The 71,091-nt window shown below is 50.0% G+C and overlaps 1 protein-coding gene and 1 non-coding gene across 2 annotated transcripts; one reads left to right on the top strand and one right to left on the bottom strand.

Annotated features, from left to right (window-relative positions):
* Positions 1–10,193: 10,193 nt before the first annotated feature.
* On the bottom strand, positions 10,194–10,266 carry TRNAR-CCU. The gene has a single exon. It is a non-coding gene; the product is annotated as a tRNA-Arg (tRNA).
* Positions 10,267–30,726: 20,460 nt separating this feature from the next.
* FLT4 (fms related receptor tyrosine kinase 4) lies at positions 30,727–70,626 on the top strand. The gene is made up of 30 exons (XM_041762211.1): positions 30,727–30,863; positions 44,212–44,308; positions 44,882–45,126; positions 45,330–45,442; positions 45,560–45,722; positions 45,914–46,053; positions 46,373–46,541; positions 46,810–46,927; positions 49,588–49,742; positions 49,829–49,991; positions 51,567–51,693; positions 52,753–52,861; positions 53,844–54,206; positions 54,492–54,638; positions 54,739–54,870; positions 55,036–55,142; positions 55,439–55,574; positions 56,026–56,130; positions 56,410–56,523; positions 56,975–57,063; positions 57,173–57,323; positions 57,836–57,930; positions 58,294–58,416; positions 59,519–59,630; positions 60,914–61,013; positions 61,358–61,463; positions 62,014–62,159; positions 63,228–63,348; positions 64,411–64,496; positions 68,733–70,626. Exons 1-30 carry the CDS (start codon positions 30,797–30,799, stop codon positions 68,929–68,931), a joined length of 4,098 nt encoding a protein of 1,365 aa, XP_041618145.1. The 5' UTR covers positions 30,727–30,796; the 3' UTR covers positions 68,932–70,626.
* The last annotated feature ends 465 nt before the right edge of the window (positions 70,627–71,091 follow it).

The following is a 71,091-nucleotide window of genomic DNA, read 5'->3' as shown; positions in this document are numbered from 1 at the left end:
ACAGTTTTTGAAAATAATGTGAACCCTTCTAAATTAAAAAAATTATTGGGGCAGTGATTTTTTTTTTATGTTTCTGGACTTTCTTTTTTAAATGTTTTTATTTAAATTCCAGTTAGTTAACACACAGTGTTATATTAGTTTAGTGTACAATATAGAGATTCCGTTTCCATACATCACCTAGTGTTCATCACAATTGCTCTCCTTAATCCCCATCACCTGTATCTCCCATTCCCCACCCCCCTCTGACAACCATGTTTGTTCTCTATAATTAAGAGTCTGTTTCTTGGTTTGCCTCTCTCTTTTTTCCCCCATTTTGCTTGTTTGTTTTGTTTCTTAAATACACGTATGCGTGAAATCATGATATTTGTCTTTCTCTGACTGACCTATTTCACTTAGCATTACACTGTCTAGCTCCATCCAAGTCGTTGCAAATAGCAGAGATTTTAAAGATACCCAGTCTTAGGTGCATGGCTGCACGACACAATACAGCCACACGATGGAGCCATTTAGGCGGTAACCAAATTGTCACTGCTGTTGCTTAGGACCTTGCAACCCAAGCTGCTATGCCCCATAATTAACCTGCAAGTGGTCTGTGTGGCTTTTCTTTCTTCTTTCTTTCTTTCTTTCTTTCTTTCTTTCTTTCTTTCTTTCTTTCTTTCTTTCTTTTTCTTTCTTTCTTTCTTTCTCTTTCTTTTCTCTTTCTTTCTCTCTCTCTCTTTCTTGCTTTTGGTCCATGACTATGCTGTTTTAAAGTTTTTATCACACTGCCAGCTGTGCTCCAAAGAAGTGCCACAGTAATGTACCACATTCATTGGGTGGCAGCATTAGTGCCAGAGCTGAGAAACACAAACATGAATCAGTGCTTGAAATCACATGTGCTACAATGTTATGAGCCAAGGAAACTTCTACCACAGTATGCCATGCTATAATCCCAGAGAGTGTATGAAGAAAAGACTGTTAAAGTAGAATCACATAAGAGCCATTGATAGACAAGCACCAAGATACACACACACACACACACACACACACACACACACACACATATGCATGTTTAAGGGAAAAATTACCCTTGATAAAAGGATATTTTCAATTATGCAGTGTCTTCAGAAGCACATTATTTCGGTTTTTTTTAATTAATTTTTATTGGTGTTCAATTTACCAAAATACAGAAAAACACCCAGTGCTCATCCCGTCAAGTGTCCACCTAGTGCCCCTCCTCCTTTCCCCTCCAACACCCGCCCTCCTCCCCTTCCACCACCCCTAGTTCGTTTCCCCGAGTTAGGAGTCTTTATGTTCTGTCTCCCTTCCTGATATTTCCCAACATTTCTTTTCCCTTCCTTTATATTCCCTTTCACTATTATTTATATTCCCCAAATGAATGAGAACATACACTGTTTGTCCTTCTCCGATTGACTTATTTCACTCAGCATAATACCCTCCAGTTCCATCCACTTTGAAGCAAATGGTGGGTATTTGTCGTTTCTAATTGCTGAGTAATATTCCATTGTATACATAAACCACATCTTCTTTATCCATCATCTTTCGATGGACACCGAGGCTCCTGCCACAGTTTGGCTATTGTGGCCATTGCTACTAGAAACATCGGGGTGCAGGTGTCCCGACGTTTCATTGCATCTGTATCTTTGGGGTAAATCCCCAGCAGTGCAATTGCTGGGTCGTAGGGCAGGTCTATTTTTAACTCTTTGAGGAACCTCCACACAGTTTTCCAGAGTGGCTGCACCAGTTCACATTCCCACCAACAGTGCAAGAGGGTTCCCTTTTCTCCGCATCCTCTCCAACATTTGTTGTTTCCTGCCTGGTTAATTTTCCCCATTCTCACTGGTGTGAGGTGGTATCTCATTGTGGTTTTGATTTGTATTTCCCTGATGGCAAGTGATGCAGAGCATTTTCTCATGTGCATGTTGGCCATGTCCATGTCTTCCTCTGTGAGATTTCTCTTCATGTCTTTTGCCCATTTCATGATGGGATTGTTTGTTTCTTTGGTGTTGAGTTTAATAAGTTCTTTATAGATCTTGGAAACTAGCCCTTCATCTGATACGTCATTTGCAAATATCTTCTCCCATTCTGTAGGTTGTCTTTGAGTTTTGTTGACTGTATCCTTTGCTGTGCAAAAGCTTCTTATCTTGATGAAGTCCCAATAGTTCATTTTTGCTTTTGTTTCTTTTGCCTTTGTGGATGTATCTTGCAAGAAGTTACTGTGGCTGAGTTCAAAAAGGGTGTTGCCTGTGTTCTCTTCTATGATTTTGATGGACTCTTGTCTCACATTTAGATCTCTCATCCATTTTGAGTTTATCTTTGTGTATGGTGAAAGAGAGTGGTCCAGTTTCATTCTTCTGCATGTGGATGTCCAATTTTCCCAGCACCATTTATTGAAGAGACTGTCTTTCTTCCAATGGATAGTCTTTCCTCCTTTATCGAATATTAGTTGACCATACATTTCGGGGTCCACTTCTGGGTTCTCTATTCTGTTCCATTGATCTATGTGTCTGTTTTTGTGCCAGGACCACACTGTCTTGATGACCACAGCTTTGCAGTACAACCTGAAATATGGCATTGTGATGCCCCCAGCTATGGTTTTCTTTTTTAAAATTCCCCTGGCTATTCAGGGTCTTTTCTGATTCCACACAAATCTTAAAATAATTTGTTCTAACTCTCTGAAGAAAGTCCATGGTATTTTGATAGGGATTGCATTAAACGCAGAAGCACATTATTTCAAACAAAATGGAACCACTTGAAAAGATTGTGTTCCTAAATTGGCCCCCCAGAGATGGATAGAAGGAATCAAATCCTATTCCCCACAATAGCCCATTAGTTAGTTGAGCACCAGTGCTGCCCCCATGTGGACCAATCTCAGGGGAAAATCAAGTCAAGGCCATGCCCTGTGCAGTGGGAGGGCATGAGGATGAACAGGCAGGGTGGCCTGTAGGATGGGGTCAGGACTGCTGGTGGGGAAGGGCTCCACCTGGGCATCTTCCTTCCTGCATTCAGGTGGACCCTGAGGCCCAGATCAGCAGCACCCTGGCCACAGGCAGGCGGTGGCACAACAGGCAGATCCTCAGATCTCTTCATCCTTCCCACCTGTCTCTCTGCCTTCCTTTCTTTTTCTCACTCAAAGAGATCACACCATGTTTGCTCTGTCATTTGCTCCTTTTTTTCACTTAATCATATCTCATGGACAACTCCCACATGAGTGCATATAAAGCACTCAAGAGGGTCCACCTTTCCCCTTTCCACCTGTACTGGGGTACTTGTGCTCCTCTGGAATGCCCAGGTAGCTCAGTGGTTGAGCGTCTGCCTGTGGCTCAGGGCACCATCCCGAGGTCCTGGGATCGAGTTCTGCATCAAGCTCCCCACCAGGAGCCTGCTTCTCCCTCTGCCTATGTCTCTGCCTCTTTTTCTGTGTCTCTCATGAATAAATAAATAAAACCTTTAAAAAAATAGAGCAATCACCTCCTTTTAAAGGCTGTCTGGTATTCCACAATCTGGAGCTCTATTAATTTACTTAAGTCCCTTCTTGGGCTTTTCTGTCTCACAAATGTGGAGGTTTTCACATAGATACATTGTACCTCAGAGACACAGAAATCCATGGTTCTTCATCCACAATCGAATGAAATTACTATCAGGCCACATTCTCCATTCCCACAGATGGTGCAAACAAACTGCCCACACATTTGATTAGTCATTTCTAGACTGAATTTCAGATCCTCCCAAGATAACTCAGGTTCTTTTGGGTCAATGCTCAGTCTGTCAAGGCTCCTACAACTCTCCATCACCTCCCCTCTTCCCTGAAGGTAATCTAAGTTTGGGAGTTGTAGACTCCTCGGAGTTCACTCTCCACCCTCAGCAGCTCTGGGCAGAGTTAGGGTCTCTGCTGTCTGTGATCACTGGCATGCGGTCAGCTGGCCCGGTGCCATGGCCTTGTTGTAACTCTGGCTCCTCCAGAGCACACCTGCTGGAGTGCATTGTAGAAACCAGTTCCAGGACCTCCCTTCAGCCTCCCTGGCATGTAGTGCATGAGGCCCACTCTGGGAGGCTTGGAGGCAGCTCCTTCAGCCCTTGCTTATCTATCTTCCACAGGCTAGGGACCTCCAGCACGAGCTGGATGTGAACTTCTCTGTGGTACTCATGTTATTCCCCGGCAACCCCCAAGGAAACAAAGCACTGCCTCCATGCCCTGAATTATCCCTTAATCTTCATCTCAAGACCACCTTCCTGGGACTATGCCTAATTACTGAGGACACCAAGTAGGATTAGGTCTCATCAGACTCAGGCCCCTACACTTCTTCCTGTCTACCTATGACACACGTCTTTCCCAGGGGAAGAAAAAATTCATAGCAACATCACTCTTTTGTGGTGTCATTTTTTTAACTCTATGATCTGAGTCTTCCATTCTTCACCATTTCAGGAGTTCAACCCAAAATTTCTTCCTAACACTTGCAAATCAAAAGCTGTCTATTTTCAGGCTGGTTTCTCTACTCTTAGCTTGATTATTTTTTAAAGTTTTTATTTTAATTCTAGTTAGTTAGCATACAGTGTTCTCTTAGTTTCAGGTATACAATATAGTAGGTTCAGTACTTCCAAACATCACCCTGTACTCATCATCAGTGCCTTCTTAATCCCCATCACTCGTTTCCCCCATCCATCCCACAGCTCTCCCCTCTGGTGACCATCAGTTTGTTCTCTATAATAAGGAGTCTGTTCCTTAATTTCTGTCTCTTTTGGTTTCCCCTTGCTCATCTGTTTTATTTCTTAAATTCCACATATCAGTAAAATCATATGGTATTTGTCTTTCTCTGACTGACTTATTTCACTTAGCATTCTATCCTCTAGCTCCACCCATGTTGTTGCAAATGGCACGTTTCAATCCTTTTTAATGACCTGGTAATATTCTGTTGTGCGTATATCTTCTTTATCTATTCATCTATCAGTGGACACTGGGGGTTTCCATAACTTGGCTATTATAGATACTGCTGCTATATCAGGGTGCATGTACCCCTTTGAATTATTTTTGTATTCCTTGGGTAAATACCCAGTAGTATGAATGTTGGATCATAGGGTAGCTCTATTTTTAACTTTTTGAAGAAACTCTATTTTGTTTTCCAGAGTGGTTGCACCGATTTGCATCCCATCAACAATGTAAGAGGTTCCTTGTTCTCACATCCTCACTAACACCTCTTATTTCTGTACTGTGAGGTAATATCTCATTGTAGTTTTGATTTGTATTCCCTGATGGTGAGTGATGATGAACATCTTTTTTCATATGTCTGTTGGCTATCTCGGTGTCTTCTTTGGGGAAATGTCTGTTCATGTCTTCTGCCCATTTTTAAATTTGGATTATTTGCTTTTTGGGTGTTGAGTTTTATAAATTCTCTATATATTGTGGATACTACCCCTTTATCAGACTATTGTTTGTTGGGATTTTTTTGATTACTGATTTAGTTTCATTGATGGTTTGCAGTCTGTTCAAATTTTCTATTTCTTCATGTTTCAATTTTGGTAGTTGGTATGTTTGTAGGAATTTATTCATTTCTTCTATGTTGTCCAGTTTATTGGCATATAGTTTTTCATGAGTTTCTCTTAGAATTGTTTGCATTTCTGTGGTGTTGGTTGTTATTTTTCTCTCATTGGTTATTTCATTTATTTGGGTCCTTTCTCTTTTTTCATAGTAAGTCTGGCTAGAGGTCAATCAACTATATTGATTTTTTTTTCAAAGAATCAGTTTCTGATTTCATTGATCTGTTCTGTTGGGTTTTTTAAGTTTCTATATCATTTATTTCTGCCCTAATCTTTATTATTTCCTAACTTCTGCTGGCTTTAGGCTTCATTTATTCTCTTTTCTAGCTCATTTAGGTGTAATGTTAGGTTGTTAATTTGAGATCTTTCTTGCTTCTTGAGATAGGCCTATATTGCTATATTCTTCCCTCTTATGACTACGTTGGCTACATCCTAAAGGTTTTGGACCATTCTGTTTTCATTTTCATTTATTTCCATGTATTTTTAAATTTTTTTTTAAATTTTCTGGTTAACCCATTCATTCTTTAGTAGCATGTTATTTAACCTCCATGTATTTGTGGTCTTAACAAATATTCTCTTGTGGTTGACTTCAAGTTTTATAGCAATGTGGTTGGAAAATATGCATGGTATGATCTCAATCTTTTTGTACTTATTAAGGTCTGATTTATGACCCAGTATGTGATCTATTCTGGAGAATGTCCCATGTGCACTGGAAAAGAATGCTATTCTGCTGCTTTAGGATGAAATGTTCTGAATTTATCTGTTAAGTCCAACTGGTCTAATGTGTCATTCAAAGTCATTGTTTCCTTGTTGATGTTCAGTTTAGCTTACCTGTCCATTGATGTAAGTGGGGTATTAAAGTCCCCTACCATTATTGTATTATTATTGATTAGTTCCTTTATGTTCATTATTAACTGTTTTATGTATTTGGGTGTTCCTGTGTTGGGTGCATAAAAATTTACAAATATTATTTCTTCTTCTTGGATTGTCCCCTTTATGAGTATATAGTGTCTTTCTTTGTCTCTTGTTACAGTCTTTGTTTTAAAATCTATTTTGTATGATACATTGTTACTCTGGCCTTCTTTTGACATGCATTTGCACCATAGAAGTTTCTGTAACCCCTCACTTTTAATCTGTAGGTGTCTTTAAGTCTCTCTGGTAGGCAGTATGTACATGGGTCTTCTTTTTTCGTCCATTTTGTCACCCTATGTCTTTTGATTGGAGCATTTAGTCCATTTACATTTAAAGTACTTATGATAGATATGTATTTATTGCCATTACTTGTTTTGTGGTTGTTTCTGACAATTCTCTCTGATCCTTTCTTGGCTCTCTTTCATGGTTTGCTGATTTTTATTTGATGAAATATTTGAATCTTTATTTTTCTCTTTATTCTTTGCAAATTTTTTATATGATTACCGTTTATATATGGGTTTTTGATATATGGTTACCGTTATATTTGTATATAACCTCTTCTGCAGATAGCAGTCTATATTAAGTTGATGGTCATTTAAATTTGAACACATTCTTTGCTCCTCTCCTCCTCATATTTTAGGTATATGTTATCACATTTTATATTATTTTTTGTGAGTTCCTTGACTTATTTTTTACAGAAATATTCATTTTTACTGCTTTAATGTTTCCAATTTTATACTGCCACTTTTGGTTTCTCCTTTCCACTCAAAGAGTCTCCTTTAACATTTCTTCCAGAACTGGTTTAATGGTCACAAATTCCATTAGTTTATGTTTGTATGGGAAACTCTCATCTCTCCTCTATCCTGAATGATAGTCTTACTGGATAGAGTAGTCTTGGCTGCAGATTTTTCCTGCTCAGCATATTAAATATATATTGTTCCACTCTATTTTGGCTTGCAAATTTTCTGTTGAAAAATCTCAGGCCTTATGGGTTTTCCCTTGTAAGTTACTCTCTTTTGTCTTGCTGCTTTTAGAGATTTTTTTCCTTATCAGTGTATTTCGGAAATTTAATTACAATATGTCTTGCTGTGTGTCTGCTTCTGTTGATTTTGATAGGAGTTCTCTGTGCCTCCTGGATCTGGATATCTGTTTCCTTCCCCAAATTAGGGAAGTTTGCAGCTATTATTTCTTCAAATAAATTTTCTGCCCTCTTTTTTCTCTTCTTCTTCTGAGACTCCTACAATACAAATGTTATTATGTTTGATGGAGTCACTGAGTTCCCTAAGTCTATTACCATTTTGTGTAATTCTTTTTTTCTCTCTCTCTTTTTCCGCTTGGATTGCTTTTCATTGTTCTGTCTTCTAGGTCACTAATTTGTTCCTCTGCTTGGTCCGTCCTGCTGTTCATTCCATCAAGCATGTTTCTCATTTCATTTATGGAAAGCTTTACCTCTACTATGCTATTCCTTACCTCTGTAAGGTCTTAAGGACCTCCCTGATGTTCTTCCATTCTTTTCTCAAGTCCAGGGAGTGTCCTTATGATCATTGCTTTATTTTTTTTTAATTTTTTTTTATTATTATTTATTTATGATAGTCATACAGAGAGAGAGAGAGAGAGGCAGAGACACAGGCAGAGGGAGAAGCAGGCTCCATGCACCGGGAGCCTGACGTGGGATTCGATCCCGGGTCTCCAGGATCGCGCCCTGGGCCAAAGGCAGGCGCCAAACCGCTGCGCCACCCAGGGATCCCATGATCATTGCTTTAAATTCTGTACCACTCATGTTGCTTACATCTGTTTTGCTTAGATCTCTGGCTCTCTTTTGTCTTGTTCTTCCATTTGGAATAAATTTCTTGGCCACCTCATTTTATCTGCTTCCCTGTGTTTCTGTGTATTAGGAAAGTCATATATGTCCTGCTCTTGAAAGTAGTGACTTTTGGGGCATCTGAGTGTCTCATTTGGTTGGGTGTCTGCCTTCAGCTCAGGTCATGATCTCAGTGTCCGGGGGGGCACAAGACTGGGCATGGTGGGGTGAGTGGGTGCAACTTACAACAGTGGCTGAGGCCATGGTGGCTGAGTGCTGTGCTGTGGCTGGGCAAAGTGCACACACAGGTTTAATAAGACTTTCCCTGAACCTTGGGCCAAGTGTCTGTGCAGCCCTATATCCTTCAGGCAGCTCTGTGTTTGTGTCAGGGAGTAGGGGAGGAAAATGGTACCTATCAGCTCTCTTATTTTGGAGGACATCCCCCAACATGCCCACAAATCTGAATGGAAAAAAATCTGTCTCCCATTTGGCCTGGCATTGTGTAAACTGCCATTTTTATTTTTATTTTATTTTTATTTTTTTATTGGTGTTCAATTTGCCAATATATAGCATAATACCCAGTGCTCATCCCATCAAGTGCCCCCTCAGTGCCCGCCACCCACTCACCCCCACCGCCCCACCTCCCTTTCCACCACCCCTTGTTCGTTTCCCAAATTTAGGAGTCTCTCATGTTCTGTCTCCCTCTCTGATATTTCCCACTCATTTTTTCTCCTTTCCCCTTTATTATTCCCTTTCACTATTTTTTATATTCCCCAAGTGAATGAGAGCATATAATGATTATCCTTCTCCGACTGACTTATTATTTCACTCAGCATAATACCCTCGAGTTCCATCCACGTCAAAGCAGATGGTGGGTATTTGTCATTTCTAATGGCCAAGTAATATTCCACCATATACATATACCACATCTTCTTTATCCATTCATCTTTTGATGGACACCGAGGCTCCTTCCACAGTTTGGTTATTGTGGACATTGCTGCTATAAACATCGGGGTGCAGGTGTCCCGGCATTTCACTGCATCTGTATCTTTGGGGTAAATCCCCAGCAGTGCAATTTTTGGGTCATAGGGCAGGTCTATTTTTAACTCTTTGAGGAACCTCCACACAGTTTTCCAGAGTGGCTGCACCAGTTCACATTCCCACCAACAGTGCAAGAGGGTTCCCTTTTCTCCGCATCCTCTCCAATATTTGTGGTTTCCTGCCTTGTTAATTTTCCCCATTCTCACTGGTGTGAGGTGGTATCTCATTGTGGTTTTGATTTGTATTTCCCTGATTAAACTGCCATTTTTATATTGACTTTCTGTGCAGGCTGCTGTCTTCTCAAGGTGGTGGCCCAGCTATCATTTACCCTCCCTGTTCACTAAGTGCTCAGTCTGCTGACTTTTAAAGCTTCAGGCCCTAGGTCCCACTGATTTTACAAACTCATGAAATTCAGACTTTTATTTTATTTATTTTATTTTTTTCATTTTTATTATTTATTTTATTATTATTATTTTATTTTTTATTATTTTTTAATTTATTTTTTTATTTTTATCTTTTTTAGAGAAAAAGAAAAAGAGAGAGTGCACAAGCTGGGGGAGAGGACGATAGAGAGAGGAGACAGAGAATGTTAAGCAGGTTCCATGTTCAGTGCAGAGCCCAGTGCATGGCTCACTCACAAATCTGAGATCATGACCTGAGATAAAATCAAAAGTCAGATACTCAAATGACTGAGCTACCCAGGCAGCCCTCAGCCTCTCCAGTTTTTAAAGCCAAACATTATGGAGATTAGTATTCCCTCTGTGAGCTCCTGGATTTCTCTGCCCTGTCCACACGTGCAGCTCCCTTCTTTCTGCCAGCAGGTTCCCTCGGCCTTTCTGAACTTCCTTTCTTTTTCTTTTTCTTTTTCTTTTTCTTTCTTTTTCTTTTTCTTATGTAGGGTCCTTGACCAGCATGGGGTTTGAACTCATGACCATGAGATCAGGAGTCACATGCTCTACCAACTGAACCAGCCAGGCATTCCTGACCTTCCTCAACTTTTACCTGTAGCTTCTTCTCTATATTTAGTTGTGGAGTTTTTTCTGTCTTTGGATCACTCTCCAGTTTGTTGACTTGGTTGTGGATGATATCTAGCTGTAAACATGGGATGTGGTAAGCTCAGTTCTCTTACTCTGCCATCTTTCCCAACACTTCTCTCTGCTCTGAGCTTTAAGACATTGAATTTCAAAGTCAAAGGACAGTCATTATTTGGTGATCCTTCTGCTTCCCATCCTCCAGAAGACTATTCTGGGCATGTACATGGATGGTGGCAAGTTGTAAGGGTGCAAAGAGAAAAGGTCTTCAGGCTGTCAATTTTGCTGAATTCTCTTGACCTAAGTAAGACAAGAGGATCAAGAGACAAGATATCAACATCAACTCCTTATGCGAGAAGTGGCAAAGTCACATTGTAAAAGTGTATGGATACAGGGACATGTAAGGCATGGTGGCCATCTTTGCAATATACCACATTAATAGAAGGGAAAAATGTAATAATAATTTTTAAAAAACCATTGAACCCAACTTGAGCTATAGATTGGATGGAATCCAAATCAAATTCCCAGCAAGTTATTTTGTGGATATGGACAAACTGATATTAAAGTTTAAGTGGAGAGGCAAAAGACCACAATAGCCAACTCAATATTGAAAGTGAAAAACAAAGCCAGAGGCCTGGCACTACTTAACTACAAGACTTACTATAAAGATACAGCAATCAAGACAGTGTGTATCAGCAAAAGAATAGGTAAATAGATCAGTGGACTAGAATAGAGAGTAGAGAAATAGGCGCACATAGATATAGTCAACTGATCTTTGACAAAAGATCCAAGGCAAGACAATGGAAAAGATTCTTTTCAATAAATGGCACATTTAGAACAATTAGACAACCACATGGAGAAAAATAAATCCAAACAGACCTTATACCCTTCACAAAAATTAACTCAGAATGGAGCATAGACCTAAATGTAAAATGCAAAACTATAATACTACTGGAAGGTAACATAGGAAAAAAGCTATATGACCCTGGGTATAGCAATGACTTTTTAGATGCAACAACAAAAATGTGGTCCATAAAAGAAATAATCAGACTTCACTAAACTTAAAAATTTCTGCTCTGTGAAAGGCAATGTGAAGAGAACAGTGAGACAAGTCACAAACTGGGAGAAAATATTTGCAAAAGACACCTCTGATAAAGAACTGCTAACCAAAATATTAAAAGAACACCTAAAATTCAACAATAAAAACAATTTAAAAAGTGAGCCAAAAACATGAATAGGCATCTCACCAAAGATGACATATGGATAGCAAGTAAGCACATGAAAAGATGCTCAGTATCATCTGAGCAAATTAAAACAACAATGCAAATTAAAACAACAATGAGATACCAAATAAGAATGGCCAAAATCCAGACCACTGACACCACAAAATGCTGATGAGGATATGGAACAACAAGAACTCTCACTAAGTGCTGATGAAAAATGGTACAATCAATTTTGAAAGAAAGTTTAGTGGGTTTTTTTTTAAACTAAACACACACATACCACATGATCCAACAAAGAGCTGAAAATGTATGCTCACACAAAAAGTTGCACACAGATGTTTATAGCAGCTTGCTTTATCATTGCCAAAACCTGGAAACAACCAAGATGTCCTTCAGTGGATGAGTGGATAAATAAACTGTGGTATATCCAGACAGTGAAATATCATTCAGGGCTAAAAAGAAATGAGCTATCAAACTATGACGACATAGAGGAAATTTAGATTTATATCACTAAATGAAAGAACCCAATCTGAAAAGCCTACATACTGCATGATTCTAACTGTATGACATTCTGGAAAAAGAAAAAACTATGGAGACAGTGCAAAGATGAGTTATTGCCAGGGGCTGGGGTTTAAGGGAGGTCGAACAGGCACAGCATAGAGGAGTTTTTAGAGCAGTGAAACTAGCCTGTAATAGTGGATATTTGTCAACACCCATAGAATGTACAACCCATCATTAACCCTAATGTCAACTATGGGCTTTGGGTGATAATGTGTTAATGTAGGTTTACCAATTATAATAAATGTAGCAATGTGGTGAAGCATGTTGATAGTGGGGAAGGCTACACATGTGTGGAAGCAGGGGATATATGGAAAATGTCTGTGCCTTTGCTGTGAACCTAAAATTACTCTAAAAAATAAAACCTACCGAAAAACATTCCATTGGATATGATACTGTACATAGAAAACCCAAGAGACTCCACCACAAGATTGCTACAACTCATACAGCAATTTGGCAGTGTGGCAGATACAAAACCAATGCCCAGAAGTCAGTGGCATTTCTATACACTAACAATGAGACTGAAGAAAGAGAAATGAAGGAGTCAATCCCATTTACAATTGCACCCAAAAGCATAAGATACCCAGGAATAAATCTAACCAAAGAAGTAAGGGATCTATACCCTAAAAACTACAGAACACTTCTGAAAGAAATTGAAGAAGACACAAAGAGATGGAAAAATATTCCATGCTCATGGATTGGCAGAATTAATATTGTGAAGATGTCAATGTTACCCAGGGCAATTTACACATTCAATGCAATCCCTATCAAAATACCATGGACTTTCTTCAGAGAGTTGGAACAAATAATCTTAAGATTTGTGTGGAATCAGAAAGACCCTGAATAGCCAGGGGAATATTAAAAAAGAAAACCATAGCTGGGGGCATCACAATGCCATATTTCAGGTTCTACTACAAAGCTGTGGTCATCAAGACAGTGTGGTACTGGCACAAAAACAGACACATAGATCAATGGAACAGAATAGAGAATCCAGAAGTGGACCCTCAACTTTATGGTCAACTAATATTCAACAAAGGAGGAAAGACTATCCACTGGAAAAAAGACAGTCTCTTCAATAGATGGTGCTGGGAAAATTGGACATCCACATGCAGAAGAATGAAACTAGACCACTCTCTTGCACCATACAGAAAGATAAACTCAAAATGGATGAAAGATCTAAATGTGAGACAAGAATCCATCAAAATCCTAGAGGAGAACACAGGCAACACCCTTTTTGAACTTGGCCACAGTAACTTCTTGCAAGATACATCCACAAAGGCAAAAGAAACAAAAGCAAAAATGAACTATTGGGACTTCATCAAGATAAGAAGCTTCTGCACAGCAAAAGAAACAGTCAACAAAACTAAAAGGCAACCTACAGAATGGGAGAAGATATTTGCAAATGACATATCAGGTAAAGGGCTACTTTCCAAGATCTATAAAGAACTTATTAAACTCAACACCAAAGAAACAAACAATCCAATCATGAAATGGGCAAAAGACATGAAGAGAAATCTCACAGAGGAAGACATAGACATGGCCAACAAGCACATGAGAAAATGCTCTGCATCACTGGCCATCAGGGAAATACAAATCAGAACCACAATGAGATACCACCTCACACCAGTGAGAATGGGGACAATTAACAAGGCAGGAAACCACAAATATTGGAGATGATGCGGAGAAAAGGGAACCCTCTTGCACTGTTGGTGGGAATGTGAACTGGTGCAGCCACTCTGGAAAACTGTGTGGAGGTTCCTCAAAGAGTTAAAAATAGACCTGCCCTACGACCCAGCAATTGCACTGCTGGGGATTTACCCCAAAGATACAGATGCAATGAAATGCCGGGACACCTGCACCCCGATGTTTCTAGCAGCAATGTCCACAATAGCCAAACTGGAAGGAGCCTCGGTGTCCATCGAAAGATGAATGGATAAAGAAGATGTGGTCTAGGTATACAATGGAATATTACTCAGCCTTTAGAAATGACAAATACCCACCATTTGCTTCAACATGGATGGAACTGGAGGGTACTATGCTGAGTGAAATAAGTCAATCGGAGAAGGACAATCATTATATGATCTCATTCATTTGGGGAATATAAAAAATAGTGAAAGGGAATAAAGGGGAAAGGAGAAAAAATGAGTGGGAAATATCAGAGAGGGAGACAGAACATGAGAGACTCCTAACTCTGGGAAAGGAACAAGGGGTGGTGGAAAGGGAGGTGGGTGGGAGGTGGGGGTGAGTGAGGGGCGGGCACTGAGGGGGGCACGTGACGGGATGAGCACTGGGTGTTATTCTGTATGTTGGCAAATTGAACTCTAATAAAAATAAATATAAATAAAATTTGCCTTTGACAGTCTGAAAAGTAGGTCTTGATAAGATATTCCTGGAGTTCCAAAATATCTGAGCTAAATAAGTTACACAAAATGAAAAAAAAAAATCTATCGAAAAACATTCCATTGGTTCATAAAGATAGGAAAGAAGAAATAAATTAACAAAAATATAGGACAAATAGGAAATAAATGGCAAGATGATAGACATAAATCTAAATATCTTAGTCATTACATTAAATATAACGAATGGCCTAAAGCCAAAGATTGTCAGTCTAGGTTTTTTTTTTAAGTCAACTAAATGGCATTTATGAAACTTTTTGAACATAAGGGAACAGCTACAGTGTGTTATGCTATAATGCTTGTTTTGAATATTTGAATTTTATGCAACACAGTTGATACATTAGGAAACAATTTGACCATAACACAAATTTTGCATTTGCTCATGTGTGAGTTCATTCGCAAGAAACATTAGTAAATGCAGAAAATTGTACCCAATCCCAGCTGATTCAGCCATGTAGAAGTGCACAAAAGCACAAAGGCACAAACCTCCAACACCTAGCAGCCACCTTGCTTCACCATGTGTTTTATGAGCCATATCCACCCATATTTGGTGTAACAATTTTCCATTCTGTCTGATTTCAGATAACCTCCCTTCCACCACTTCACACTGACTCATAAGCTGCAACAGTTCCAACAACCATTTTCACAAGCAACCTTGAGTCTTATTTGGGGTAAAAATGCCATATTTATTGCAGTGTTTATTTACTTCTTAACTATTTAATGTGTATAAAACTGTGCTACTAATTCATGTACCATAAAAATCATCCATTTAAAGCATATAATTCAATGCTTTTTTGTATGTTCAGACAGTTGTACAACCATCACAGAATCAATTTTAGGTTTTATTACTTTAAAAAGAAACCTGGTACTCTAGCTATCACTCTCTTCTACTCTCATGCACCAACCCTAAGCAACTGCCAATATACTTTTCTGTTGCTATATATTTGCACATTCTGGAAATTTTGTGTAAGTGGATTCGTATAACATATGGTCTTTTGTGACTGGCATTTAGCGTAATATTTCAAGGTTCATCCATGTTGTAGCATGAATCATTACTTCATTCCTTTTAATAGCAGAACAACAGTCCATTGTATTGATATACCCCCATTTAACTTGTCCATTCATCAGTTGGTAGAAATTTGAGTTGTTTCACCTTTGGACTATTCTGAATAATGCTGCTATGAACATATGTTTATACATTTTGTGTGGATATATGTATTCATTTCTCCTGTATATACACGCACCAGTGAAGTTGTTGGGTCATACGGTAATTCTACTTAGCTTTTTGAGGAACTACCGGGTGGTTTCCAAAGCAGTTCCCACAAGCAGTATATGAGAATTCCAATTTCTTCACTTCCTCTGTAAAACTTGTTATTTTCCATTGTTTTGATCATGGTCATCCTAGGAGGGATGGAGTAGCATTTCATTGTGATTTTGATTTGCATTACTTTGAGGACTAATAATGTTGAGCATCTTTCATGTTCTTATTAGCCATTTGTGTCTCTTCTTTGGAGAAATGTCTACTCAGATCCTTTGTCCATGTTTAACTGAATTATTTGTCTTTTTATTACTGTTATAAGAGTTTTTTATAGATTCTAGATACAAGTGCCTTATCATATGTATGATTTGAAAGTATTTTCTCCCATTCTGTAATCTGTCATTTCATCCTCTTGCTGGTATCTTTTGGTGTACAAAATTTGCTACTTTTGATAAAACCTCAATTTATCCATGTTTTTCTTCTGTTGCTTCTGCTTTTGGTATCATATCTAAGAATCGCTTACCAAATCCAAAGCCAAAAAGGTTTACCCCCTTGTTTTTTTTCAAGAGTTTTACAGTTCTAGCTCTTACATTCAGATATTGATACATTTTGAGTTATTTTTTGTATATGGTGTGAGGAAAAGGTCCAACTTAATTCTTTTGCATGTGACTATCCAATTAACTGAGCAGTTTGCTAAATAGACTATTCCTTTCTCATTGAATTGGTCAGTTGGCAGCTGTCAAAAATCAGTTGACCATATACAAATAAGTTTATTACTGGACCCTCAATTCTATCCCATTGATCTTTATATGCACATTATGCCAATGGATTATCATTGTTCGGTGGTAAATTTTGAAAACAGGAAGTTGTGAGTCCTTTAATTTGTTCTTCCTTTTCAAGATTGTTGGCAATCCTGGATACCTTAGGTTTCAATATAAATTTTAGAACAGCCTGTCCATATCTGCAAAAGGGTCATTGGAATGTTATAGGAATTACATTGAATCTATAGTTCTATAGTTTGGGGAGTATTGTCATCTTCACAGTGTAAGTCTTCCAATCCTAGAACATGAAATAGCATTCCATTTATTTAGATCTTAGAAGTTTCAACAATATCTTATAGTTTTCAGAGTGTAAGTTTTTCACTTCTTTTGTTAAATGTATTTAGGAATAAATAGGAATGTATCTCCCAGTCCCCTTCACCCATTTTGCCCAACCATTCCACCATTCTCCCCTCTGGCAGCTATCAATTTTTCCTCTGTATTTATAGGTCTTATTCTGCTCTTTATTAATCACTTGGGTTGTTTTTTTTTTTTTTTAGATTCCACATATGAATGAAATCATATGGTATTTGTCTTTCTCTGACTTATTTCACTTAGCATAATACCCTATAGGTCCATCCATGTTGTTTCAAATGGCACAATCTCATCCTTTTATTTATTTTTTATTTTTTTAAAGATTTTATTTATTCATTCATGAGATACCCAGAGAGACAGAGAGAGGGTAAAGACACAGGCAGAGGGAGAAGCAGGCTCCATGAAGGAAGCCCAATGCGGGACTCCATCCCGGGAATCTAGGAGCATACCCTGGGCGGAAGGCAGGTGCCAAACCACTGAGCCACCCAGTGATCCCCAATATCATCCTTTTATATGATTGTGTAATATTCTATTGTACATATTAGCCACTTGTCCATTCATCTATCAGTGGACACTTAGATTGCTTCCATATTTTGGCCATTGTAAATAATGCAGCAGTTAACATAAAGGTGCATATATCCTTTTGATTTGTGTTTTCATTTTCTTTGGGTAAACGCTTAATAGTGGAATTATTGAATCATTATTGAATCATCTATCTTTCTTTTGTTCCTGATGGAGACAAACACAAATCATACAGTCTTTCACCATTAAGAATACATGAATTGTGTGATTTTCATGCTCTTTATTAGTGTTGGTTTCCTTCTAGTCCCATTTTTTTAATGTTTTTATCATGAAAAGGTGCTGAATTTTGTCAAATGAATTTTCTGCATCAATTGATATAATGTTCATTTTGTTTTTTAGCTTTTGAAATGTGTACTATATTAATTGACTTTCAAATGTTAAACCAACCTTGCATTACTGGAATGAATCCCTCTTGGTTACAGCATATAGTTACATTTACATGTTGATAGATATTATTTGTTAGTATTTTGTTGAGGATTGTTGCATCTATATTCATAGAAAATATTAGGGTGTATGGGGCACCTGGGTGGCTCAATTGTTTAGCATCTGCCTTAAGTTCAGGTCATGATCTCAGGGTCCTGAGACTGAGCCCTGCATTGAGCTCCCTGCTCAGTGGGGAGTCTGTTTCTCCCTCTGCTTGTAGTCTCTCTCTCTTACTCATTCCTTCTTTCTCTCTCTCTCAAATAAATAAATAAATAAAATATTTTTTAAAAAAGAGAAAATATTAGGGTGTAGCTTTCTTTCCGAGTGATGTTTTTATCTTGTTTTGGTATCAGGATAATAATGACCTTGAGAATGAGTTGGAAGGTGTTCCCTCCCTCTTCTATATCTCAGGAGAGTTTGTGAACCATTGGTATTAATTCTTTAAATGTTTCACTGGATATAATAGGGAAGCTATCTGGGCCTGAGTTTTATCCTTGTGGGTGGTTTTTTGGGTTCCTAATTCAAATCTCTTTGCTTATTATAGGTATATTCAGATTACCTATTCTTTCTTGAGTCAATTTTGGTACTGTGTGTATTTCTAAGAATTTGTACATTCCACCTCCATTATCTAATTACTGGCATACTATGTTCATAGTACTCCTTTATACTCCTTTTTGTTCTTGTAAGTCAGTGGTAATATCCCATATTTTATTTTTTATTCTACAAATTTAAATTGTCTCTTTTGTCATAATCAGTCTAGCTAAAGGTTGGTCAGTATTGTTGATTTTTTCATAGAATTAACTTTCTATCCTATTAATTTTCTATATTGTTTTTCTACTCTCAATTTCATTAATTTCCAACTGTATCTTTATTATTTCTTTACATTTTCTTTCATAAAGTTTAATGTGCTCTTCTTTTTCTGGTGTCTTAGGTCACTGATAAGACCTTAGCTGCATCCCATAAGTTTTGTATGTTGTCTTTATTTTATTTACCTCAAAGTATTTTATTTTTTAAGATTTATTTTTTTATTTGAGAATGTGGTAGAGAGGGGTCAAAAGAGAGGGAGAGAGTGAATCTCAATCAGATTCCTCACTGAATGCAGAGCCCAACATGGGGCTTGATCTTACAACACTGAGATCATGACCCGAGCCAAAAGCAAGAGTCAGATGCTTAACCAACTAAGTCACCCAGGCACCCCTCATTCACCTCAAAGAATTTTCTAATTTCCTTTTTTATTTCTTCTTTGACCACTGGGTATTTAGATATACGTTGTTTAATTTCTGAGTTTCTCAAATTTCTCTCTGTGATTGATTTTTCATCTACTGTGGTGAGAGAACATACTTTACCTGACTTCAATTATTTTACATTTACTGGCATTGGCTTTATGTCCTACCACATGGTTTCCTCAGGAGAATCTTACTTGTGCACTAGAGAAGGTTTCTGCTGTTGAAAGGTTAAGTGTTCTATAGGTTCTATGGATCCAACTGGTTTATAGTGTCATTCAGGTCTTCTATTTCCTTGTTGATCTTGTTATTCTCTCTATTGTTAAAAAGTAAGGTTTAGGGGCACCTGGGTTGCTCAGTCAAGTGAGCATCTGATTTGATCTTGGCCCAGGTCTTGATCTCAGGGTTGAACTCTGATTTTTTTTTTTTTAAGTTAAAAGTAGGGTTTAAAGTCTCCAACTCCGGGATTGAGTCCCACGTCGGGCTCATGGAGCCTGCTTCTCCCTCTGCCTGTGTCTCTGTCTCTTTCCCTCTCTCTTTATGTCTCTCATGAATAAATGAATAAAATCTTTAAAAAAGGGGGTGGGGGCAGCCCAGGTGGCTCAGCGGTTTAGCGCCACCTTCAGTCCAGGGCCTGATCCTGGCAACCTGGGATCAAGTCCCACATCAGGCTCCTTGCATGGAGCCTGCTTCTCCCTCTGCCTGTGTCTCTGTCTCTCTCACTCTCTCTCTTTGTGTCTCTCATGAATAAATGAATAATTTTTTTAAAAAAGTCTCCAACTCTGTAATTAATAGTCTATTTCTCCCTTTCTTTCTGTCAGTTTTTGATTTGTGTGTTTTAATGCTTTGTTGTTAGGTGCATATTTGTCTATAATTGCTATACCTTCATGATGGATTAATCCTTTTATCATTATAAAAGGTTCCTCTTTATCTCTAGTAACATCATCTGTTTTGAGGTTTATTTTGTCTGAGATTAGCCTACCATTCCAGGTTTTGTATGGTGGCTGTTCACATGATGTATCTTTTTCTATCCTTTTTCTTTTCAATCAATTTGTGTCTTTGAATCTAAAGTATGTATCCTGTAAACAGCCTATTGTTGGGTCTTGGTTTTGTACATTTTGATCTCATTTCTATTTTTTTATTGGATTTAATCCACTCACATTTAATGTTGCTATTAATATGATGGGTTTATATATTTGCCATTTCATTTTCCTGTTTTCTATATATCTCATGTCTTTTTTGTTCTTCTATTTTCTTCTATTCTTTTACTATTTCTTTTTCTATTCTCTTTATTTTCTTTTTAAAAAATATTTATTTATTTTAGAGAGAGAGATATCATGAGTGGGACGGACAGAGGGAGAGAGAGAGAATCTGAAACAGACTCTGCACTGAGTGCAGAGCCTGACTAAGGGCTTGATCTCACAACCCTGAGATTGCTACTTGAGCTAAAACCAAGAGTTGGACACTTAACTGACTGTGCCACTCAGGTGCCTGTAAGTGAATATTTTCTTATCTAACATTTTAATTCCTTTAATGAGTTGTCAAACTACTTTTTTGTTATTTCCTTCGTTATTGCTCTTGGGCTTACACATGCATCTGAACCATCAGAATCTACTCATATTTTTTAAAAGATTTTATATTTATTTGAGAGAGAGGGAGCACAAGTGGAGGGGAGAGGCAGAAAAAGAAGGAGAAATGGGCTTTCCTGATGAGCAGGTAGCCCAATGAGGGGTTCAATCTCAAGACCCTGAGATCATGACCTGAGTCAAAGGCAGACACTTAACTGACTGAGCCTTCCATATACCCCAAATCTACTCATATTTATACAAAATTAATTCCAGTAAAATATAGGATTGTTAGTACTATATAGCTCATTTCCTTTTTCCCTCTTTTTTGTGGTATTATAGTTATACATATTTCATCCCTGTTACAAATACAATACAATGTTAAAACTTTAAAGTTTTAAAGTTTTAACTAGAACTTTACATAATTTTGTCTTTTATTTTTTAATTATTTTTTTATTTTAATGCCAGTATAGTTAACATACAGTGTGATATTAGTTTCAGGTGTACAATATAGTGATTCAACAATTCTATGCATTACTCAGTGTTCCTTATGATAAGTGCACTCCTTAATCCCCATCACTTATTTCACTCACCCTCCCATTCTTCTCCCATGTGGTATAGTCATCAGTTTGTTCTTTAAGACTATATTACTTGATTTATCTCTTTCTACTTTTTTTCCTTTGCTCATTTGTTTTGTTTCCTAAATTCCATAATTAAATGAAATCATATGAGATTCGTCTTTCCCTGACTGGCTTATTTTACTTAGCATTGATTCTGTGTTGCTGCAAATGGCAAGATTTCATTCTTCTTAAATTATTTTTTATGGTTGAAAAATATTCCAGTGTGTGTGTGTGTGTGTGTGTGTGTGTGTGTGTGTGTACCACATCTTATTAATTTTATGTCTTTTAAAGAAGCTGAGATACAAAATGATATCAAATTTATAGTTACAGCATCTGTCATTTTAGGCTTCTTATTTACCATTTCTGGCTCTATTTGTTACTATGGCTTTGAATTACTGTCCAGAGTGATGTCTTCAACCCAATATAGCTTTGTCCACATCCTCCTCCCTTGTGCTATTATTGAAAATACATTACATTTCTACATGTTAAGGGATCAACAAGTAATTATATACATATCGCTTTATATAATCATTTTTAAATCTGTTAGTAGTAGAAAGGAAAAGAAATATGCATTTACACTGTCTTTTATAATTACATTTATTGGTGTTCTTTGTTTTTTTCAGGTGGAATTTAATTATCTGTGATCACTTGTTTCCAGTCTGGAGAAATTCTGTAGTATTTTTTTTGTGAGGTGGATTTTCTAGCAATAAATTCTTTCAGATTTTGTTTATCTGGGAATTTCTTTATTATGCCTTCATTTTTTGAAAGTTTTTATTGTCTATAGGATTCCTGGTTGACAAGTTTTTTTTCTTTAGACACCTGAAATATGTCATCCAAGTGTCTTCTGGCATCCGTTGTTTCTGCCGAGAAGTCAGCCGTTACTCTTATTGGGGAGTTCCTGTATGTGATGATTCATTTTTCTCTTGCTGCTTTAAAGATTTTCTCTTTGTCTTTGTCTTTCAGCATTTCTACTAGGATATATCTGCTTGTAGATATCTTTGTGTTTATCCTACCTATCATTTTTTAAGGTTCTCAAATGTGAAGTTTTCCTTCAAATTTGGGAGATTTTCAGCCAATTTTTCTTCAAGTGTATTTCTTCCTTTCATTTCCTTCTATTCGTCTGGCATTTTTATTACACATATATTGGCACAGTATTGGTGTCCCACATTTCTATGAGGCTCTCGTTCATTTTTCTTTATTCTTTTTTCTCTCTGTTCTTCTGATTGTATGATCTTTATCCATCTATCATCAAGATCACTGATTCTTCTGCTAGTTCAAATCTAGTGTTAAGCCTACTATAGTAAAATTATTTCAATTATACTTTTCTGCTCTAGAATTTCCATTAGATTCTTTTTAATAATTTCTACTTTTATTGATGTTCTTCATTTAATGAGACATTTGTCATGATATATCCTTTATTATAAGCATGATTTAGCTGAGTTCCTTAAAGATATTTATGGCTGCTTTGAACTTTGTTAACTCAGACATCTAGTCTTTCTCACAGAAAGTTTGTACTGCCAGCTTTTTTCTTCTGAGTCAGACTTTCCTGGTTTTTTTGCATGTCTTATAAATTTCTTTTGTTGGAAACTGGACACTTCAGGGAATATATTGTAGCAACTTAAGGTACTGGTCTCCACCTTTACCTTCCCCAAGATTTGTTGTTTGTTGATTTGTTTAGCAATTCACTGGATTATTTTAGTGGCCTCCACTGTTCTCCATCAGTGTAAATGTTATATTGCTCCTTAGCAGGTACAGCCAGAACATGTACAGTTACCCTGGGATGACAGGGATTTGGGCCCTTTTGATTCTCTCGTTCCCGTCCACAGCCAGATGCTAAGCTCCATTATTGTTGACTGAATACTCTATTGTTTTTAACAATGCTCTGGGGCTTCAATTTTTGCACAGACTAATCAAATTAAACTTGGGCTCCTTTACAGGAATAGATTTTGAAGTCAGAAATTTGTTCTGACCTCAGAGGAGCTCTTCTTGGCCCTTATGGTTTAATTTAGGCCTCTAATAAATCTATGAGTGTTCCCTTCTCTTATTTTCCCCAAAACCTCCATTGTTTTTTAAATATACCCTTAGGCTTGATCTTTCTTACTTTCTGTTGTGAATGAACTTAGTTCTTTTTGGAAGAGCTTCAAAGTACTCTATCTTACACCTACCTCTCCCTTTGGGAAAAATCTCTGATCCAGACTCTAGAGTTAAGAGTGAGAACAGTAATATGCTTCTTTCTGGGAAAAATACCTGCTTTAGGAGCTTGATGCTCCACAGAAAAGGAGGGGAAGCTGCAGCTTCTGTTCTTCTTGGTTTGCCTCTCCTATCATTGGGACCCTCACTTTACAAACTAACTGTGGTGAAGGCAATCAGGGCTCCTGGATTCTCAGTGCACCATACTTGAGGTAGATCCTCTGTCTTATGAATGGGGGCTGGGTAGAATATGGGGGCTTCACCTCTGGCTACATACACTCACCCCAAACCTAGCTTCTGAAACAGGTAACAGGTACCCAAGGGCAGGATGAGAGATGTTGATGCCCTGCCCCTTCCGGAAAGAAACCATGGGCCTCTGATTGAGGGCTAGAGGGTAGGGTACCTTATACTCTTGGCTACACATGTCTGTAGTGGAATTTCCATCAATCTGAGCTTGGGGAGGGGAGAGAAGATGCAGACTGTACTTTAGCCAGAGCTCTCACTGTTTTTACCGAATTTTATACATTTTCTTGAATAAGTGTTTCTTCGTTTTCTGTATACCCTTAGGACCATTTCCAGAGAATTAACTTTTTTTGCCTTTTTAAATTTTATTTAAATTAAATTAGCATATAATGTATTATTGGTTTCAGAGGTAGAGGTCAGTGATTCATCAGTCAAATAATACCCAGTGCTCATTACATCACATGCCCTCCTTAATGTCCATCACCCAATTATCCTATCTCCCCATACCCCTTCCCTCTAGTGACCCTCAGTTTGTTCCTTATGATTAAGAGTCTCTTAAGATTTGTCTCCCTAAAAAAAAGAAAAAGATTTGTCTCCCTGATTTTGTCTTGTTTTATTTATTGACTTAATGATTATTTTACAATAATTTTCACCAGTGTCTACAGACTCCTTATGTTGCTATGCCAAAAGTAGGACCTCTGCTACCATTTTTACTAGATTCCTATCTCTTTTTCTTTTTTTTATTGTGTCTGGCTGAAGTTTTTGAGTATTATGCCCCTGGTCTCATTTCCCCTCTACACTGTGGTTTTTGTTGTGGGATTTGTGTAGTCTGGTGACTTTTAGCAATGCATATGTTGAAGTAGAGAATTGATTGTAAGTTGGAAGAAAATGGATAGTAAGAGATAGACCAACACCTACTAGCCAACAGAAAAAGTTGGTGTGGCTATAATAATGTCAGACCAAATAGACTTTATGTTAAGATATATTACAAGAGATAAAAGTTATAAGTATTACATACAGGGGCACCTGGCTGGCTCAGTTGGTAGAGCATGTGACTTTTAATCTCAGAGTTGTGAGTTCAAGCCCCATGTTTGGCATGCAGCTTACTTAAAAACAAAACAAAACAAAAAAGCAAATATTACATACAGCTAAAAAGGTCAATTTAACAGGAAGTTATAACAACCTTAAATTTACATGCCCCCAAAAATATTCCTCCAGAATACATGAAAGGAGGAGTTGCCAATCACATTGTAAAGGGCATGAATACAGAATGAAATAAAGGTGGCTATCTTTGCAACCTTCCACATTAATAGAAGAAAAAACGTAATGATAATACTTGATTAATCTGTTAAAAAGGAAAAAAGCACTTCATTAACTCATAGAAAAATAAATACATAAATACATGATAATGTATATTTAAATTAGATAAAGCAAAAATTAACAAAACTAAAAAGAAAATTTACAAATCCAAATTGCAGATAGAATTTTAACATATCTCTTTCAGTAACTGACTGAACAGGGAAAAACCCAAAAAGTTAAAGATACAGGAGCTCTGCATAACATAACTAATCAACTTAATTTAGGTGCCATGCTACACTAAACAACCTTTTCAAACATTATTTCCAAGTATGTATGGGCTGTTTACCAAGATAGACCACATCCTGAGCCTAAAGAAAGCTTCAGCAAATTTCATTGGATTGAACTCACTGAGAATACATTCTCTGATCAAAGAATAACCAAACTAAAAATCAAAGTTAACCTAAAAATCCCCAGATATTTATAAATTAAGTAATGTATTTCTAAATAATTCATAATTCACAGAAGAAAGCATATTGGAAACTTTAAAATGTTATGATCTGAATTATAATAAACATAGCAATCAAAACTATAAAACACTAGAGATAGAAATAAAAGATTAGATAAATGGATGGACATAGTGTATTCATGATTGAAAGTTATTAAGATGGTAATTCCTCCAAATCTATTCAATGGAATTCTGTTCAAATTTCCGGCCAATTTTTCAATTCTGAAAATTCACAAGCTGGTTCTAAAATGAACATGGAAATGCAAAGAACCAATAAAAAAAGTAAGACACTCTGGAAAGGGAAGCAAGAATTTTAAGCACTGAGAATATCACATATTAAAAGTGGTCATAAAATCACTTGGTATTGGACAAGAATATGCCAGTACACAAATGAAACATAGCAGTCCAGAGACATCTCTCCATGTAAGGTAACATGGTTTATAACAAACGTGCTTCTATGATGCAGGGGAGAAAGTTTGGTTATTTCAACAAATTATACTGAATTAATTAAATAACAATATGAAAAAAATGGAGGCATCTGGTTTCTCAGTTAAATGACCAACCCTTGGGACGCCTGGGTGGCTCAGCCGTTTAGTGCCTGCCTTGGGTCCAGGGCGTGATCCTGACGTGCTGGGATTGAGTCCCACATCAGGCTCTCTGCATGGAGTCTGCTTCTCTCTCTGCCTGTGTCTCTGCCTCTGTGTGTGTGTGTGTGTGTGTGTGTGTGTCTCGTGAGTAAATAAATAAATAAGTCTTTTTAAAAAAATGACCAACTCTTGATTTCAGGTAAGATCATCATCTCCGGGTTGAGAGATCAAGCCCCATATGAGGCTACTCACTCACCATGGAGTCTGCTTGAGATTCTCTCTCTCTCCCTCTGCCTCCAACCCTCGCCCTGCACTCTCTCTCTCTCTCTCATTCTCTCTCTCAAGTCAATAAATCTGAAAAAAAAGTGCTTAACTTCAACAATAATTAGGGATAAGTTAATGAAAGCCCTAATGGGATGCCACTACAAGCCAACTGGAAAGGCTAAATTAAAAAAAAAAATCAAAACTGACAATACCACATTTACCAGTTACACTACTGTGGAGTCCAAAATGGTACAAATAACAACAACAAAAAATAGTCGGCACTGTCACAGAAATTGAAGATACACATTCTCTGACCTAGCAGTTTCACTCCTAGACACACACCTAGAAAACAGGCACATGTACATCAAGGAACGTAAAGAAGCATGTTCATAGCAGCAAAATTTGGAAACTAATAACAATTGAAACTTCCATCAACAGTAAATGGACAAATAAATTGTGGTCATCTCCACAATGATGAAAATGAGTGAAGCATAGATCCTCATAGTGGTACAGATGAATCTCACAAAAGATGCTGAACAAAAGAATATATAGGAGTCAATTAAAACAAAGTTAAAAAAAACAACAAACACATATATTTGAGTACTAAAAAGGTAAAGAAAAGCAGAGAAATTAAAGCCAGGATTTGGTGATTAGGGAGGGGTTTGTGACGGGAAATCTTGGGGGCTTCTATCTGGAATGCTGATGCCATTCTATATCAACTGATGTGGGCGGTGGAGACATAGGCTTTTAAACATACATTTATAACACATTGACCTATACTTTCCATATGTGTATTATATCTTAAAATAAATTTTTATTTTAAAGCTAAAAATGCTGGAAGAAAATAAACATATAGCTGTGAAAAAGTCTAGCTTCATTTATTGGGTTGTCTAGTTTCTCCAACATTATTTTTTAAGTCATCTGAACTATCCCCACTGATTTGTGATTTCAACTTAGAACATATTTAATACTTACTCGCAGTTGAGAGTCAGTAGTGGTTATCAACAATCTGGTCTTGGTTTTGGGCCGGGATGAACGGACTTTTGCGTAGGGGGTGGGGCTGGAGTGTGGATAAAGTAGAATAAGGCGGGGGAGGGAGGATGCGATAGTTATCGTCATGGGATTCACTTTTAAATGGGAAAATTCTAGAAACAGAACCAAAAAGAGAGAGGAAGTCTGTGAGAGGGTTGCCAAGTCCTAACGTGTCACCTGATACAAGAACTTTTGAATGAGCTCAGAGTCCAAGTATTTGGAGGCGATCTAGGGAAGAGGCCGCGCCTGCGGGGCGGGGGTCGGCTGCGCTGGAAGCCTCGCCCGAGGGCACGACGTTCACCCACATCGTTCACCCACATCGGTTCACCCACATCGTTCACCCACATCGTTCACCCACATCGGTTCACCCACATCGGTTCACCCACATCATTCACCCACATCGTTCACCCACATCGGTTCACCCACATGGTTCACCCACATCGTTCACCCACATCGGTTCACCCACATCGGTTCACCCACAGCGTTCACCCACAGCGTTCACCCACAGCGTTCACCCACATCGGTTCACCCACTGCGTTCACCCACTGCGTTCACCCACAGCGTTCACCCACATCGGTTCACCCACAGCGTTCACCCACAGCGTTCACCCACAGCGTTCACCCACATCGGTTCACCCACAGCGTTCACCCACAGCGTTCACCCACATCGGTTCACCCACAGCGTTCACCCACATCGGTTCACCCACATCGGTTCACCCACAGCGTTCACCCACAGCGTTCACCCACATCGGTCCACGTTCACCCACAGCGTTCACCCACAGCGTTCACCCACATCGTTCACCCACATCGGTTCACCCACAGCGTCCCACAGGTTCACCCACAGCGTTCACCCACATCGGTTCACCCACAGCGTTCACCCACAGCGTTCACCCACATCGGTTCACCCACATCGGTTCACCCACAGCGTTCACCCACAGCGTTCACCCACATCGGTTCACCCACATCGTTCACCCACAGCGTTCACCCACAGCGTTCACCCACATCGGTTCACCCACAGCGTTCACCCACAGCGTTCACCCACAGCGTTCACCCACATCGGTTCACCCACAGCGTTCACCCACAGCGTTCACCCACAGCGTTCACCCACAGCGTTCACCCACAGCGTTCACCCACAGCGTTCACCCACATCGGTTCACCCACAGCGTTCACCCACAGCGTTCACCCACAGCGTTCACCCACAGCGTTCACCCACATCGTTCACCCACAGCGTTCACCCACATCGGTTCACCCACATCGGTTCACCCACAGCGTTCACCCACAGCGTTCACCCACAGCGTTCACCCACATCGGTTCACCCACAGCGTTCACCCACAGCGTTCACCCACAGCGTTCACCCACATCGGTTCACCCACAGCGTTCACCCACAGCGTTCACCCACAGCGTTCACCCACATCGGTTCACCCACAGCGTTCACCCACATCGTTCACCCACAGCGTTCACCCACAGCGTTCACCCACAGCGTTCACCCACAGCGTTCACCCACATCGGTTCACCCACAGCGTTCACCCACAGCGTTCACCCACAGCGTTCACCCACATCGGTTCACCCACAGCGTTCACCCACAGCGGTTCACCCACAGCGTTCACCCACAGCGTTCACCCACATCGTTCACCCACATCGGTTCACCCACTGCGTTCACCCACAGCGTTCACCCACATCGGTTCACCCACAGCGTTCACCCACAGCGTTCACCCACAGCGTTCACCCACATCGGTTCACCCACAGCGTTCACCCACAGCGTTCACCCACAGCGTTCACCCACAGCGTTCACCCACATCGGTTCACCCACAGCGTTCACCCACATCGGTTCACCCACATCGGTTCACCCACAGCGTTCACCCACAGCGTTCACCCACATCGGTTCACCCACAGCGTTCACCCACAGCGTTCACCCACAGCGTTCACCCACATCGGTTCACCCACATCGGTTCACCCACAGCGTTCACCCACATCGGTTCACCCACATCGGTTCACCCACAGCGTTCACCCACAGCGTTCACCCACAGCGTTCACCCACATCGGTTCACCCACAGCGTTCACCCACAGCGTTCACCCACATCGGTTCACCCACATCGTTCACCCACAGCGTTCACCCACAGCGTTCACCCACATCGGTTCACCCACATCGGTTCACCCACAGCGTTCACCCACAGCGTTCACCCACATCGGTTCACCCACAGCGTTCACCCACAGCGTTCACCCACAGCGTTCACCCACATCGGTTCACCCACAGCGTTCACCCACAGCGTTCACCCACAGCGTTCACCCACATCGGTTCACCCACAGCGTTCACCCACAGCGTTCACCCACAGCGTTCACCCACATCGGTTCACCCACAGCGTTCACCCACAGCGTTCACCCACAGCGTTCACCCACATCGGTTCACCCACAGCGTTCACCCACAGCGTTCACCCACAGCGTTCACCCACAGCGTTCACCCACAGCGTTCACCCACAGCGTTCACCCACATCGGTTCACCCACAGCGTTCACCCACATCGGTTCACCCACATCGGTTCACCCACAGCGTTCACCCACAGCGTTCACCCACATCGGTTCACCCACATCGGTTCACCCACAGCGTTCACCCACAGCGTTCACCCACATCGGTTCACCCACATCGGTTCACCCACAGCGTTCACCCACAGCGTTCACCCACATCGGTTCACCCACAGCGTTCACCCACAGCGTTCACCCACAGCGTTCACCCACATCGGTTCACCCACATCGGTTCACCCACAGCGTTCACCCACAGCGTTCACCCACATCGGTTCACCCACAGCGTTCACCCACAGCGTTCACCCACAGCGTTCACCCACATCGGTTCACCCACATCGGTTCACCCACAGCGTTCACCCACATCGGTTCACCCACATCGGTTCACCCACAGCGTTCACCCACAGCGTTCACCCACATCGGTTCACCCACAGCGTTCACCCACAGCGTTCACCCACAGCGTTCACCCACCCAAGCTCGCTGAAAGTCCGCCGACACTGGCACACTGCTGTTTTCCGGTCGTGCTCGTCGCTGTACCTTTTCTTCTTGAGCACTGATTAAAGGAAATTAGAGAACAATATGCGCGGACACGCTTCGTCTAATCTTGGCCGCGGGGGTCAGTCCCCTGGAGACGCGGTCCCGGGGGTGGGGCTCGGGAGCCGGACCCGGGCCACCCCCTGCGGCCGGCGGGCGCGCGGGCTCCGCAAGCCGGGGCGGCAGGGAGGGTGCGCGGGGCGGTCCGCGGGCCTGGCCCCGCCCCCGGGAGGGGTGTCGCCCGGGCCCCGCCGCCCGCGCCCGGCCCCGCGGGCACTCGGCGCCCCGGGCAGCGGCAGCGCGGGTCGGGCGGAGCGGCGGCCGGAGATGCAGCGGGGAGCCGCGCTGTGCCTGCGCCTGTGGCTCTGCCTCGGACTGCTCGACGGCGAGTGCGGTGAGGCCGCGAGGGCAGCCTGCCCGGCGGGAAGGGGCGGCGGGGCGCGGTGGCGGACCCCGGGTGGGCGCGGACCCCGGGTGGGCGCGGACCCCGGGTGGGCGCGGCGGGGCCGGCCAGCGGGCTGGGAGCGGGCGGAGCCTGCGGACCGGCCGGGGCCGCGCACCGTCGGCGGCGCAGCGCGGGGCTGGTGCCCGCGGGCCTCGGCCAGCCCCACGGTGGGTGGCGGCTCGGCGCCTTGGAGCCGGCCGCGGCGCCCGCACCCTCCGCCGGGCCCTTCGCTCGCGCACCACCTTCGCTGCGCGGCGCGGCCCTGCCCTGGGACCCGCCGCGAACGGGACGCACCGGCGGCGCCGAGGCGGCGGTCCCCGCGGGCGGACCCGGCTGCGCACTTCCCGACGCGTCCCAGCGGTCGGTCCCCAGAGGGCGCTCCGGGCAGGTGTCCACCTCCGGGGCCAGAGGTTGCGGAGGCTGCGGCTCTGGGACCAGCGGAGACCCGCACCGCAGGGCGGACTGGGCGCAGGTGCCCGCGGGAACTTGGGAATCTTGAGTTGGCAACGCAGGACCGCGACCAACGTGGCGGAGGAGGCAGGATGCCCGTGCGCCCTGCACCTGGCGGGGCAGCAGCCTTGAAGGCCAAACTCAAGAGCTTGGACTCTAAGGCAGGAGCAGCCACGGAAAGCTCATAAGCACAGGAGAGGCAGGGGTAGGGTCTGTGACAGGAACAGGACCACAAGTTGCCCCTGTGCAGGTGGAGAAAAGGGAGTGTGGGAGATGAGAAAGGGAGTGGGAGAAAGGGAGAAGCATCATTGCGTAGAGATGCCAGGGCGTCGGTGACGATAAGCTGTAGTGAGCCAGGAAATCAGAGGGTACAGGAGGGTCATGAGTCCCCAATGGCTGGGGAGAAAGTACTGGAAGGGCTGGGGTGGAGGGGTCCTTGCTATTTTTGAACACCGCAGGTATTGAATATGGCTTCACATGCTTCTTCTTTTTTTAATAATCCTCACAAGGGAGTGTTAGACCCATTTTACAGAGGAGGAAGCATAGAACAGGGACATATGTAACTTCTCCAATGCTCCCAAAGGCCAGCAATAAGAGCAATAGTCAACCCAGGTCTGTAGGATAACAGAGCTCTCTATTCTCTACGCCTTCACAGGCTGAAGGGCAGAGGACAGGGGAGATGAAGGAGGTGTGGATGACTCTAGAGGCAGGATGGAGGAGGACATCTGGCTGGGGCCTCTGAGTTGGGGCAGGTCAGAGATGAGGAGCTGCCCCTTTCCCCTTTCTTGCTCCCCTGCATCCAGCCCAGGGCCAGGCTCTCACAGATACTTAGTGTGCTTGCTAAGTGACCGAAGGAGTGTGGAGAGAGAAGTGAAGTGGGTCAGGCTGAGGAGTGGGAGAACCCCCTACACACCCCTTCGAGAAGACATCCAGCAGCCAGTTGGGTATAGTGTCGGAAGCTCAAGAGAGCCTGGGCTGGGGAGCTGGAAAAGGAGCAGAGCAGAGTCCAGGATGGGAGCTAAACGGGAAGAGACTTTCAGGGAGACAGGGAACGTTCTGCAAGGTGAGCCTGGTGTTGGGTGATCAAGAGATGGAGGAGGGAACAGGGATGAGGCTGGTCCTGTGGGGGAGTTCAGGTGGTTCTTACCTAAGTTAGACAGTGAAGAGGAGGAGAGAGGATGTTAGCTGAAGGGGCCCATGGAGGAGGGTGGCCTAACTGGACCATGGCATGGCTGGTGGGAAATGTGCCCTGCATTTGTCCTGAAGCTCCCAGCCTGATGGAGGATGCTAGAGCAGAAGCATAAACACTTTAAGTGTAACTGAGTGTCAGGGGAGCCAGAGTGGGTGGCCAGGTACGGGTAGGTGAGAATTTCAGGGATGCTGAAGCTTAACCCTCAAAGGTATGCAGTAGCCCTACATCCAGATTTCTGTTCCAGCTCTTCCCCTAAATTCCTGGCTGTGTGGCCTGGGCCCCAGCTTCTTCTCCCTGCATCTCAGTTTCCACATGCATAGCAGGGCAATGGGCAAGCACTTGAGAGGCTGTGCTTGGGCTGGACTTTATGGCTTGGGTCCTAGTCTAGTTCCAAAAAGTAGTTCCTTGGCAATGTCCCTGTGGAGAGGGCAGGTGGCAGAGGACAGGCCCAAGAGGCTTTGTCTTCAGGGCTTAGTCTAAAGAGAAGCTGGGTTGCCCTGGCCTGAGGACTGGCCCTTGCTGAGGCTCGTGTGGCCAGCCATTGTGCATCCCCCTGGCTCTGTTCCTCAGCCCTGAGCTAGATTCAGGTGTGGACAGAGGTATGGGGAAGGGACGGGGCATGCCAGCCAGGGTAGGCAGGATGTAGGGGCCACCTTACTTGGTCCTGTGGGCTGCTGGTCCCACCTCAGTCACTGTGGCTGAAAGGCTCCCTCCCAGAAGAGGACCATGCACAGGGCACAGTGCCCACATGACCAGGCATTAGACTGAGAATGACGTGCAACAAGAGGATTACCTGGCCAGCTCCCTGATGTTCCATTCCCAACCGGCCCTAGGCAGTGGGACCCCAACCCAAGGAAGAAGACTGCAGTTCTATGCAGGTCACAAGCCATGGTGCCTGCTCAGGGTGGCTCAGGGAGGATTTGGACCAGCTCCATCCCGCAGGGATTTCCTGAGTGCCAGACTAGCACGGACATAGGCATGGTATCAGACACCTGTATAGTAGGGACAAAAGTGCTCAGTGACCCCTTTGAGCCCCAGTTGGTAGCTGGGGGCTGCATAGGAAGATGGCATCACTTCTAGCTGAAGGCTTCCTGAAGGGATCTGCGGACTCTAGGGAAGGGAATTCCAAGTATCGAAAAGAACTCCTCAAAAGCACAGAGTCAGGAAAGTCTAGAGGGGGCCACGGGTAGGGTTGGGGAGGTGAGGCAGCTGGAGATGGCAGGAGCCAGCAGCACACCTAATAATGGAAAATTCTGGGCCACGTCCCCTGAAGGCACGGTCAGAGGGGCAAACAACACAGGAGCCCACCACAAGGAAGATGAAGCAGGGGAGGAGGGGGCAGAAGGTTTAGGGATCGGGGTGTGGGGTAGGGGGATGTGTGCTAGTCTGTGGCTTAAGCCACAGAATGGGTCATGAAGGTTGTTTACTAGATGGGGACCCTGGGAGGAGGAGAGTATGTGGGGAAAGATGAGTCGCTGCCCTGGGAGGCAGGTCCTCCAAGAGATGTCCAGCAGGACTTCCCGGGAGACCCCAGTTGACCCATCTGGGCCAGATAAGGAAGGAGGACACTTGGGAGCACCTGACTGTAATAAGGCAGAGGGGAATCGGGGGATCCAGGAAAATTAAGTGGGTCTCGGCCACAAGGGCTAAGGTTCTTCTCTGGGTCTAGCCGACACTCCTCCCGCTGTCACTGGAGCGTAACCCTCCCCATTGCAGGCTTCTCCCTGCCTGTCCCCCCAGCTCTCAGAGATGCCTCCCGGGGAGGCAGGGGTCTGGAGAGGCCCCTCACGCTCCCTGCCCTAACTTCAGCCAGAGGCAGCCGACGTGTCCAGCTGGAGCCAGGGATTCCTGAGTTTCGATCCTTTTCAGACACTGGCTTCCTCTGGGATCTCAGTTTTCCGGCCAGGCCGAAGGGAGAAGTCTGGGAGCAGGAAGGTGCGGGCATTCAGGGCTGGCAGCGCCCCGCCCCGCCCCCGCGCCCCAGGCCACCTCCGCCCCCACCCCTCCGGCCAGGCCCCCATGTGGGCGGCAGCGAGCAGGCGCAGGGCAGGGTGGCCAGTGGGGGAGTCCCGCCACGCGGCCAGGAGGTCAGCAGGGGTTCATGGGAAAGGACTTGCCGGCCACAGGAGAGGACATCCTGCCTGCGTTTCCCTCTTCCTGCAGCAGGAGCCCACGGCCCCGATTTAGCAGCGCTGGGGGGCCACCTCTGAGCCAGCTGGACTGTCTGATAACACGGACCGTCCTGTCTCTGGGGAGCAGAGCCCTGACCCCAGGCAGGCCCGGGGCAGCTGCCTGGCACAGCTGGCTGCACCCACAGCTGTGCTGGAGCTGGGAGCTCAGATCTGCCAGGGTGCCCCTACCTCCAGGTCAACCTCAGGGGGTACTCAGGCAGCCCCTGCTCCCACTCAGCCCCCACCTCCCTCTCTGCTTCCAGAAATTGCCTCCAAGGTGCCCCAGCGGGACATCTCTAAAACACAGGTCTGAGCTTTCAGTGGCACCCCCATTGATAAGCACCAGCTTCTTCTGGGGTCCCAAGGGCAACCCTAACCAGTCCACGTAGCCTGCCCCACCACATACCCCAGACTTCAGCACATGACCTTTCACCTGCTCTAGAGACACCCTGCCTCTCACCCTGCCTTTGGGGAGGCTGCCAAGAACTCCAGGCAGAGGATGGTGCTGCTTCAAGTGGGTGGGTGAGAGGGGGTTCCATTCCCACTTACTGTGTGCCCCCAGAGCATGGAATGTGGGCTTTCAGGAGGGATTAGGGGAAGCTCTTATCCTTCCCCAACTTAAAGCACCATCCTTAGAGCTACTGTAAGTTCTACCAAACAGAGATTCATTCATATTAAGCAGCACACACGCACCCACAGATGCATATTTGAAGTGTCTAGCAGTGGAGCCTCCCCTCAGTGTAAAGTGGTTAATTAAACTGCTTTACACTAGGGTGTGTGAAGGCTTTAGTTCCATATCACAGGCTTATTGTGTCCATTTTGGAGATTAGAAATGGCTCACAAGGTGCTAGAGAAGCTTTGTAGGAATGTCAGGCATCAGCTATCTGGTCTCAGATGGCATGGAGGCCCAGGGGTTTGAAGGGACAGGTGGCTGTCCACATTCCCCAAGGAAGAGTCTGGGTGGGGGAGGCAGGTGCAGTCCTAAATTTCTGACCACCTCTTGGACATTTTTACTTTGATTGCTCCAGAGAACTTTCAAAAGCAGCATGCCCCACAGACACATTGCCTTTCCCCAAGTCCACCCCTGACCAACACGCCTACCTCAGTGCCTACATCTCCACCTCTGTCCCTCACCTCCACACCTCCCCAAACACTCTGTGCTGTCCCTTTGCTACCCAGATCCTCACGGGGAGTCGGGACAATCACAGGCCAATCTCATGCTGGGGATACCACCACAAAAGGCAAACATAAGCCCCCTTATCCTTGCACTAAGCAGTTGTCAAATGCAATGAGCCAACCACTGAGAGGGTTGAGCCCCTCCCCCGACAATGAGAGGGCCTCAACATGTGACACTAAGGTTGGAATGGTCACCAGTCATCTGTAAGGCCATGCAAAGAACACAGCTTTTGCTCCCAAGTAGCATAATGGTTTTAGGTGGGAGAGGGCCTTGTGTTCTAGAGAGATAATCTAACCATTGGGTAAAGTCTGAACCAGTGAGGAGAGACTGGTGTGGGGAGACACTGGTGTGGCAAGCCAGAGGATGGACGTTGAGGCAGGCCAAACAGTGGATTGGAGAGGCGGGGGTCTGGAGTGGGGCTGTCCCAGGATCTGGCTCTCTGGGTGGAAGGCGTCCACTGCTAGGTGTCTGAGTGCTAGAAGTGCAAAGCACTTTGCCAGAGGGGCAGAGAGAGAAGAAGGGTAAGCCTGGAGCGCCCAGCCACCCCGCCTTTGGTGCTGCCTCTGCGAATGGATATGACTTCGTGACCAGTTAATTGCCTGTGGGGGATGAGTGGCGTCAGGAACGCTTAACAGATGACCGCCAGCCACTAAGATGGCAAACCTAGCAAAAGGGAGAGCCAGTGCTTCCAGGACTGGTGGAGAAAAGGTGGTTCGATCAGCTTATGGCCTTTACATTCCATAAACTGCAGAAATGCAAGGAATGTAGACACGTAAAGAGTCAGGAGTTGCTTCCCATAATCCTGTCCCCTGAAGATCATCTCTGTGCCTTTGCCTTCTCAATTTCAAAATGACAAGAATAGCACCCACCTCAGGGGGCATTAGAAGGGTGTGGTGTGCACAGGTGCAACGCCTGGGCTGGCACACAGAAAGTGCTAAATCCATGTTTGCTATTATTATCCTAACAGGATGTATGGGGGAAGCAGAATTTGGGAGTCAAGGAGCATAAGCATTCTCCTATCACTGTGAGCGCCGGTTTGCCTATTTGCCCACACCCTTGCCAACATGGGAATTCTCTATCCTTGAAACACTTGCTCATCTTGTAGGGTGGAGAGTTGTGTGTGCTCTGTGGCTCCAGGTGTCCTGCTCAGTGGTGGGTGTGGTGTGGTCGGAGGGGTGGAGGTGCCCTGACAAGAGACATTTTGGAAGCCAGGTGCCCCTCAGGGCTAGGGCTCAGGAAAGCAGCCCAGAGAGGGTGGAATAGCTCAAAAGTAGAGGTGGAGCCCTGGAGGCTGCCATCACCAGGAGAAGGGAGCACACCAGTGAGCAAGGCCAAGAGCCTCTGGCTGGCCTGTGACCCAGGACCCTTTGCTGTGGCCTCATTGCCCCACATCTGTTCCATCTACCTGACAGCTCCAGGTCACCCATATTCCAGCCTTGCACATTCCTTCTGCCCTGTGTGTTCTCCTGAGCCAGCGAGCTCCTACTCAGTCCACAAAGCACTTTTCAGCTCCTCCTACCAGCAAGGCTTTCTCTGACCACACACCGCCCCTCCCCACTGCAGCCTGCTGTGACATACAAAACACTCAGCAGGCAGTGACAGCCAAGGGCCCAGTATGCATTTGCTCTTGACATAGTATTATGTTGTTTGTGTTCCTGATAATTCTGGGGACGATTCTCATTTTGCAAGTGGGAAAACCGGGGCTTGGAAAGAGCAAGCCAGAGAGTGGCATCATGGAGCACACAGTCAGGCTCAGGGGGCCCCAAGCACATCCTGGGAATGAACAACCCCTCTTATCTCAGCCTTCTCAGTCTTGTAGGGTCAGGGGACTGTGGCCTCTTGGCCCTCACCCTTGACCTCTGGAGGCACAGAAGTTAGCTGCCAGGTGTGGGGGGACTCTAGGACCGAACACCCTTGTGATTCTCCCTCTAAGAATGAAGGGAGAGCGACCTGGAGCAGGTTTCCCCAAAACTGCCCGGCTCTCAGACAGATGCATAGAGACCCCAGGCCCAGCCTCGCCTGGCCGGCTGTTCCCCATGTTCCTTCTTGGGCTCACCTCCGTCCTCCTGGGCACAGCTGCTAAGGAGAGTTCAGATGAGACTGGCACGACTGCCACATAGTCCCCATCCCCCACAAGGTGACCATGGCAGTTGTCTGCAGTAAGAAACTGTCAGCATGTGGAGGGATACCCCTGAGCTCACAGACCATCCCAACTTCATCCCTGGGTTGGCCATCCATGCTGGACCTGAGGACAGAGCAGTGACCAATGACAGGGCTGGGAAAAGGACAAGGCACTCAGCCTTAGGTCTCCCAGTGAGTAGCAGTAGCCATCATTTAAACACTGGGCACTGAGAGCAGGAAAGAATAAAGGACACAACGTGAGGCCAGCAGGGAGGTGGGCAAGGCTGGCAAGGATGTGGGGGATGCTGGATGTGGCAGGTGCACTGGGAGTTGAAGCCGGCCAGGAAGGTGGAGCCTGTTGGGATGGACTTCACCCTGGAGGCCAGGCCAAGGGCATGCACAGTTCCCAAGGGCCACAGGGACCCGGTGAATGTGTCTTCAGGTCATGACGCCCCTGTGGGCTGAGGGACCAATTGGAGGCCAGAAGGGAGGCTGCTGGGGAATAGAGAGGCAGGTAGTTCTGGGAGAGCAGGGGCCAGAGATGTGAGGACCGGGACCTGGGCAGGGACAGGCCCAGACTCGGCCAGACATGAGCTCCTGCACAGCTGCCAGCCCACTGCCTCCGTGAGTCCTGGGGCCTCAGTTTCCTCATTGCCAACTGGCCTCGGATTCTTCCCTTCCTCCTGGGCTGTGTGAGGATCAAAGGAAGCAACGACTGCAAGGCTATGGTTGGTGCCTCATATTCAGGACTTCCCACACCCCCGCCCCCTGCCACTTGCCCGTCACCCAGGATCCCGGTGTGCTGCTCTCACAGCCGGCTGCCTGTGGCTGACGCCAAGGTCCCCACCGCCCAAGGCTGCTGACAGCACAGAGAAGAGAAGGTGTGCACTCTGGCCTCTCCGACCTCTGCCCGGCGCCTGCCCCGACTGCTCTGTTGCACGCTGGGGGGCCAGGGCCGCTGGCCAGGGGAAGGAAGAAGCCAGTTCCTGGGCCAGGAACAGGAAGGCAGGGGGAGTGCAGCAGAGGCCAGGATGACAGCGCTTCCTGCTGCGGGAAAGGAAGGACAGTGGGGACAGACAACAGCCAGTCAGGAAGGATGCATCTTCTTTGGGGTTGCAGGTGGGGGCTGGGCAGCGTGGAACCTCTGGGCAAGGCAGTCATTGGGTCAAACCTGTCTTAGCTGCTGAGCATTCTAGGGTACACGTGGTCACCAGGGAGCTTGGTCTATAAAAATGGAAACATAGGGTCTAATCTAGTTCCACATAAAGGAAAACCTGAGGTTTAGCCAGCCAGTCAGCCATTCACCTATCCTTCTATCCACTCACCCATCCATGCATGCATCCATTCATCCATCCATTCATCCTTACATCCATCCATCCATCCACTCCTCCTTCTATCTATCCATCCACCTATCCATCTATCCATCTATACGTCTATCTGGCTACCCCCCTTCCATCCTTTCATCCATCTTTCCATCCATTCATCCACCCACCCACCTACCTGCCCATCCATCCATCTGCCTGTCCATCTATTCTTCTTCTTGCCTTCCTTCCATCTTTTCATCCATATATCCATCCATCCATCCACCCACCCTTCTATTCCTCTACCTGTCCATCTAATGATACAGCTAGCCATCTTTCCATCCACTCACTCATTCATTCATCCATCTATCCATCCACTCATCCACTTTTTCATTCAACAAGTATTTATAGAGTCTTAGTTCTGTGCCAGGTACTGTGCTAAACATGCGGTGGGGTTAAAAAAAAGAGAGAGAGAGAGAGGAGAAGCACATCCTATGAATGATCCTGCTGTGAATGATCCTGCTGATCATTCAGGGCCTGGTGGAAGTGAGTGAAGACAGGGGCACTGAGACATCCCATCTCCCATATGGGGAGATGGGAGCTATCAAGGAGAAGCCTTGGGAGGGGTGAAGAGGGTGTGGGTCTGATGTTCAGCATCAGAAATGTGGGACCCAGGATGTCTGGAGGGTGTCCAAGTGCAACAGCGACTGAGTACTTCAGGCTGGAGGTGAGAGGACAGGCCGTAGAGACTCTGGAGGTATCTAGACACTTAGGGGAGAGATCTACAGAAAAGAGACTGAGGTGCTGGGCAGAGGGAAAGGAGGAAGACAAGGCGACAGTGAGCTCACAGAAGGTAGCAGAGGAGGTGGTAGCCCTATTCCCTGCCTGGAGTGCCCACTGGTTCTGCAGCATGGAGATCATGGGATGCCTTGACTCCATAAAGCATCTGCACCCCAGAGGGAGGATGAGCAAATATGAGAGGAGGGGACAGCAATGAAGGAGAATAGGAAAGGGGGCAGGGCTGGAAGGGAATAGAGGATCAAGGAATTTGGGAGGGTAAGGGTTAGGTATTTATAGGATGGGAGATGGAAGGCTTGGCTTTGGTGAGTGTCAGAAGGTTTCCAGGGCCCAGGCAGGGTGTGTGGAGTTTGGATGTGGGAAGATGTCCATCTAATGGCTTTATTTCATTAATGCTGAGAGTGAGGGAGGAGAGAACACACTGTGCTTCAGTCCAAGGGCCCATTTAGGATCTGCCTATAGGACAAGAAAGGAGGGGTGGGGTAGCAGCATAGGGCTCTGGCTTTGCACTGCATGCTGAGCCACTGAGGGCCATGGTGGTGCCGCAGGGTTGGAATGGAAGGTGAGAAACAAGGAAACAATCTGATTGGTGGACCAAGGGCCATAATGTGCCAGGACAAGGATGAGGCCAGGAGAGGGTATCTATGGAGAGGAGTCCCTGGACTGGGAATTTTGATGAGGCTGAAGGACTTAGCGGCGGTAGGACAAGGGCACCTAACAAGAGGCAGAGGAGATGGGGAGAGCAGCGCAGGAAGGCAGGAACTTGGTGATGGTGTAGCTTCTGGTAAGGACCAGGTCCAGGGTGTGCCCAGGAAGTGAGTGGCTGAGAGGAGGAGGGAGGACAGTGGAGATGAGGACCACAAAGGCCAGCATGCTGGTGAGTCATCTGTGTGGATGTTGAAATCATGGGGAACAGGATGGCCTGAGTTGGGGTGATGGGAGCTGGAGAGGCAGGAACAGAGAATGAGGGGAAGTAACAGGACTGCAGCTGCTGACAGCCTTAGTGGGGAGCAGGTGGTACCATTAGAGAAAGGAGATGACCGCAAGGAGCTTCCACTGCCAGGCATGTGCCGGGGAGAGCTCTACTACCTCTGGGGCAGGAGTCCTTAAGAAAGTGAGGTTTCAATTAAGCAGAAGGGATGGAGGAGGACAGTCAGGTCTACAGCAAAGTCTGCTGATCATTCAGGGCCTGGTGGAAGTGAGTGAAGACAGGGGCACTGAGACAAGAAAAGAGAGACTTGCACAGGTGGATAAAGGGTTGCCAAGGTCGATGGATGGTCTCTCTGTTTAGTATAGTGATATGGACGCTTCCTTTGGTAATATGATAGCCTCTGGGAAGGGAGATCCTACAGGCCCCATTCCCTATCCATCAGCCCACTCTAGCATCCACCCTTCCATCCACAATCCACCCATCCATCCATTCCTATCCACCCACAGTCCAACCTTTCAGACCCTATCAACCCATCCACCTACCACCCTTTCATTTACCCATCCACTATCCACCCATCCACCATTGATTCATCATTCCATCCATCCACTGTCCATCTACCCACCATCAATCTACCCACCTATCCACCCACCCATTTATTCATCTGATCATCCATCACCCATTCTACCATTATTGAATCTCTCTTCCATCTTTGGTGTGTATCTTCTCTGTACTGAATTTAGGAATGTGAAGAAAATATAGCCTCTCCCCAATGTGAGCAGAAAACCATAATTCAGTCTGAGAAGTGTTCTAACAGTAGGGACCAGGGAGCCAAAGCTGCTTGAGTAACACTGATTGCCCCACCAGGGGAAGAGATGTATGAACTGGGCCCAGCGCGGGGGGGGGGGGGGGGGGGGGGGGCTCCCATTAGGAAAGGAAATACAAATGTCCAGGGATAAAAGACAGGTGAAGACAAGACTTCAAGATATGAAAAGTCTGGCACTTTGAGACAAAGGTGAGAGCCCTGTACCTCTCAGAAATGTGTCCGGAGATGAAGCTGGAGAGAAGGGCAGTGGGCAGAGTCCTGGCATCCCCCTACTTTATCCGGAAGCAAAAGGGAGCTGCCCAAGGAAGTGGGGCTGACATCTGCCACAGCTGCATGGCCAGGGGTGCCAGGTGTGTGCCTTGGATGTGTACCCCAGGGGACCATGGGCCTCCCTGGGTGTCCCAGGGCAATGCTGTAGGCCTCACCATGGGCATGCACAGGCCTGGGGCAGGTGGGTGCTGGCAGCCATGCCTCTCCTCTGGTGCCCACACACCAGCCTCAGGCCTGACCCCCAACTGGTCCACTGGGAGGGCCCATTCTCTCATCCCCTGAAGGTCCAGACCCAAGCCCACTGTCCCGCCTCTTCTATAGCTCAGAGGCCAGTTGTCTGCTTGCTGTGGCTTTATTCACCTTCCACTCCCTGGAAAATCCTATTTTTCCTTCAACACCCAGGCCCTAACTCCTAGAGGGGAGCTTTCCCTTTGCAGGGCACCCCCTTCCCAGTAGCCTTGCCCGGAGGTGTGCAGTGGAGGCTGGTGTACATGGAGGGTTAACACTCACCCTAGGGAGGATGAATCTGGTGGCAGAGCCCCCTGGCCTGACTGCCAGGAGGGGGTGCACTGGGTTCAGGCTGGGTCACAGTGGCCAGGTGAGTGGCCTTCTGAGGCTGGTGGTGCAGCCCAGTAAGAGGGCCTTGTTTTCCCTGTCTGTACAATGAGACTAGATGTTCAGTGAAGACCTTCTCCTTCTGACCTGCTGTCGTGGGGTGCCTAGAAAGTTTTGGCCAGCAGGAGGCATGGAAGGGAGGGGCGAGCCAGGCCCTGGCCAGTGGCCATCCTGTCCATGTGATCTGAAATGAGATCTTGGTGTACACAGCATGCCGTCCTGGTACTGCCTCCTAGGGCAGGTCAGGGTCAGGGTGGTGTAAAGCCAACTAGGTGGAGGGTCCCTGGGATCCACGTTCCACAGTTAGCTGTCAGGGTGGGACAATGGTGCATCAGGGAGCTGGGCCAGAGAGGACAAAGGAGCTGGATCTGTAGGACTGGAGAGGATGGCAGGCTGGGGCCAGTAGTAGTCAGTGCCCCCCAGGAGGACAGGGACACAGGGGGAGGGACAGGACACAGCCCTGGGCCTCCAGCCACACAGTCCTCTCTTCCTGTTGTCTCAGGATGGTCCTGGCAGGATGCATCTGCCAGAGTTCCATGTCCAGACCTCCCCCAAGGCTTGCTCCTACCCCTACCGGGATCTCACGCACGCACACACACACACACATACACACACACAAGCCCATGGGCACGCACACACTGACATGCCAAAGACATGCATACACATCCACTCCATAAACACACATATCCACACCCACAAGTACAGACACATACATACACACACGCACACGTGCGCACGGACCCTCACCTATCAACATGCACACAGGCGGGCACACACTGCCCTGCCAGGAGGAGGATGGTGGGCAAGAAACTACATGGGCAGCAGGGCAGCGGGAGGGTTTTCAACCAGGCGGACCAGTTAATTGTGCGTTTGGGGCCAAGCCCTGGGAGGGGCTTGGAGGAGTGGGAGGAATGAAGGAACAAGGCCAGGGATTAGGGGGGAGCTAGGGTAGCCGGAGGGGGCTGCAAGGGTGAACAGAAGCATATGGAGCCAGGGACATGAGGTAAAGTCCACAGGACCTGGGAAAGAGTGAGGTCATAGGCAGAATTTTGGGGGAAGGCCGAGGCCCTTGGTTCTGGGCATCTGGGGAGGGTCTGCACTGTAACACCAGTACAAGCAGTGGCTGTGCATCTGAGGTTCAGGAAGGAGGGGCCTCAGGCAGACATGTGAGGGTCACAATGCCAAGGTGACACATTCCAGGTCTCCCCCAGTGTAGGATCAGGCCTGCAGTCTCCCCAGTCGACTTCATGCTGACAGCTCAGCTTATGTGGGGCCAGAGATTGGGGTTGGGTTAGGTCAGGGCTCACTGGGGTCTGGGACCTGTCTGCTGCCAGGGCCAGGAGCTGGGGCAGTCTCTGCCCCAGGAAAAAGTATACTCTTAGTACTGGATTGATGTCACCATGTGAACTCACGACCCAGCACCATACTAACCCTGTCTTCCACCCCAGGCCTGGCAAGGGGCTATTCCATGACCCCCCCAACTCTAAACATCACGGAGGAGACACACATCATTGACTCCGGTGACAGCCTATCCATCTCCTGCAGGTACTCAGACCTCAGCCAGAGAAACAGGGGCCTGGGTCCCCACCCCACCCCAGGCTAAGGGGACCAGAGAAGGCCAAAGCAGGAGGTAGTAGAGGAGAGCCCAGAAGGAAGTCCCTCCCCGAGGCAAAGGGACCTCAATGCTTAGTGGGGCTCCCTGGTCACCTGGGGGTGGGCACCCGAAGGCATGGACCATCCTTGGCCCTGCAGACACCTTGCAGCCACTCCCACCTTGCCCACACTCGTACCTGGGACACTTCTTGCCTACCTCCCAGGTCACCCTGCATGGACCCCAGATCCCCTACACCCACCCCAGCCACCCTCCACTGGCACCAGGCCCACCCACCCAGACTGTGGCCCCGTTACAGTCCCTGTAGCCCCAGGGATGATCAGCAGGCTTCTCTTCAGGCCAGCCTACCTCATGCAGGCCTAGGAGCCAGTGAGCCCCAAAATTGGGCTGATCTGATCTCTGGATGAGACGGGCTGCAGGCAAGACATGGCCCCAGGAAGGGTCCCAGGGACTGTGCCCTGGGACCACAGCTGGGGCCTCTGTTATGCTCTCATGTCCTCTGCCAGGGGGCAGCACCCCCTTGAGTGGTCCTGGCCAGGGGCTCAGGAGACGCCAGCCACCAGGGAGAAGGATGGCGAGGACATGGGAGTTGTGCAAGACTGCGAGGGCACGGACACCAGACCCTACTGCAAGGTGCTGCTGCTGCCCGAGGCACACGCCAACAACACAGGCAGCTACCGCTGCTACTACAAGTACATCAAGGCCCGCATCGAGGGCACCACAGCCGCCAGCACCTACGTGTTTGTGAGAGGTGAGGGGACCCAGGCTGCCTGGCCCCGCAGCTGCCCAGGAGACATGGGCCAGGGGCTTGGATCCTGGAGCGGTAATCTGCACCTGTACCCCCCAGCCCCATCCTGCAGACCCTGGAGGGAAGGGATGCCCCACTGCCCCTCACCTGAGTGGAGGACCCCCGAGCCCCGCCTTCCCCTCTCACAACCTGCTCACTCTCCCCAGACTTGGAGCAGCCATTCATCAACAAGCCAGACACGCTCCTGGTCAATAGGAAGGATTCCATGTGGGTGCCCTGCCTGGTGTCTATCCCCGGCCTCAACATCACGCTGAGATCGGTACAGCCCTTATCCCCAGTCCCAGCCCAGGATCCAGCCATCCTGTCCCATCCCGGGGAAAGGTGCCCACTGGTCTGGCTGGGAGAAAGAGTACTGACGGCCACCGTGTCCCTGCAGCAAAACTTAGCACTGCAGCCTGATGGGCAGGAGCTGGTGTGGGACGACCGCCGGGGCATGCGGGTGCCCACGCCACTGCTGCGCGATGCACTGTACCTGCAGTGCGAGACCACCTGGGGTGGCCAGGCCTTCCTCTCCAATCCCTTCCTCGTGCATATCACAGGTAGGGGCCGCCCGCACTGCAGGGCCCTCCCCCAGTGACCACTGCCCACGTCCCAGGAGAACTGCAGGAGGAGGACGGGGGATCCCCCAAATCCCAGTGGTGGGGCCACAGGTGCCACCACTGATCTTGGTGGGCGCCCTGCTCATGCCATCCCATGAGGAGCATGGGGGTCACTGTACATGTATCACCAGGCAATGAGCTCTATGACATCCAGCTGTTCCCCAAGAAGTCGCTGGAGCTGCTGGTCGGGGAGAAGCTGGTCCTGAACTGCACAGTGTGGGCCGAATTCAACTCGGGTGTCACCTTCGACTGGGACTACCCAGGGAAGCAGGTGAAGCCGACGGCCCCACCACGGGCCATACTGGAACCATCCCCCAGAGTCCTTGTCACTGCCTACACCTGCCCTATGCCTGCACTGTCCCCAGGGGTCCCCATCACTGGCCACGCCCTCCTAGCCTCTGAATGGAAGAGGTGTGGACCCAGTCCTGCCTCAGTAGCCCCTGTCTGATGAAAGGGGCTACCCCAAGGAAAATTCTAGGTCTGGGCCCAAGGCTTCCAGGCCCACTTCTGGGCTGGGGTATGTGCCCTGGGCATTCAGTTCTGCCAGAGGCCACCTGCTCTGACCCTGGGCTTCCCCTGGCTGTGGGTAGGCAGAGCGGGGTAAGTGGGTGCCAGAGCGGCGCTCCCAGCAGACTCACACAGAGCTGTCCAGCATCCTGACCATCTACAACGTCAGTCAGAATGACCTGGGCCCCTATGTGTGTGAGGCCAACAATGGCATCCAGCGATTCCGGGAGAGCACCGAGGTCATCGTGCATGGTATGGCTTGCGGCTGGCTCAGGTGTCAGTCATCAGGCCTGGGGCCCCGGGGTACTTCTGCAGTGGGGGCAGGGGGCAGAGGTCAGGGTGCACCTGAGCAGTGTGGAGTCTAGCCAGAGGGAAGGGAGGGCAATGAGTAGACCCCAGGAGGGCCCGATCTGCAGGCGTCTGGCCCCTGGGGGTGCTGGATCGTGGCTGAGAGCCCCTGAGCAGTGGTGGGTCAGTGCCTTCAGGCCCCGACTTTACACTGATGCCTCCCATCTGACAGAAAAACCCTTCATCAGCGTCGAATGGCTCAAGGGTCCTGTCCTGGAGGCCACGGCAGGAGATGAGCTGGTGAAGCTGCCTGTGAAGCTAGCGGCATACCCTCTACCGGAGTTCCAATGGTACCAGCCCTGGTCCCCTGCCTCTCGCTACCCACCAGGTCCAGCAGGAGAACAGACCACCGGGCAAGAAGTGCAGCATCCCCTTCCCATTAGGGTCTTTGCCCTGAGACCCTGACAGGGACTTGCCTCTGAAGACACTCTAAGGAGTGTGCACCTAATACAATAATTAAGCCAGAGGGAAAGTTATCTTGCTACGAAACTGTGCAAGCTTGCACCTACGGGGCTGCTCTATGTGTGGGTGCAGTGGGCACAGTGCAGAGCTTTAGCTTACTGGTTCCTGCACCTGCTCAGTTTATTGGAGGGCCCTGCCAGTGGGAGGGTGTTACGGAGCTCTGGCCTGCCCAGCAGCAATAGCTTTGGGTTTCCCAGGCCTCCCTGGACAGATTTGTCTCCCCGAGGACCCTCCTACCAGAAGCTGAGATGCCACAAGGGTTCCACAAACTGTTGTAGAGAAAGGCTCTGGGCCAGGCCGGAGCTGTGTGGCAGTAATCAAGAGTTTCCAGGAGGCCCTCAGGCTCCATTGCCCCAGCTCTGGTCTGTGAACAGAGAGTAAGACCTCTCCTATGGGATGTATCAAAGGTCAGTGAGGGAGTGAGGGAGTCCCTTAGGGATGGTCCACCCTTGCTAGGTGCTCCCAGAGAGCTCCCTAAGAGCTCAAGTTGGCATAGACCCTTGGGTCATCTGAACAGTCCGTGTGGCCCAATGCTGGAAGGTCACACTCTAGCCTGATCCCCCCATGGTACAGACAGGAAACAGAGGTGGGGGAGGGGACAGGGCATTCCTACCTGAGTACTGAGTCCCCTGGGAGGGCTCTGCTTCATCCTTTCCCCGATGGCCAAAGGAGCCCTGCCCTTCCCAGCCTGGGGCACCTCCCTCCAGGCAGGATAACCTTTTCTGAAAGCCTGGGGCTGAGCAAGCAGAGGCCCCAGACATTGTCAGCTGGGATCTCACTGTGCTGGCCGTGGGCTTACAGCAGGCTTATCCTGGGCCTGGTATAACCCTACATCTGAGGCCACAGTCTTTGGGCTCCATTGCAGGGGTACCTAATATAGGACCAGCATTTGGGGGGCAGGGCACAGCCTGGAGCCTCCTTCATATGTCAGCCTCCTAGAGACACCTGGAGCTCTGCCCTCTGCCCCCGAAGGCCAGCAGGACTGCTCCTGCTCTGAGAGGGAAGCCCAGCTCTTCTTCATTCAGGGTCTGGCCCAGGCGGCTGGCTGCTTCTCACCATTCTCACTACATCTGGTTTTTCTTCTCTCGCTTGACCAACATCTGCCTCCAAGAAGCACTGAGCTGGGCCCACTGTCCACTGAAACACCTGCCCCGGGACCCTGTAGCACACAGGGGTCCACTCTACTAGGTTGTCAGGCGATGATTATGAGTACGTGAATGGATGGAAATCTAGTGGACAGATAGGCAGGCTGGTCCTCCACTCCCGAAGCACTCTTTGTGTCTGGGGCAGTGCTGACACGAAATGCCATAACTCCGTTCAACCTCGCAACCCCTGCAAGAAAGTGCATTTTTTCCCCAGTTTTCAGATGAGGACACTAGGTGCCCAGGCCCATGAGAGGGTTTTCCCCTGATCATAGATACAGCAGGTGGCAGACGGGATTTTGCACCAGAGCCTGGCAGACCACATGGCCTCGGGTCTGTTCTGCCCCGCCCTGCTATGTGACCCCAGATGAGTCATGTCCCCCGCTTTCTGACCCTTCACTGTTGCTCTCTGACCAAGGATGTGCCTCGGCCACAGCTCTGTGGCTGAATACCAGGTCAAGGCACCTGCCTGAGGGAGGACCATTTCCAGGGAAAGCATGGGTTGCAGAGTGGCCACCCTGCAAGTACTCCCAGCTCAGGCCTGGGGAAGAGCCACCCTGTGGGGTGTGAGGCATCTGCTTACTTGCATATGCATTTATTTGCATATGAATATGCACTGAATGCCTGCTTCTACCGCTCTATATGTGAGGGACATAGCAGTCCAGGGAGGACGGTGTCCACATGGCTTAGTGGGGGAGATGGATGGTCAATAGACACATGTGTGAAAACCAGTATGCTCATGAGCAAGCAGGTACAAACAGAGCAGAGGGCAGGAGCTGGTTCATAGGGCGGTAGGATGAATGGGTATTTATAAATGGGAGAGAGGGAGCCATACAGGTGTGTAGAGCATTGAGCATCCAAGCAAGGAGGGGACAGCGAGTGCCAAGGCCCCAAGTGGGAGTGTGGGGATGACCAAAAGTTCCTGTATCTGAAAAGCTCCAAAAGGGCAGAGCTGGGGGTCAGAAAGTGGTGATGGTCTGGGCAGTGCTTCTAGGGGACTATACCTCCGATCCTTCCCAGCACACACCACTGAAGCCTGTGAGAAATGGGGCACTCTGGGCACTGTAGTTGCCTCTGGGCCCGCAGATGTGAGACCTACCATCCCCATAGCCCTGAGGCCACCTGCTCTCCATCCCAAGTCACTGTCCCAGCCCGAGCCCCTGACACCCTTCCCTGAAGCCTTCTGGTCAGGTCTAGGAGGGTCCTTCTGCTCTAGCCAGGCCCATTAGGACTCTGGCACCAGCCTCCTCCCGCCTCCCCAGACAGTGTACGCTGTTGGTGGAGCCTGGGTGTGGCGGGGCTGGAGCGGGATCCATGCAGTCCCCTGAACTCCCTTCCTGGGCCAGGTACAAGGACAAGAAGTCAGTGTCTGGGCGCCACAGTCCACATGCCCTGGTGCTCAAGGAGGTGACGGAGGCCAGCGCGGGCATCTACACCCTCGCCCTGTGGAACTCTGCGGCCAGCCTGCAGCGCAACATCAGCCTGGAGCTGGTGGTGAATGGTATGGGGGCAGAGTAGGAGGGAGGACAGTGCGTGGCAGGTGTGCCGGCAGGGTCCTGCTGACCAGCCAACCGCCTGTGCCCCCAGTGCCCCCCCACATCCACGAGAAGGAGGCTTCCTCCCCCAGCACCTACTCCCGCCACAGTCGCCAGGCCCTCACCTGCACTGCCTACGGGGTGCCCCCCCCTCTCAGTGTCCAGTGGCACTGGCGGCCATGGACACCCTGCAAGACCTTCACCAAGCGCAGCCTGTGAGTGTGGCTCTGGCCTGTCCTTCCTCACTTCCCAGCCCTGTCCCCAACCTTGGCTGTGAGCCCCTCCTTACCACTGCCTGCACCCATCCCCAGAGCCCTGCTCAGAGCCCTACCACAATTCAACTAGAGCCAATCCCTGACCTCACCTCTCCTAATTGAGGTCCACATGCCCCCAGTCAGGCTGGGCTGGACACAGGAATGGCGCAATCCCCACCCATCACCCTTGAAAGTAAAGCCCCCAGGACACAAAATTACATCATCCAGGAGGACCTAGGGATCTGGGCATCAAGTGGGTGGACCTGAGTTCATTAAAGAGCCTTGTGCTCAGCCTGGGGACATACCAACCATGCCCAGTTAGCTTTTTCTGAACCATGCCCAAGATGACCACTTACAGAAGAGGCAGCTGAGGGTAGGAGGAGGGATCTGATTTTCCCAAGGTCATGGCTGTAAGCAGCAGAGCTAGCCCGACTGCTGGGCCATGCTCCCCAGTGCCGCCAAGCTTGTGTGCCAACAGGACAGACTGGCCTAGGAGTATGCTCAGAGCAGTGACAACTCGGGACAAGCAAGAGATGAGAGGGGGCTGCCGAGCTAGCCAGTGGTCTGGAGGGCACTAAGGTGGAGGGTCACAGCCTGGGGAAGGATGATGCTGGGAACCCGAGGAGGAGACAGAGTGGCTGCACCGGGAGACGGGCTGTAGCCCCCACATAGTCAGTGGAGGAGGCTCTATAGGGGTGGCCTGCTACACCCAAGGCTCATAAGAGATTCTTCTAGACCACCAGACACTTCCAAATTTGTTTCCCTCTGATACCTTCCCCTTACCTCTACCTCTATGCTCTGGGTCAACTGACAGAACCGTGGAGTTGGGAGGACTCTTGGGTGGCTCAGCAGTTGGGGTCTGCCTTCAGCTCAGGGCATGATCCCAGAGTCCCAGGATCCAGTCCCACATCAGACTCCCCGCAGGGAGCCTGCTCTTCCCTCTGCCTGTGTCTTTGCCTCTCTGTGTCTCATGAATAAATAAAATCTTTTATTTAAAAAAAAAAAAAAAGAACCCTGGGGTTGGGGTCTTGCTGGCTTGCTGGAGGCAGGTAAAAGCCTCCCCTGGGGTCCCAGACCCATATTCCAACAAAAGACCAAAGGTGCTGGGGTCACATCCAGCCCAGGAAGGGGCTGCAGCTCTGGAAGGAGGAGAGAGATGGCTTCCTGGAACAGAAGTGGTGACTTTGCTACCCCTGGGAGATCCAGGTGGACTTTGCAGGAAGAGGCACATCTCAAGTAGGGGATGGTGGGTAGAGCAGGCTAGAGATGAACCACAGGGCCACAGGTATGTGCTACTCTGAGGGCAGCAACCCTTTGCCTACTGGGGACAAGATTGTTGCAGGGCCATGAGCGTAAAGGGTGGAAGACAGCGTTCCAGGCACAAAGCCCCAATCCCTGCCCTTGCCTCAGCCTGACAGCCAGCCTTACCCACCCATGTGAGTAGGTGACCCTGAGTATGACAGCAGCTGGACCCCCAACCCCTGAGGGGCATTCTCTGCCCACACCTGCCCTGCCCTGCCCCCTCCTTGCTCACAGCAGCCGGCGGCAGCAGAGAGACCACATGCCACAGTGCCAGGACTGGCGAGAGGTGACCACCCAGGATGCCGTGAACCCCATCGAGAGCCTGGACACCTGGACCGAGTTTGTGGAGGGGAAGAATAAGGTACACACCAGCCATGCCACTGACAGGGAAGGAGAAGGGAGGTGGGGAGGGCCATCTCCTGGCTTCCATCTCTACCAGGCCTGCAGAGTTAGAGTTGGTGGTCTTTCTGCAGTGTTTCTGGGCCTCAGCTACCCTTCCTATATGTGCATTGGAGGGGAGGGACCTCCAGCTGCTTCCCAGACAGGGAAGCTTTGATGGAAGGTGGCCTGGCCAGGCCCTGGGCCCAAGCTACCCACAGGCCCTAGGGCTAGGAAGGTCAGGCCCAGGGCCAGCTAGGTCCCCTCTGAAGGCAACCAAGCTGCTGGCCCAGCCTGGAGGCAATGCCTAGAAGAGGCCAGGGGGGGGAGGGGACAAACAAAGGCACCCACTTCCTACAGTCACTTCCTGTTTTCCTGCACACCTCCAGAGCCTCTTCCTGTTCCAGGCCTGGCCAGGAAGTGCCCAGCTTGGAAGGGGGGGGCGGGGGGAGGTTGTTTGGATGGTAGGCAGGGCCTACGGCCTTCTCTCCTCCCCCTGCCTCCAAGCTTCTTACTGCCCAGGCCAGAGGCCTTCTGGAGACCTGGGACCCATTCTCATTCCCTTCGCTGGCCACCATGCAAGGCCCTGAGAGAGGTGGTGTGAGCAGCCCCAGGACACATGTGGCACATCACAAGGATCTTACGCAGTGACCAGCCTTGCCCTGCCCTCTGAATCATAGCCCAGTGCTTGCTGGGTCTGTGCCCTGCTCAACATGGCCAGAGCCCCAGCCCATCCATGCCCAGAGGTCCCTCTTGCTCAGCCTAACATTGTCCTCGGACCTCAGCCACGGCCGATGCCAGCTGTTCATAGCTATGCCCTGGACTTGCCCAGAGAGCCACCTCTGCTGTGCAAGGGCTTCACCTTCCGCTCCCCACCTCACCCTTCCGGGTCCTGTCTCCGAGCTTTGGTCCTTCTCAGCTCTGGGCCTCTAGCATCCCTGATACTCAGCTGACCATGGCAGCCTCCCTGCAGGTAGGGAGGACGGTCAAGCTGGGAGGAACTTGGGCAGGACATGGATCCGTGTGCTTATGCTCTGCTTAGACGGTGAGCAAGCTGGTGATCCAGGACGCCAACGTGTCTGCCATGTACAAGTGTGTGGTCTTCAACAAAGTGGGCCAGGACGAGCGGCTCATCTACTTCTACGTGACCAGTGAGTGACCTGGGCAGGTCTGGGTGGAGGTCAGGAACAAGAGGAAGGCAAGAAGGCCTGAGAGAGGACAGTGAGGCCAGGTTGGGCCCATTGAGTTTCTGATGATGTGGGGTGTCCAGGAGAGATACTTAGGGCCCACTGGGCCCCTGGGTCTGAGCAGGCAGGCTAGATTTGGAGGTCATGACCCTATGGACTGGGGTGCTGATCCTCCAGGATGGAGTGGCACTCTCTGCCTCCAGCCCTGGAGGTGCCTCCCCACCGGTGCCCTTCCTCTCCCTATGGCTCCACCTCCCTCCCAGTCCCCTTCCAACAGAGCAGCTGGCTCCCAAGTACACTTCCTGGGGGAAAGGTCCATAGTTTCCTCCAATTTTCAGATGTGTTAGTGACCCCAGGAAAGCTAAGAAGCCCATTAAAGGGACAGTTGCTGGGCCCAGGAGTGTAAATGAGGCACCTGGAAGGGACATGGGGCCAGAGAGAACCCTGCAGGAGGGAGGAGGGGAGAGGAGCCCACAGAAGCCTGACAAGGAGTGTGGCCAGACAGACAAAAGGAAATCAGGAGCGAGGCATTGCCACAAGCTAATGAAACAACAAGATAATTTCAAGGAGAGGCCAGTGGTGGAGTGTGGTCAGCAGCAAGGCAGGACGCAACAGGACCGCACCAAGTGTGCTGACAAGAACCACACGGATGACCTGGGTGCCCGGGAGTGTAGGGGCAGCAGCCAGGTTGGGGCTCAGACGGTAGAGAGCTAGAAGAAGGTGAGGCAGGAGAAGTCAGTGGGGCTGACTGAGGGAGGGCCCCGTTGGTCAGTGCTGGGGAAAAGAGTACCCAGAAAGTACCCAGTCCAGACTTAGGTGATACAAGTCTTGGCTGAGGGCAGAGTGAGTTCAAAAGCAGTTGGAAAAGCGAGAGCAAGCACCAGCGTGGGCAGGTGGGTGAGCCAGCTCCCGGTGCCCGTCACAGAGGCTCCTCCTCGCTCCGCAGACATCCCCGATGGCTTCAGCATAGAATCCGAACCATCGGAGGAGCCCCTAGAGGGCCAAGAGGTGCGCCTGAGCTGCCGGGCAGACAACTACACCTATGAGCATCTGCGTTGGTACCGCCTCAACTTGTCCACGCTACACGATGCTCATGGGAACCCGCTGCTGCTCGACTGCAAAAACGTGCACCTCTTCGCTACGCCGCTGGCAGCCCACCTGGAGGAGGTGGCGCCAGGGGCACGCCACACCACGCTCAGCCTGACCATCCCCAGTGTGGCACCTGAGCACGAAGGCGACTACGTATGCGAGGTGCAGGACCGTCGCAGCCACGACAAGCACTGCCACAAGAAGTACCTGTCAGTGCAGGGTGAGGCGGGCCGCGCTGCAGGGGAGGGCTGGCGGAGTTCCGCGAGGAGCTTCCTCCCCCCCAGAACCTTGCCTTTCCGGGAGCCTGAATCTGCAGGAGGGTCCTCCTCCCCATCCCTGCGGTGGAGGTCCACAGCCCACAGGACCCTGTGCTCAAATCTGATCCTTCCTAGAGCTTGGCACAATCCGTCCCCACTCTCGGCTTCCAGCCCTGGAGGGCCCCTTCCCCGAACGCCCTCTTGTTTCCTGCAATCCCGCTTAGCTCCCCCTTGACCCCCACCCCCAGCCCTGGAAGCCCCGCGGCTCACGCAGAACTTGACCGACCTCCTGGTGAACGTGAGCGACTCCCTGGAGATGCGGTGCCCGGTGGCCGGGGCACACGTGCCCAGTATCTTGTGGTACAAAGACGAGAGGCTGCTGGAGGAAGAGTCCGGTAGAGTGGTGGACCCGGGGGCGAAGGGCGGGGTGCAGACGCATACCAGGTCAAGGCCCTAGACCTACCTGACCTCGAAGCCACACACCGTCCCCTACAGGAATCGACCTGGCAGACTCGAACCAGAAGCTCAGCATACAGCGCGTGCGTGAGGAGGACGCGGGCCGCTATCTGTGCAGCGTCTGCAATGCCAAGGGCTGCGTCAACTCCTCTGCCAGCGTGGCCGTGGAAGGTCCGGCCTCCCCTTAGCGCCCTTCCACCCACCTGCCACCTGCACTTGGTGCCTTCTCGTAACCACTTCCCTCAAGTCGTGCCCACTAGAAGGGGGGCTTCCTGCAGGGTTCACCCCGTTTCCCCCTAACACACACGCAGACTGGCCCCTTTTCTGCCCACACAGGCTCCGAGGATAAAGGCAGCATGGAGATCGTGATCCTTGTCGGCACTGGGGTCATCGCTGTCTTCTTCTGGGTCCTCCTTCTCCTCATCTTCTGTAACATGAGGAGGGTGAGTGCTCCTCCCCCAACTGAGCCTCTTCACTGCTCCTGTGGGGTCTCTCTAGGCCATTCACAGCCTGTAAGATAAGGAATGGGGTCCTCCACCATCCTGGCTCACCTGGAAGTCTCACCTCCCAGGAAGCCTCTCTGACCCCTCCATGCTGGGTTCCTACACAACCAGAGATTGTCAGTCTGTGTGTCCCCTCCTTGCCTGAGAGTCCCAAAGGAGATCCCACCCGTCCTGGGGAAAAGTTCACCCAAGATGGTGGAATGGCCAAATCAATTAGTTGTCCCCACCCCACCCAGCCAGCCCACGCAGATATCAAGACGGGCTACCTGTCCATCATCATGGACCCCGGGGAGGTGCCTCTGGAGGAGCAGTGTGAATACCTGTCCTATGATGCCAGCCAGTGGGAGTTCCCCCGGGAGCGGCTGCACCTTGGTGAGGGGATCACCCAGCACCCCTCACCCACCCATCCATCCTATCCTGCCCTTGTAGACTGCTTTCTTCTGAAGTGCTGAGATGCCTCCGTTCTCAGGCCAGAAAGTTATGCCTGGCCCCCACCTGGTCTGTCCTGCCATCTGGGCGGGCATCCCAAGAACTTGGCCAGGGCTCCAGTTCTCAGGCCCCCTAGGGTCACTTCCCACAGCTCTCAGCAGGGTGGACCCAACACACCTGCCGGGAGAGGATGCAGGCCTTCCTGTCCACTCCTCTCCTCCCTCTCTTCCCACTCCTGATCTCCCTGCTCTTCCTGTTTGGCAGAGAGGCTCCCAAGTTTCCTCCCCGTCCTGGCCTTCCTTCCTGGCCCTCCACAGGAGTTGCCCCTGCTGCCAGTCCCTCCCCACCCTTGCCCTCCTACAGCTCACCTGGACCCGGCTCCCTGCTCCCACAGGGAGAGTCCTAGGCCATGGAGCCTTCGGGAAGGTGGTGGAGGCCTCGGCTTTTGGAATTCACAAGGGCAGCAGCTGTGACACTGTGGCTGTGAAGATGCTGAAAGGTGCGGGGTCAGCGACTCTGAGTGGGCTGGTGGGGCCGTGGTTCAGGAGGGGAAACCGAGGCACAGAGCCAGAGTCTACCCAGGGTTTTTCACGGAGGCGTTAGACTGAGATCTGAGCAGTTCTTCCCACTCCCGCCTGGAGCTGCAGCCTCCCAGCGGCGGGCGGTCGAGCCGGGACCCTCGCCCCCCCCCTCCCCCGCCCCAGCTGCGCCTTATCTAAGCGGGCGGGGGATTGGGGCGGCGGCCCGGCCCCACGCGAAGCCCCCGTGTCCCCTCCAGAGGGCGCCACAGCCAGCGAGCACCGCGCCTTGATGTCGGAGCTCAAGATCCTGATCCACATCGGCAACCACCTCAACGTAGTCAACCTCTTGGGGGCGTGCACCAAGCCCAACGGTAGGGAGCTGGGGCCGTGCTCCCGGGGGCGGGGGGGGCCGGGCCGTGCTCCCGGGGGCGGGGGCGGGGGCGGGGGGCGGGGGCGGGGGGGGCCGGGCCGTGCTCCCGGGGGCGGGGGCGGGGGCGGGGGGCGGGGGCGGGGGGGGCCGGGCCGTGCTCCCGGGGGCGGGGGCGGGGGCGGGGGGGCTGGGGGGGGCCGGGCCGTGCTCCCGGGGGCGGGGGCGGGGGCGGGGGGCGGGGGCGGGGGGGGGCCGGGCCGTGCTCCCGGGGGCGGGGGCGGGGGGCGGGGGGGGGCCGGGCCGTGCTCCCGGGGGCGGGGGGCGGGGGGGGGGCCGGGCCGTGCTCCCGGGGGCGGGGGCGGGGGCGGGGTCCGGGCTCCCGGGGGCGGGGCGGGGCCCGGGCTGCCCGCTCGCCGCCGACCGCGCCCGCCCCCGCCCCTGCGCGGCCCTAGGCCCGCTCATGGTGATCGTGGAGTTCTGCAAGTACGGCAATCTCTCCAACTTCCTGCGTGCCAAGCGGGAGGCCTTCAGCCCCCACGCGGTAAGTGGGCCCCGTCCACCCCGAGTTCTGCCGGGAGCCTGCAGGGCCCGGGGGCGCGGGCGGCGGGGCAGGGCCTCTGGAGCCCCCTCACACCGCGCTGCACTCGCAGGAGAAGTCCCCTGAACAGCGAAGGCGCTTCCGCACCATGGTGGAAGGTGCCAGGGCTGACCGGAGGAGGCCGGGAGGCAGCGACAGGGCCCTCCTGTCCCGGCTCCTCGTGGGCAAGGGCGGGGCAGGGCGGGCGCCTGCGGGCCCGGAAGGTGAGAGCCCACAGAGGGGCCTTGGGCACGGTCGGGGCACGGTCGGGGACCACGGGAGAAGCGGGCCCCAGGCCCTCCTGGAGGGGCCTGCATGGGTGAGCCTGTAACGGATTTTCCTTTGGAAGGGAGGACCCCTCAGGGGCAGCTTCCACAGAGACTTTTGATGTTTGACTGGGCATCATCACTGGCTCTCTAGGCATTTGCCTTCCAGGCAGGGGTGGGAGCGGACAGGCAAAAGTAGCAGGTGCAAGGTGCGAGGATGCAGCAGTATTCACCATTCTGGGAGTGGCTCGTGGGTTTGCAGAGCGCTAGATGCTGAGGGGCAGGAGAGGGGGCCCACCCGCTTGTGAGCTAGTGCCAGGAGCTTCAGGGGCCTGACCTGGAGGGATGAGGCCAGGCTTAGGGATCAAGTGCTCTCTTTGGGGAAGGGTATTGACGGGAGAGTCAGGGAAGAGCCCCACCCCCCACTCCCCACCCCCCACCAGCTGAGCCTGCCTTGCTCCTCTGTGCAGCCCAGGACTTGTGGCTGAGCCCGCTGACCATGGAAGACCTTGTCTGCTACAGCTTCCAGGTGGCCCGAGGGATGGAGTTCCTGGCCTCACGCAAGGTGACCGCCCCAGCAGGCCCCTCCAGAAGAGAGAAGGGTGCATATGCCCTGTTCATCTCACTGCACACCAATGCTGTGCTCAGGGCATGTTTCTCCCACTTTGCAGAGGAGGGAACTGAGACCAGAGTGTGCAAGTGATTTCATGATATCTCTAGCCAGTCAGTGTACAGAGGGGTTGTAGGATCTGTCCTACCCCACAGCCTCCTCTGCCTCCCCATTTCCATGAGCCCTCTGCATGGAGAATTCTGGGAGAGCATGGAAACCTCTCCCAGAAAGAGCAGGGCTCAGGTGCGGGGGAAATGAGGGGGCCTCGGGGATCTGTGCTGACCACCCTCTCGCGCCCCTCCCATCCTGTACCCCTAGTGTATCCACAGGGACCTGGCTGCTCGGAACATCTTGTTGTCAGAAAGCGATGTGGTGAAGATCTGTGACTTCGGCCTGGCCCGAGACATCTACAAAGACCCTGACTATGTGCGAAAGGGCAGTGTGAGTGCAGGCCACAGAGGGAGGGCAGGAGCAGGGGGCACGGACCTCCCAGCCGAGAGTCAGCTGGGAGACTCAGTGCCATCTACATGGAAGGTCTGAGAACCCACACCTACAGGGACCTTAGTGGCCCCAGCAGGGCACATGGGGCAGGGGCACAGAGATAGAAGCTGACAAGCAGGGACCCTGGTGCTTCAACTAGAGCCTGTGTTTGGCCCCATGGCTGTGCCCATTAGGTGGACACAGCTGACTCTGCGTGTCTGCTGAGCAGGATGGCCATGGAAAAGTATATGGGTGCTGGGAGCAGCGTGTGTCTCATTGGTGGTGCTCAGAGCTGGCAAGAGGCACTTGGATGAGCACTCAAAGCAAATTGGGGGTTCATCCCCAGAGGAGGAAGGAAAGGCTTGCAGAGAGGGGGTAGTGGGCAGCGTGGGGCTAGGATGTGGTGGGTCAGCCTGCAAGGTTTTTGCCCTTCATTCTAACTCGCGAGTGGGCAGAGGCAGGTAGAGGGGAGAGTCAGGTGCACCTTCCAGAAGCCCCATCTACAGACTATGAGGAAAGAGGAGTCAATGTGCTGGGGGTGAAGGCAGAGGCCTATCATGGGGGCCAGGACCCTCAGGGCTCCCAGGTAGAGGCCTCTAGAGGTAGAGACACTGGCAGTGGATGGGGAAAGCACATCAGGAGCCACAGGACGAGGGATCAGGAGTGATGCCCAGCTTCCGGTGGGGGGCCAAGTGAACAACTGAGGGGGGATGGTGAGGATGTGCAGGGTCCCATTTCCTCCAGAGACTGGGTCTGGGTCTGAACGAGGGGGGGTCCCCCCCCCCCAACAGTGCACAGAGGAAGAAAGGGGCCCAGACAGACCCAGGAGAAAAGCAGCAGGGCAAAAGCCTTCAAGGAAGACACCAGGCACCTACGGGGCGGGGGCCGATTGTGACCATCTTCACCAAATCCACACAAGGGGTGGATTTAGCCATAGGCCTTTCTTGGGGTGTGGCTGCAGGGTTCTCAGGAGGCTACGGGTGAGAGAGGGGCTACCCAAGGGTTTGGCCTCTCCCTCTCTGCCCTCCCTCCATGGAGACATACTTCCTTCGGCCTCCCCCAGGCCCGGCTGCCACTGAAGTGGATGGCCCCTGAGAGCATCTTCGATAAGGTGTATACCACGCAGAGTGATGTATGGTCCTTTGGGGTGCTGCTCTGGGAGATCTTCTCCCTGGGTAAGTGCAGGGCAGGGTGTGGGGGAGGGGAGAGGCAGGGTCACAGGCTGCAGCCCTTCTGAATGAAGCAGGGTGGGGGCTGGTGGCCCAGAGGTGTGCACCTGGAGCAGTCATTCAACGGCAAGTGGTTCAAGAGCCCTCCCTGTCTCTCCTCTGCCTCCAGCATGGGCTACGCTGGCCCCACCCCTGGAGGGTGCTGTGCTCGAGCTTCTGATGAGGCAGAGCCTATGTTTACTACCTGGTCCCCAGGATCACCACAGGTCCCCGAGGAGTGGCCTCATGTGTTCCCCAGATCTTCACCTCCCTGAATGACCTGTCACTGGGGATGCTTCTCCTGCCTTCAAGGGCTGGGGAGCGCCCTGGAGAAGACTGGATGCTCACTCAAAGAGTGTACCTACTTATGAGAGCTCCGCATAGGGCCCTGGGCCCTGCACCGGGAGCAAGATGAAGCCCCCGCGCCAGGGCAGAGGCAGGCAGTGAACAAAAGGAGAAGTAAAAGCACCAAAGAGCCACTATGATGAACGCTATCACTAAAAATGCGAGGGCCTGGAGAGCACAGGGAGGGCAGGAGCTGTGTGTGAGCTGGGGAGGGCCCAGCTGATGAAGGAGTTTTGGGTCAGGCAGGCAGGCTGGAAGACAGCAGTCCAGGGCCGGGGGTACAGGTCCCTACCTGTTGGAGGTGGGCCAAGGGTGAGCAGGGGCATCAGGAGGTACAGCAGGCAGGAGGATGGGAGGTCCGTGTAGCCCCTGCAAGCTGGCCAGGGTGACGACCTGGACTAGGTCTCAGAGGAGCCGCTCAGGGCTTTGAGCAAGGGAGAGAGCAGTGTGACTTATCTTGCAAAGATAAGCCTGCTTCTGTGGAGACAGGCTCTTCGGGGTTGTTCTTCCTATGGTCAGAAGAGGCGAGGTGCTGTAGGGCAAGGAGGAGTTAGGTCCTGGGTATCTTGGAAAGCCTCAAGATTTAGGAAAGGATTGGACTGAGTGGCCAGGCAGGGCCTCTCTGAAGAGGGTTCATTGTGACAGGCATGGCTCGATTGGCTCAGTGTGGCTCCCTGACCCTGGTGATCCCCCATGTTTTCATCCATCATCCTCTCTTAACCAAGTGGGGAACTATCATTGGGAGCAGAAGTGCCTTGGCTGCCCACCCCCCTCAACTCTGGCCTGGAAGCAGCAGGACCAGTCCCCTGCCACAGGGGGCCAGGACAGAGGCAATTTGGGGAGCTTGGCTGAGCAGCAGGTGCTGGCTCCCCACCCACCCTTACCTCATCCTGTTCTGCCCTCAGGGGCCTCCCCCTACCCGGGGGTGCAGATCAATGAGGAGTTCTGCCAGAGGCTGAAAGAGGGCACACGGATGAGAGCCCCGGAGCTGGCCACTCCTGCCATGTGAGTCTCCCTGCTGGCTCTGCAGGTGGGGGAAGAGGGGCCAAAAGGGGGCATTGCCACAGGTGGGGGTTCTTGGATGCAGGCATAGGAAGAGCAGGATGCAGGCAAGGGGCAGCCGTGGGGAGGTGGTGCAGGCACAGGGCTGGGGTAGAGGCCTGCAGATGAAGATCTTACTCCACCCCTGACCCACCCACTGGTCCATTGACGGCTCTCCTCCCTGCAGGCAGAAGAGACTGGGTGGGCAGAGGGGTTTGAGGGACCGAGGTCACGCAGGGAAGCCGGGGTCTGCTGGTGCAGAGTGCAGGTGCGCTCCGACCACAGGCCAGAGCCAGTTTTGCCTGCAGACGCAGCATCATGCTGAGCTGCTGGTCAGGAGACCCCAAAGAGAGGCCTGCATTCTCGGAGCTGGTGGAGATTCTGGGGGACCTGCTCCAGGGCAGGGGCCAACAGGTAAGTGCTCTGCCTGCCCCTTCCAGCTATGGCAACCTCTGGCCCCAGCCCCAGAGCCATCAAGCAGGTGGCCAGGGTCCGTCTATGGCCACGAGTAGTCCCCAGGCTGGTCTTCAAGGGGTCTTCAAGGAGCCCCTATGTCCCATAGAAGGATAAGGTGTTCCCCCTGCCTCTTTGCACTTCCATGTCCTGCAGCCCCACCCCCCGCGCCCACCCTGACTTCTGTCTCTCTCTCACTGTGTGCCTGGGGGTGCAGGGAGCAAAGCCAGACCAGGGCTTCCCCGATGCTTTGGGGTCTAGGAGAGAGAGCAGGGGCTGCCTGCAGCACTTGGAGTCCAATTCTGCCCCCAAACAGGGGCCCCCGCTGTGCCCTCCTCCTTATAAATGGAGGGCTATTGGGAGAATTTACCAGACAGGCTCATTTAACCCTCAGAGTGCCTGGAAGCACAGTAATTCACCAGCCAGGAGCCCCAGCAGTCCCAAGCACAGGCGTGGGGGCTGAGGAGGCACTGCAGTCTCTGATACTGGTGGCCTCTGCCATTCCTTCCAGGAGGATGAGGACTGCATGGCCCCCTGCGGCTCTCAGAGCTCGGAGGAGGGCAGCTTCTTGCAGGCGTCCACCACGGCCCTGCACGCTGCCAAGGCCGACATCGAGGACAGCCCACTGAGCCTGCACCCGCACAGCCTGGCCACCAGGTCAGCCACCCTGCCCAGATCCCAGGATTCCCTGGGGCAAGGAGAAAGCAGTTTGGACGTGGTATATTTTATTCTCATTAGTCATCAAGGAACCGCAAACTGCAGGGACTTGAGAGGCCACTGTACACCAACTCAAAGAACACAGTGATTTTAAGTGACAGTACTGCGAACAGTGGCTCCCTAGAGGGCCTGCTTAGCCTTGGGGCCCCTCCAAGGCCATGTAGCCTGCGCCTTGGCTTTTCTCTGCACCCCCTCAGACCTTCTCCCTGCCCTGCAAACCTCCTCTGGTTCTGGTACTCCTACTCCCTGAAAGCCCCTCCCTGCAATTTGAAATCTGGGATCCTGGGAGCAGAGCAGGCCAGCCACTCACTAGTATTCAGGATTTTTTTTTAAGATTTTATTTATTTACTTATAAGAGACACAGAGAGAGAGGCAGAGACACAGGCAGAGGGAGAAGCAGGCTCCCTGTAGGGAGCCCAGTGCAGGACTCGATCCCAGGACCCTGAGATCACAACCTGAGCCAAAGGCAGATGCTCAACCACTGAGCCACCCAGGCGTCCCTGATATTCAGGTTTTAGAATGCAGCCTAAGTTCCTGGAGTTCTGGATCTGAGGTCTCTTGCTGATGGCTATTTACACTCCAGAGAAGGGCTCTGAGACCTGCCACCCACGTGCCCCAGGACAGGAACAGCCAGTGGGCTCCCACCAGGCTCCTTCCACCAGCCACCCCAGTACACATGTGAATGTGAACATACACAAACGTACACATGCACAGTCCTGCACACACCAGACTGCCTGCCTTGCCCAGAGTGGCCCGTTCTGGGGTGAAAGCCTCCCCACATCTCACCAGCTCCATGCCACACCCCTCAGCTCCCATGCTCCTCCTCTTGCACAGGAGAGGAGATAGCTCAGCACAGGGGGGACCCCGAGAGGAGCCCAGACCAGCAGTCAAATCCAGGCCCCATCCTCACAGCTCCAGCCTGGAGTCCTTCTGGGAGGAGAGGAGCAGAAGGAGAGGCAGAGAGAACTCTCTGGGGCACATTTCTTCAGCACTGTTTTCTCCCCTCAGATATTACAACTGTGTGTCTTTTCCGGGGTGCCTAGCCAGAGGGACTCAGACCCAGGGCCCCTCCAGGATGAAAACATTTGAAGAATTTCCCATGACCCTGACCACCTACAAGGCTTCCGTGGTAAGTGGGGTGGGGTGCGCCTGCACCCCCCAGATCAGGGTGGCTAAGCTTTCTCTGCCAAGAGGAACTATCAGGGACTCCCGAGTGCAGCAGGGGAAAGAAGCTCAGGAAAGGGTACCAACTGCCCCTCGAAATTTCAAGCACAAGATTATGCCTCGGGCATGTTGGAGTCCACGTGCCCCTGCAATGCCACCGTCTTTCTACTGCTTTCCCCTGTAACCTGACTCACACCGGGTCTCCCCTCCACACAGCAGAGAAACCCAGAGGATTGGTTAGATTATTATTGGATTAGCCCGAGGCAGGGCTTCCCTTTGGTGGCCTCCAAGCCATGTGGCCAAAGAGAAGGGGACGGTGTTCCTAGAGGAGGAAACCGGGGTATGGGGCCCAGGGCACAGCTGTGTCCTCAGATCTAGTCAAGCAGAGTGGGCCTCTCCTGGCACCATGAGGCTGGAGCCCCTGCATCCATTTCGTAAAAGGACAGATACATCCTCAGCCTGGTGCCAGTACACACAGCCTCCCTCCAGAAAGGCCTGCTCAGTGAGCGCTGGCCCCAGGCTCATGTTGCCAAGCACCACACAAAGAATGTTGGGGGGGCCCCCAGCTCTGACAGGACTGCCCTTCCCCTCCATGTCATTCAAAACGAGAACCATGCCAAGTCCCTCACCATCTAAGGATTACAGAGCCCCGCTAAACCTGGGATGTGTCTGCATGAGGACCATTTTTTTTACACTGGATTCTTTCGATGCACTCCCTGTTTCTCCTTGTATTCCTGCTCTGTCTGACCCTGAGCACTTGCATGGCCACCTTGTAGGTTCCTCAGTGTGTGTGCACTATCCCAGGTTTGCTGCCTCCTGAGTACAGGCCAGGCATGATCCCCGGCCTCAGTTTCCCCTCCGTGGCAGGGCTGTGTGACCCTCACTGTGCACTCCAGTGAGGAGTGGCCACCTGCTTTCCGCTCACTTTCTGCAGGACAGGTGTCAGGCCAGCATGTGGGTCTGTGCCACCCATGCCATCCTGACTGAGGGGCAGCTGCCAGCAGATGGCCTTGTTCTCTGTACACAGGATAACCAGACAGACAGTGGGATGGTGCTGGCCTCTGAGGAGTTTGAACAGCTGGAGAGCAGGTACAGACAAGAAAGCGGGCTCAGGTAGGGCATCCAGAGCCTCTTTCCCTGCAGGGGGCCGGGAGGGGGAAGCTGGGCACCCATCACTGACTCACCTGAAACCTTTTATGGCTCCCTACTGCTTTTCTGTGTATTCAAAGCGAGCTTCCCTAGAACTCTAGGCCTTTGGCCACCAGCCCTCTCAGAGAAGCCCCCTAACCATCACCATCCTGGCCCAACACACCTGCTGCTCATCCCTACACCCCCTTCCATTTGACAGATGCTCAGATGCCACCTCTCTGTGAACCGAGTATGATCACCATGCCCACCGTACATGCACACCCCTCCACAGCTGGGGGACACCACCACCATCCCCAGGCCCCACACGTTTAAGCTTGATGGTGCAGGAGCCAGACAGATCATGTGACCTGGGGTTGGCTGGTGTCCTATGTTGATAAGAATGCAGTCACAGAGAAACCCTCATCTAAGAAGCTAGCCCCACCACCACCAAAAAAAATCCCTGAATGTTTAATCTTTTAAAGGTATAGATGAAGTTATAGACATTATAGTTAAATGTCTATCCATTCACTCAATTAATCAACTTGCACATAGCTGTTTAAATGACAGGACCTATGGGGCACCTGACTGGCTCTGTCACTAAAGCATGGGACTCTTGATCTGTGCCTTTGTCAAGAGCCCTTTTTTGGGTCATCTGACACAATTTTCCAGAACAAATCCTGGCCTCTGCCTATGCTGTTTATTAATCATTGTATGATGTTGTCATTAAGTATTTTACCCCAGACCCCAAGTATTTATTTGTATCACATTAGAATAGTTGATGTGATTCTTCACCTTTCTGGTAGGTGCATTTATGATCTGTGCAACTGCACCAACTAGGGCTTCTTTTCCCAGCTACCTACAAAGGATGTGTTTGCGAAGCTGGGGATGCTGGTGGATTTGGGGGTCACATACCCAGCCATAATTATTGCATCTGCACCATGCATCTTGACCTCCTTTTTTTGTTTCTATTGATTCTATCAGGTGATCTCTGTTAGTAACTTAGTTTATTTACTCATGAGAGACACAGAGAGAGAGGCAGAGACACAGTCAGAGGGAGAAGCAGACTCCCTGCAGGGAGCCCTATATGAGACTTGATCCCGGACCCAGGATCATGACCTGAGCCGAAGGCAGAAGCTCAACCACTGAGCCACCCAGGCATCCCTGTTAGTAACCTAGTTTAATGCTAATTGCATTTTTGGAAATAGTTTCTGGCTAATATTTCTTTACCAAACAGTATTTTATATCTCAAAAAAGAAAAACAGTAATTCCATAAAAGGGTTAGCCAGAGGATGATTGCCACTTAAATTCTAATCTCCACACATCTTCATAAAAACAGTACTTGGAGCAAGGCCACTTAGAGCCCATGCCCATGACATAAGCAGGAGAGAGACTGGAGTTTATGTGCAAGTAGGGAACTCAGTACTGGGACCATCAGAGCCATACCTGAGTCATGGTGGAAGGAGAGAAAGAGAAGGACTTCCCTGGGAAAGAGAAGCGTTTCAAGGTCCTTGGGACAAACCAGGGGGATGATGAAGGAGACAGAGGTCTGGTGAAGGAGAGCAGGGCTCCAGGGCAAATCTAAGGCACCAGATGCAGCCGTCTTGTAAAGGCATTGCTTCTGAACAGCCAGTGAGCAGGAAGTGAGTGCTTAGTGGTGCAGGAAGAAGAAAGTTGCAGAAAATAAGAATCCTCCAAAAGTAAGAATCCAGAAGACAAGGGAACCTGGGTGGCTCAGTAGTTGAGCATCTGCTTTCAGCTCAGGTCGTGATCCCCGGGGTCCTGAGATCGAGTCCTGCATCAGGCTCCCCACAAGGAGCCCACTTCTCCCCCTGCCTATGTCTCTGCCTCTCTCTCTGTGTGTCTCTCATGAATAAATAAAATAAAAAAGAATCCAGAAGACAGATATACACCCAAGGAAACCATTTATTATAGAAACTGCACCTACAGGAGTAGCAACAGCCCTATTGTCCACACAGGTTGCCTTGGAAACATATGACCAGCCCCTGAGAGGTGCAACAGGTCATCTGGCAGGTACATTCATGCAGGTGGAACATTCTCCAAACAGGTGCAAGGATAGAACATGCCTTGGAGGGTGCTGTAGGGGTGAAGAAGAAGGGAGTCTACCTGCCTAGTTCTTTCCTGTCTCCTGTGAACCACTGATCAGCAACCCCTACCCAAGGGTCCTCACTCATCTGTCCCTTTCAGTGGCCATGCAGTATAGCAGATCCACACACTCTGCAGTGTGACATTTCCTCCAAGCGTGTAGGTAAGAGGAAGACCTAGAATCCTTGGGCTTGTGGTAGGTCGGCATGGCTGCACAGTAGCAGCCAGGCAGGGCCTGGCACTCCCAGCAAAGTGACTGGTTGGTCCCTGGTGGCCATACAACACAGGACATGAATAGAACCTTTGCAAAGAAGGATGCAGTTGAAGAAATTCAATGTGATATCACAGATGTGGTTCTAATGCAACACTCCTAAATGAAGAAGCTTCTGAAGCCATTCACATTCCCAAGCCCCTTCTATAGGATAACCAGATATTTCTAGTCCAGGAAACCTCAGCATGAATAATCATGAACAGAAAAAATAAGCTCTATCCATACAGAATTATAAGAATAAAAAGAATGAGAATGAAAACTTTTCTGTAGGTGTAAAGACAAAAAAAAAAAAAAAGCAGGGAAAAGTGGATACAATACTACAATGTGACTTAAATATATAATTAAACAAGAAGTTGCACTGGGAACTAGAAACTCCAATTAGAATGGAATTCCATTAGGATGGAAATGACCAGTGTGAAGGAAAGATATTGAAATAAAAGACAAATCCCCTAAAAAATGAGATGCTCAAGGATCAGTAGATATAACTAGGGTACCCAAGGATCAATAATAGGTAGGATCGATTCTTCCTTCCAGGGAAAGACACTGAAGATGAACCTGAAAAGACAAAAAGAAAAGAAAACCAAAATAAATAAGGAGGTTAGGAAGATCAGAAAGTTGGTAAATGCAGTAGCTGAGTAGGAAAGATCCAGTATATGTAAAATTGGAGCCTACAAGAAACACGATGCCAGCAGTGAAACAGAACTAATATTTTAAACTTGTAATTCAAGGGGGCCCTCTTAAGTAAAAGAAGAACTGAATCTACATATCAGAAGAGGGTCTGGGAAAAATACTCCAGAGCAGTAGATTTGGATGCACATCTTCGTTGAACTGTTAGATTTTCAAAATGAACATTCTGGGAACTCAGGCAAAAAGGCTGAGTCATTTATGAAGGAAAAAAAAGTCAAACCAATGCTTAGTAGCATACAAAGGAAAATCAAAACTAGTAGCAACAAAGCCATGTGTTCAAAAATCTCAAAGAATGGGGCGCCTGGGTGGCTCAGTTGGTTGAGTGTCCAACTCTTGGTTTCAGCTCAGGTCATGATCTCAGGATCCTGAGATCCAGCTCTGCATTCAGTGGGGAGTCCGCTTGAGGATTCTCTCTCTCCCTCTCCTGCTACCCCTCTCCCAACTCATGCTCTATCTCTCAAATAAATAAGTAAATGGGTTTTTTTTGTTTTTTGTTTTTGTTTTTGTTTTGTTTTTTAATCTCAAAGAAAGAGCTAAGTAGGGAGATCCTAGGGCCCTCAGTGAGGAGGCAAGGGTGGCGGCTGGCATTAGCAGGGCCTCCCAGGTGGGAGAAAGAAGCCCAGGGCTCATTCTGAGAGTGACAAAGAGCCATTGGAGGGCCTGTCAGGAGGAGAAGGACATTCTCCGGAGGAAGGGGTTCTGAAGCAGGGTTGGGAGAAGAGGAGATGGGCCAGGATAGTGCAGGGCATTGGAGGTGGAGCCAAGCAGGGCACACAGAGAGGGTCTTGGGCACATTCTGGAGTCAGCACAGGCAGAACTTCTGGATTGGATGTGAAGGGTTCGGGCATAAGGGCAGAACAAGAATGATGCCCGGGGGGCCTGAGTCTCGGTGCATTTACAGAGATGGGCGAGTCTGAAAGAGAAGCAGGTCTGGGGACGTTGTCTGTTGTCCTGCCCCCGGGTTCAGGACAGAGGAAGCTTCCGTGTTTGCCAACATTCCCATCAGTCCCATTCGATTTGAGTCAGGTCTGTGTTCCCAAGGTCTCTGGGCTCCCTTGATGCTCCAGCTCTGTCTTGGGTGATTCCAGCCAGACCCCAACCAGGGTCTTGTCCCCATTTTCTCTTTGTCTTACTGACCGTCACCTTCCCTGTCTCCGCAGCTGTAAAGGATCAGGCCGGAATGTGGACACGACCAGGGTGCACCCCGACAGCCAGGGGCGGCGGCAGCGGCCAGACCAGGGGGCGCAGGGAGGCCAGGTGTTCTACAACAGCGAGTACGGGGAGCTGGCGGGGCCACACCATGAGGGCGACTGCCCCCCGTTGGCCCGCACTCCCTTTTTCACCGACAACAGTTACTGAGTCAGTCCTGGGCAAGGCCCCCAAGACCTCAAGTCTAACAGTTGGTGGGGCCCACGCCTGGCTGAAGGCCCAGGCTGAGAACTCTTCTCCCTCAGCTTGAACCATGAGGTGTTTCCTCCTCCCTACTTAGGAAGAGCCAAACCCAGGCTCCAGGGGCTCCCCTAGACTCCATCACCACACGTGATCCAGGCCACCTTGTGTCTCCTCCAGGGCCTTCGTCCCTCCAGATTCAGAATCCATTCACCCCCACATCCACAGGGCATCCTGATTGCCTCCTCCCACCATGGTGGGTGGTAGCATGATCCCCATCTTCTGAGGAGGACACTGAGGGTCTGCGAGTAACAGAGGTGGGGGTGGAGCCAACATGGGCTGGGGTCTCCAGGTCCCACACCACTATCCTGTGGAAATGGCTTTCTTGCCTCTCCAAAGCTGAGGTCAGGTGCCATATTTCCATCTCAAATAACAGATGAGGAACTGGAGGGGTAGGGTGTCCTCTCCTGAGCCTGGCCAGACAGCTCACCCTCCCGGGGGCCATGGTCTGTGCAGTGCCAGGCGTCACCGTGTACCTCCACTGGGTGTTGACAGCTCTTCTTCTTCTTCTTCTTTTTTTTGTTTGTTTGTTTGTTTTTGTTTGTTTTTTTTTTGACAGCTCTTCAACAGATGATTTTTCATTAGAACTTCAGAGACTGGGCTGCTGTGAAGAGTTTCTCTTTCAAAACTTTAGTCTGAGGGGGGCCCAGGGAAGGTTTTTGTGAATTTAGATGATTCTTGCCTCTCAACCCTGCCCCAGTCAGGTGCCCACATAGCACAAGCCGTTCTGGCCTCACCTGCCTGGCCCAAAATTGGAAGAAGCACCTGATGGTCCAGAGCTGAGAAATGCCTGGTTCTTCCCCCTGGATCTGCCACCCAAGGCACCTTCCAAGCTGTGAATAGCCTTTTGAGAAGCAAACACCGTGGGACCCACTGAGGAAGGTCTCTAGTGCTGGCCCAGAGGAAACAGTGACATTGCTCTGTGCCAAGAGGCTGTCAGCAGGTGTTCTTGTGGCCCTGGGGGTGCCTGCGTTCTTCCCCCCGGTCTGTGCCTGATGGTGCCCTGGCCGGCCAAGCCTCTGCTCTCTCAGGGAGCAGCCCAGGGCCCTCTGGAGGCTGGAGCTGTTCTGCCCAGGTCCCCTCCCCAATGCAGCACCTACTGCCCAGTTACCCCTACTCCCAGCTGGAGAAGGACCCTTCTCCAGATAGCACCATGAAAGTGGACAGTCCCTCCACCCTCGCCATGAGGCGCTTGCAGGACAGGCGGCCGTGCAGCGAGCAGGGGCTTGCCGCAGAACCCCCCACCCCTCTGCCTGCTGTGTATTGTTCCTTTGAGATATGTCGAATGCGCGTGTGACATCCTCGCTGTCTCCAGTGGCCCTCCTTCTCTGATGTCACCTGGCCAGGAGACAGAGGTCTCAGGTTTACATGGTCGACATCCCAAGGCTGTTCTTAAGCAGAAGAGCAAGGTTCATGATGCAGGTGCAGGGGCGGTGCCCTGGAACCCTCCCTCCATGCATACCACCTATGTCACCTCTCTTCCTGTCACGTAACTGCACACACAAAACTGTACTGGGAAGAAAACCGACCACAGCCTTGTAGACCGTATGTTCTGAAAATATCTAAAGTATTTAACAAAAGATAATAATAAATTTGATGCCAGTCTTTGAGTTACGGTGAATGGGTTCTCCGCTAAGTCTCAGCTGTCGGGGAAGGTTGGATTCCAGGCTCCCTCCCACGGGGTCGGCAGTCCCCGGAAGCCACCAGCAGGGGGCGCGCAGGAAGCCTTGTTCCCCCAGCCTGGCCTGCGGCAAACCTGTCCTGATGTGAAGGGCCATGGCTCTCTGTCCCTGCCTGTTAGAGCCAAATGTGGCCTCAGGCCCTGAGGACCCGTGACTCATGGCCGGGGAGCATGGCCCAGGCTGGGTCTCTGCCACCGGGCCCCTGAGTTTCACTGGGCCTAGCAGGTGCCTTCGACCACCCCCATCTGCACACAGGAACAGCCCACAGGGGTGCCACGAGCACCTGGGTCACCTCCCCAGTTAATTGTGTGCCTGGCCTCTGAGGTCAGGAAGGTCTGAGCTGGGATCCTCTGAGGTCAGGAAGGTCTGAGCTGGGATCCCAGCTTCA

This window comes from Vulpes lagopus, chromosome 7 (genome assembly GCF_018345385.1).
Source record: "Vulpes lagopus strain Blue_001 chromosome 7, ASM1834538v1, whole genome shotgun sequence".
In the NCBI taxonomy this organism is placed as follows: domain Eukaryota; kingdom Metazoa; phylum Chordata; class Mammalia; order Carnivora; family Canidae; genus Vulpes; species Vulpes lagopus.
The sequence above is the reverse complement of the archived record's forward strand: the minus strand, read 5'-3'. Positions and strand labels throughout refer to the sequence as shown.

Excerpts from the sequence above, each read along its gene's own strand:
- FLT4 (XM_041762211.1), top strand. The coding sequence starts at position 30,797 with ATGCAGCGGGGAGCCGCGCTGTGCCTGCGCCTGTGGCTCTGCCTCGGA. Across the intron at positions 55,575-56,025 it reads CCGGGAGCGGCTGCACCTTG|GGAGAGTCCTAGGCCATGGA; the intron begins GTGAGGGGATCA and ends CTGCTCCCACAG. Across the intron at positions 56,524-56,974 it reads GGCGTGCACCAAGCCCAACG|GCCCGCTCATGGTGATCGTG; the intron begins GTAGGGAGCTGG and ends GCGCGGCCCTAG.